Raw genomic sequence first — 72,089 nt, forward strand, 5'->3', positions numbered from 1 at the left:
TTGTATTGTATATTATGTAATCTTGAGATACCATAGACACGTATACAATGTTTCGACCTATCATGTCGACACATCTATATATATTTCGGAACAACCATAGACATTCTATATGTGAATGTTGGAGTTAGCTATACAGGGTTGAGGTTGATTTCAAAATATATATAGTTTGAGTTGTGATCAATACTGAGATACGTATACACTGGGTCGTTGATTGATTCAAGATAATATTTATCGATTTATTTCTGTACATCTAACTATGGACAACTAGTTGTAGGTTACTAACGATGACAGCTGACTTAATAAACTTAAAACATCAAAATATATTAAAAGTGTTGTAAATATATTTTGAACATACTTTGATATATATGTATATATTGTTATAGGTTCGTGAATCAACCAGTGGCCAAGTCTTACTTCCCGACGAAGTAAAAATCTGTGAAAGTGAGTTATAGTCCCACTTTTAAAATCTAATATTTTTGAGATGAGAATACATGCAGGTTTTATAAATGATTTACAAAATAGACACAAGTACGTGAAACTACATTCTATGGTTGAATTATTGAAATCGAATATGCCCCTTTTTATTAAGTCTGGTAATCTAAGAATTAGGGAACAGACACCCTAATTGACGCGAATCCTAAAGATAGATCTATTGGTCCTAACAAACCCCATCCAAAGTACCGGATGCTTTAGTACTTCGAAATTTATATCATATCCGAAGGGTGTCCTGGAATGATGGGGATATTCTTATATATGCATCTTGTTAATGTCGGTTACCAGGTGTTCACCATATGAATGATTTTTATCTCTATGTATGGGATGTGTATTGAAATATGAAATCTTGTGGTCTATTATTATGATTTGATATATATAGGTTAAACCTATAACTCACCAACATTTTTGTTGACGTTTTAAGCATGTTTATTCTCAGGTGATTATTAAGAGCTTCCGCTGTCGCATACTTAAATAAGGACGAGATTTGGAGTCCATGCTTGTATGATATTGTGTAAAAACTGCATTCAAGAAACTTATTTTGTTGTAACATATTTGTATTGTAAACCATTATGTAATGGTCGTGTGTAAACAGGATATTTTAGATTATCATTATTTGATAATCTACGTAAAGCTTTTTAAACCTTTATTGATGAAATAAAGGTTATGGTTTGTTTTAAAAATGAATGCAGTCTTTGAAAAACGTCTCATATAGAGGTCAAAACCTCGCAACGAAATCAATTAATATGGAACGTTTTTAATCAATAAGAACGGGACATTTCATATAGGATACATGTTTTGATTATTTGCGGGTCATAAATTGGGATTGTTTGAGTTTTGGTTCGTGCATTTCTTTGTTGCAGCAAAACAGGGCCTGGATACGGATCTGGACGCCGTCCAGATTCTTGGACGCCGTCCAGCCCTTCAGACTTGAACGCCATCCAGCATTTTGGACGCCGTCCAGGACTTCAATACTGGATGCCGTCCAGCCATTTTGGACGCCGTCCAGATGAACTATCAGGGGCTGTCCAAAATTGTCATTTTTCGCTTAATTCTAAGTATGCTACGCACCCCCGATCAACATGAAACTTGGACAACATGCTCATATATGATTTCTAAGCTTAGGAAAATAGTCCGGGACCCGACCCGACCCCGTTGACTTTGACCAAGTTTGACTTTTATTCAAACTTAACAAAACACTTATGCAAACGTTCTAACATGCGTTCATACTTGATTCTTGCATGAAACTTGACAACGTAATTCACTTGCTATACTATTCGAGTCGTAACGAGCCATAGGACTAATTGAACACATTTCACCCGACCTTGTGTCGTAACCGGTTAATTGATACAACTTACTTGTTTAGGTCAAGGCTAAGCAACTTTCATGCACACGTTTACTTTGTGAAGTACTTTTATACTCATGCACTCGAGGTGAGATCATAGTCCCACCTTTTCAACAACTTTTTATGCTTTTAAATTGTGGGCTGAGAAACATATACTTTGTTACATTTTGTACTACTTACTTTTATACTTTGAAAACAAGTACGATGAAACAAACATTCCACAGCGAGTTAGAACAAAAATCCTCAATTCGATTATCATTAGTTACACTTGCAGGGTGTAAGCGAGAACTTATATTGTGTGGCCATACGGGTTTGACAAACCCTCATTACGGACGGTTCGCTACCGTCTACGGATGAAATATATTTTCGAGAAACAGTGTATGTTCTAACACTATTGTGATAGGGTTCTATGGAAGGAAACGTTAAGTCATGATAATTGGGTGCTCGCGAACCAACTTTTGGAATGCAACTTTTGGATGATCAATTTTATGGAAATACTAAATCTTGTGGTTCAAAATATAACTTTTATTAATACACCTATGATTTCACCAACGTTTTTCGTTGACAGTTTTCTATATGTTTCTCAGGTTCATACTTGGCTATTTGATACATGCTTTCACGTACTTTCATACTTGCTTGGGGTCGAGCATACATACATACACTCTGATTTCTTGCTTGGAGTCAAGCATACATACATACTTACGCTATTTATAGCAACTGTGATTTTCAGTTAATTATGTCGCAAGTTATTTCATTTATACATTAGTATTTTTGTAAATCTTAAACTTGTTGTCGATCTTTTTGGTAAACTGAACTTTACAAGTCTTGTACTTTTCAAATGAATGCGACGTAATTTTGGTCAAACGAGTCTCATATAGGGACTACGACCACGTAACGGGACCTAAGTTAGCGGCGCCGTCAATGACGATTTTGTCGGGTCGCTACAGATGGTATCAGAGCGTTGGTTGTGATGACCCGGAAATTTCCGATCAAATTTAAACTTTAATCTTTATATATATCCGACACGATAAGCAAAATCTGTAATGTTGAGTCTCGAAAGTTTTGAAACTATATTTCTGTAATCAAATATCCTTTAACCATGCCTAACGATTCACGAACAATTATGTGTAAATAAATATATATACATATACATGTGTGATTATTAAATGGAGATATATTAATAAAACATTGAACGGATTAGTTAATATGAATATAAGCTATGAGATCTATTTTATGAACTTGGAAATGTTATCAAGGTATTGAATAAATAATACTTTACATGAACGTATTTGTTTGATGTAAGTTTATCAACGAGATTAAAAGATAATATCAAATGATTGAATTATCAGATACATTGAATTATGATTTCGAGTCTCTGTTATGAGGTCCACTTTGAATTAGAAAACTCTTACTTTTAACGGTATTCGGAATAAATGGTAAAGTGATTTACAAGTAAGAACAAAGTATCACTTATTGGGAGTTAGACAAAAGTTAGTGGAGAATTGAATTTCATAATACTCGATTTATCATATAGAAAGAATAATTGGGATAAGATTCGTTGACTAGATAAACCCATTTGATATGTTATATTAAGATATATTATTTAGAAAGTTAAGAAAATTAAACTAAACATTTACGCATAAAAGAATGAAAACAAATTAAGTTTTAAAGCATAAACGTTATAGGATTTTTGATAATGTAAATGATCTTAAAATATATAATTAGTTTTGAAAGGATAACTAGTATGTTATAAGATAAATATTTCAAAAATGTGTATAAGATTATAAAATTTTAATTTAAACTAGTCATAAAACGTTTTGATTTTAAACTAATATTAATAAATAGGCTTTGATAATTAACAAGTTTATGAATTATAAAAGGAAATGATCAAAACACTCAAAAGATTAAGTTACACTTTGAGTGAGTTAGTTTTTAATTAATTTAAGTCTAGTTATTAATAAAGGTACATGTCACAAAACGTTTAGTTTAAAATAAAATATTTTGACGAACAACGAGACTTTGATTTATGGAAGTAAATGACCACAACACTCAATTTTATAAGTTATATTTTTATAAAGGTAATTTATTGATGAGTAAGTCTAATTTTTGTAAAAGGTACACGTCGCGTAACGTAAAAGGCTAGTTTTCTAAATGTACGAAAGTGCGCCCGAAAAACCGAAAGTGGTACATGAGTCGTGAGACCACGACCGTGTCATTTATGTAAAAATTATATTTTTACCATGAGCGTAAATATAATATAATATTTAATTAATTCTAAAGATTAAATATATTATATATTAATTAATATATATTAAATTACATATCATATGTCTTAAACGAGTGATATGTAGTAGGTGAAATGAAGTGTCGGTAGTCCTTAATGGATATGTGCTGTAAAGATCGCATAGTGAAAAGTTGGTGACTACATGCTATAAAAACTGAACACATCTCACTCTGGTTCATTTGCATCTTCTTTCTATTACCGAGTATTATGTATATTAATTAAATTATTATTATTATTATTATTATTATTATTATTATTATTATTATTATTATTGTTATTATTATTATTATTAGTAGTAAATATACACATACATAAAATATTACGACGAGGTCATGAGCGGGTCATTTCAAGACAAGTTTTATGAGTAGGATAGGGCTAGGGAAATTATGAGTTATGGCTATGGAGGAGATGGGTATGGTTCATGGGTATGCTAGTGAGGTCAAATTTAGTGTTTGTCATCTCCGTTGCGTCTACGTACCTTTCATGCAATATTGAACCTCAATATTGATACGTCAGTACTCATAATTTAATTTTTACATACTAATAGTGTATCCCTGACTAGTGCTCGAGAATATAGGATTGTGCATGCTTGTATATTTGTTATTGCCCTTAGATAAGTTATGTTGAATCTTAAAGGTTGTTATACTAGGGATGAAATAAGGTATAAAATATGCATGTCTTTGGAAAGCTAGCGAAAAATTAAGAACTTTTCATTTAGATATCAAATGGATTCGATGAACGGTTAGAAAGTTATGAAATAAACGAATTGTATAATTAATTTCGTAATTAAAATTGCTGATGATAATTAGTGAACTAATTTTCTGGGTAATAAAAAGTGGTTATTTGGATTCTACTCGTCGAGTAGATGAATTTTCATGTAAAGCACGTCTCGTTTCGTTGAACGGTTGTCAAGTTATGGATAAAAGAAGTTTTGTAAATTTTGATGAAACGTCGATACGGAAACTGAAATTCTCGCCGATCTGCGTTGTTTTAGATTAAAACAAAAATACCACTGAATTCTTTGTTGTAAGATCTAACAAACGACTCTGGCCGTTTGTCAATTCGAGTCTCGACGATTTTTCTAAAAATCGTTAAAGTTGACTGTTTGGTCACATTTGAAAATTCTAAAAAGAGTTGAAACTTTTTATTAAAAATATCAGTTTTGTATCAGTTGTCATGGTCGGCCTGATGTGTGTTTACTTTTGCCAAAAATCATGTTATATCTTTGTGGTAACGAGAATTTGAAGGATTTGACCGTTTGTCAATCCGAGTTTCGAGGAATTTTCTAAAAATCTCCAAAGTAGGCTACTCGGTCACTTTTGTAAATTTATTAAAGCTGAAAAATTAACTTTGAAACGCCGAAACCGCGTTGGCAACTACGAGTTGTCTAGGTTTAGTTTACTTCTGTAAAATTTATGCTTAATCCTTTTTGGTAATGTGTAACTTTTATCTTTGGCCGTTTATCAATCGGAGTTCCGATAATTTTTCTAAAAATCGCTGAAGTGGCCGTTTAGTCATGTTTGACCGAAAAATCTTTTTTTGTATAAGTTATTGTGTTTTTGCATGCGACCTCGTTTTTACTTTAACCTTTGACTTTTGACCTTGAACTTTGACTTTTCCGTTAACTTTTCAGTTAATATTTTTGTGTTGACTTTCTCTAAAAACTAAAATACTATTTTATGATTATGAAACCATTTGTGATACGTTATTTCACACGTCACCTTTTACTAAAATTTTAACTAAACATGAGTAATATAACATGTTACTATACTGTTGAGTCAGACTCGAGCATTAGGATTGTGGTACACTATGACTTAACCTAATTTGTTAGACAAATATTGATCAACATAAATATATATATAATTAATATAGGTTCGTGAATCCGAGGCCAACCCTACACATATTCAATGATGATATATGTATTTTTACTACAAAATACAGTATGGTGAGTTTCATTTGCCTTTTTACCCTTTATATTTTTGGGCTGAGAATACATGCGCAACTTTTATAACTGTTTTACGAAATTGACACAAGTACGTGAAACTACATTCTATGGTTGGATTATCGAAGTCGAATATGCCCCTTTTTATTAAGTCTGGTAATCTAAGAATTAGGGAACAGACACCCTAATTGACGCGAATCCTAAAGATAGATCTATCGGGCCCAACAAGCCCCATCCAAAGTACCGGATGTTTTAGTACTTCGAAATTTATATCATGTTCGAAGGAGGATCCCGGAATGATGGGGATATTCTTATATATGCATATTGTTAATGTCGGTTACCAGGTGTTCAATCCATATGAATGATATTTTTGTCTCTATGCATGGGACGTATGTTTATGAGAAATGGAAATCTGAAATCTTGTGGTCTATTAAAATGATGGAAACGATTGTTTAAGTTAAACTAATGAACTCACCAACCTTTTGGTTGACACTTTAAAGCATGTTTATTCTCAGGTACGAAAGAAATCTTCCGCTGTGTATTTGCTCATTTTATAGATATTACTTGGAGTCATTCATGGCATATTTCAAAAGACGTTGCATTCGAGTCGTCGAGTTCATCAAGATTATTATCAAGTCAATTATAGTTGGATATATTATGAAATGGTATGCATGCCTGTCAACTTTCGATGTAATGAAAGTTTGTCTTTTCAAAAAACGAATGCAATGTTTGTAAAATGTATCATATAGAGGTCAAGTACCTCGCGATGTAATCAACTGTTGTGAATCGTTTATAATCGATATGGACTTCGTCCGGATGGATTAGGACGGGTCTTCACAGTTGGTATCAGAGCGGTGGTCTTAGCGAACCAGGTCTTGCATTAGTGAGTCTAACTGATAGTCGTTAGAATGCATTAATGAGTCTGGACTTCGACCGTGTTTGCATGTCAAAAGTTTTGCTTATCATTTAGTATCGAAAAATTATTTGCTTATCATCCTTAAAGTCTAAGACACGTCTTACTGCCTTTATTGCATAGACAGTGTATAGTTAAATTCATATCTTAGCGTATCTGTTATTGTTACCTTTGCCTGACAGCTTCCGTAGATTCCTCCGTAGCTTATGGGATTTTAGTATTATATATGCATATGTAAATTATGTATTGCAGGGTACTAATCTACATCCTATAATCTATTTCTTATCGAAAATCCTTCATCTGATCGTACGAGATGAATCCCTCAACCAGTTCGAGTCCATCAGATTTCGATAGCTATTTCGATAGTTATTCCGACAGCTATTTCGATATGGATTTCCACTCGAGCTCCGAAAGCAGAGTAATCAGAATGAATCGATCAATTAGCCATCATCTATTCTGAATGAATTGGAGATGAGTTCGTAGTCGACTTAATCAATGGAAACGCGAAGAAGGCGATCATTTCCACTAACCAAATTCACCTCTTGACAATGAACCTAAAACGTTTACCGGAGAACCTGTTCGAGACACCATTTTCTCTCTCATTTCCAAAGTATCTCATCACGATCATATACTATCTCAGATTTTAAACCTCATTCATCCGCTCGTCCGAACCGACAATCATCCCGGTGTAATAGAAGAAGTTAACGAACTTCGCGCATAAGTTGTAGTCTTGGAAAATATGGTGCAAAATGTACCAGCTTCATCCAAATCACCAGCACCAACAGTACCACCAACAACCCAAATTTCAATATCACATGCCTCAACATCTCAATCTATACCTCGAGTATAATCATCATTCTACATGACATTCTACATCAGTTATCTTCGTTCGACATGGTGATTATGTAATCTCTAATGTTTTAGAGATTATTTATTCTAGTTCCAACTGAAAACTAAATGAGTTTAATATCATGTTAACTCATTAAATTCATGATTACATTTGAAGAAAATATATATGTATATATGTTTTCATAAAGATTGTAATTAAAAATTCTTTTGTACAAACTGTTAATAATAAAAATATTTTAACGGGTAGGTAATACCCGAGGAATATTTAAATTTCACATTAATAAGTTACACTGTATATTCTTCGAATCTGATTCAACAGTTATTCACTATCCTATTTACAACCACCGGGATACTTATCCATTCACCAAAGAATAACTATTTTCATTCAAATTCAATTTCATATTTGAATTTTGACCTATCAGAATCCAACAAGTGGCATAATGAAGAAATAATGGACACAATAAAAATTGATTAGAAACAGACTAATTAACAATATTAAATTTTATTAAGAAACCACGCTAACAAAATCCTAGCTAACTGTTCCTAGCTAACTGTTAATTCCGTATTACATTTTATTTATCACAATTTATTTATCGCAATTTATATTCTCGCAATTTTATTTAAGGTCATTTAATTTCTGTTATTTACTTTACGCACTTTATTTATCGTCATTTAATTTCTGTTATTTATTTTACGCACTTTAAATATCGGGACACGTATACAAGGTTTTGACATATCATATCGACACATCTATATATATTATTTGGAATCACCATAGACACTCTATATGCAGTAATGATCGAGTTCTCTATATACAGGGTTGAGGTTGATTCTATAATAATATATATACTTTGAGTTGTGATCGAGTCTGAGACATGTACACGGGTCACGATACGTATTAATTAATTCAAATATTACATATTAAACTATATATGAATGATTGCACTGTCAACTGTGGACTATCGACTATGGACTAATAACATTGGACAATTAAAATGAATTAAAATATTGAATATAACATATGAAACTAAACAATTCTTCAAGTTTGCCACTTGATTTCGTCTTAAACCTCATTTGTATCTTCACGATTACATTCTGCGTTCAAACCTTTCATGATTCTTGAAAACACCTCAATCGATAGGATGAATCAACCGCACTTCACCTACGGAAGGAAAGATTTATGCATATAGTTATGCACCTGAGAAACTCTCGGCAATTGAGTAAAAGTTCAACACGTAGCCGCGTCAGATCTTTGGCATTTATTAACAAAAACAACTTTGCGATCCCTTTTCAAAATTAGCCAATTTTGTCACAGCTCCAACAAGTCAACTTCGACTTTTCGTACGAAACAACCTTATTATAACGTTTATATATACGCGTACTCTTTTATTGTTACCAGGTAACCTTTCATATTCCATCATATTACCATCAGCGTTTAATCATCTAAAAACACAATTCTCCTGAAACCACCTCGGATTAATAACCGATGATTCAGATATCATAGCATTAAATGCAGAGGAAACAGAAAAATGGTAGATGGTCTAAACGGACAAAAGTTTGATGATAAAGAAAGGAGTGTTAGGAACGCTCGATAGAAAATTGGGTATTGAAAAACAGATTGAGTTACCCATGAAGGAGACCAAGGACAAATACAAGGACCAAATCCTATATTCAAAGGATTCAGGTAATTCTGGATCCGTTGAAATCTTTAGAGAATATCTTGCTCCGAAGTCATGTTAAAATCTTGCGGAAAATCTTTCTCCATCAACCGTAGAACTTAGAAATTCCAAAATATCATCATCAATATCTTTGATATTTCTGAGGATATTTTCATAAATATTCTCGTCCGAAATTATATACCTCTTCGTGCTTCCTGTGTATCAATATATTGGAAACATTCAATAGAAAATATAGTACCGAAAAGCAGATTATGCGAAACTATGAAGAAAGCTGTGGATAAATCACAAGGACTGAATCTACCTTCAAAGAATCCAAATGATTCAGTGTCTGCGGAAATAGTTATCAAACACATTACCCCTTAGTTTAAACCTTCACAGACAGATATTCTTCATCATCATCTTACCTTATATATTATAAGGTATCTTCGTATCTTCCATTATACATATTCTCCATATTTCTGGAAATATTATCACAACTATTCTTATATGAGATCATTTATCTCTCCGTAATATCTGCAACATAAAAGAAACTGTGTTAGTTGCTAAATTCTGAAAAATTCAAATATGAATGTTTTTGAAGTAGTGTTGGGAACTAATGCATGGGTTAGTATAATATAATGACACTTGATCAACGTCATTATATTACGGTAATTCATGCTAAGTTTCTAATGGACGTGATGATTCACAGAATATACCGTCATCATGTACCATTTACACGATTCTTACATTCTACTTAATCTCTAAACATATCAAGGAACTATTTCTTGATGATTCGGTCTTTTTCAGGGTATTCTGGTAATTTAACAAAATCAGGATTTACCATTGCCCTTTCTTTCTTAGAACAATTACTATATTCCTTCTGAAATCCATACATACGAATTCCGGACCATTACGAGAGCTATTTAATCGCAAGAAGAAGAAATGAAGGGACAAAGCTCCGAAATAGAAATTCGGGGTATAAACCGCAGCAAATAGAAGAGAGCATTAACTATGGATGACGATGACTATAGAAGACAGAAGCAGGGACATCGAAATATAAGGGAAGGTGTAAAATCTAACAACAACCCGGAAATTACAACCCGTATATATCGATGCATATAACAATGTAAAGACATGGGAGAACTAGAAACACTATAAACCCAAGAGTATAGTAGAAGTAAATAGATTCTTCTGGTGGCAGATTAAAAAGAAGGATGACAGATATGCAAGTTAAGAGGATATCAAGGATCAGGATGGGATGAAGCATATTAACGAATACTTTAAAGTAGGAATTGAGAAAGAAAGAATAGAAGGTGTGAGTTGTAAGGAAAAGGAGAGGGTGGATTTATAGGAAAATTTTCGACAGAGCAATCGAAGCAGATTATCGCGTTTAATCAGAGAAGATCTGAATCTCCTTAATTACCGAAGAATCAAATCTTAATATGAAGATTTCTTCTAAATTCCTTAGATTTCGGAAATCAATCTTGACTACGCCACCTGTTAGGTCAAACCTGCATTTATTCATTTTCACTCTTAGGTGATAGCTTCATTCATGCTCTTCACAAAAACAAATCGTTTTATCTATATCACTCAATTATGATAAAACTCTATTATCGATTCATATTCGTCATGAAAACATTTTATTAGTTAGCCATGACGACCTCGATCAAATTTCGGGACGAAATTTCTTTTAACGGGTAGGTAATGTGATGACCCGGAAATTTCCGATCAAATTTAAACTTTAATCTTTATATATATCCGACACGATAAGCAAAATCTGTAATGTTGAGTCTCGAAAGTTTTGAAACTATATTTCTGTAATCAAATATCCTTTAACCATGCCTAACGATTCACGAACAATTATGTGTAAATAAATATATATACATATACATGTGTGATTATTAAATGGAGATATATTAATAAAACATTGAACGGATTAGTTATATGAATATAAGCTATGAGATCTATTTTATGAACTTGGAAATGTTATCAAGGTATTGAATAAATAATACTTTACATGAACGTATTTGTTTGATGTAAGTTTATCAACGAGATTAAAAGATAATATCAAATGATTGAATTATCAGATACATTGAATTATGATTTCGAGTCTCTGTTATGAGGTCCACTTTGAATTAGAAAACTCTTACTTTTAACGGTATTCGGAATAAATGGTAAAGTGATTTACAAGTAAGAACAAAGTATCACTTATTGGGAGTTAGACAAAAGTTAGTGGAGAATTGAATTTCATAATACTCGATTTATCATATAGAAAGAATAATTGGGATAAGATTCGTTGACTAGATAAACCCATTTGATATGTTATATTAAGATATATTATTTAGAAAGTTAAGAAAATTAAACTAAACATTTACGCATAAAAGAATGAAAACAAATTAAGTTTTAAAGCATAAACGTTATAGGATTTTTGATAATGTAAATGATCTTAAAATATATAATTAGTTTTGAAAGGATAACTAGTATGTTATAAGATAAATATTTCAAAAATGTGTATAAGATTATAAAATTTTAATTTAAACTAGTCATAAAACGTTTTGATTTTAAACTAATATTAATAAATAGGCTTTGATAATTAACAAGTTTATGAATTATAAAAGGAAATGATCAAAACACTCAAAAGATTAAGTTACACTTTGAGTGAGTTAGTTTTTAATTAATTTAAGTCTAGTTATTAATAAAGGTACATGTCACAAAACGTTTAGTTTAAAATAAAATATTTTGACGAACAACGAGACTTTGATTTATGGAAGTAAATGACCACAACACTCAATTTTATAAGTTATATTTTTATAAAGGTAATTTATTGATGAGTAAGTCTAATTTTTGTAAAAGGTACACGTCGCGTAACGTAAAAGGCTAGTTTTCTAAATGTACGAAAGTGCGCCCGAAAAACCGAAAGTGGTACATGAGTCGTGAGACCACGACCGTGTCATTTTTGTAAAAATTATATTTTTACCATGAGCGTAAATATAATATAATATTTAATTAATTCTAAAGATTAAATATATTATATATTAATTAATATATATTAAATTACATATCATATGTCTTAAACGAGTGATATGTAGTAGGTGAAATGAAGTGTCGGTAGTCCTTAATGGATATGTGCTGTAAAGATCGCATAGTGAAAAGTTGGTGACTACATGCTATAAAAACTGAACACATCTCACTCTGGTTCATTTTCATCTTCTTTCTATTACCGAGTATTATGTATATTAATTAAATTATTATTATTATTATTATTATTATTATTATTATTATTATTATTATTATTATTATTATTATTATTGTTATTTATTAAAGCTCGAGGAATTTTCTAAAAATCTCCAAAGTAGGCTACTCGGTCACTTTTGTAAATTTATTAAAGCTGAAAAATTAACTTTGAAACGCCGAAACCGCGTTGGCAACTACGAGTTGTCTAGGTTTAGTTTACTTCTGTAAAATTTATGCTTAATCCTTTTTGGTAATGTGTAACTTTTATCTTTGGCCGTTTATCAATCGGAGTTCCGATAATTTTTCTAAAAATCGCTGAAGTGGCCGTTTAGTCATGTTTGACCGAAAAATCTTTTTTTGTATAAGTTATTGTGTTTTTGCATGCGACCTCGTTTTTACTTTAACCTTTGACTTTTGACCTTGAACTTTGACTTTTCCGTTAACTTTTCAGTTAATATTTTTGTGTTGACTTTCTCTAAAAACTAAAATACTATTTTATGATTATGAAACCATTTGTGATACGTTGTTTCACACGTCACCTTTTACTAAAATTTTAACTAAACATGAGTAATATAACATGTTACTATACTGTTGAGTCAGACTCGAGCATTAGGATTGTGGTACACTATGACTTAACCTAATTTGTTAGACAAATATTGATCAACATAAATATATATATAATTAATATAGGTTCGTGAATCCGAGGCCAACCCTACACATATTCAATGATGATATATGTATTTTTACTACAAAATACAGTATGGTGAGTTTCATTTGCCTTTTTACCCTTTATATTTTTGGGCTGAGAATACATGCGCAACTTTTATAACTGTTTTACGAAATTGACACAAGTACGTGAAACTACATTCTATGGTTGGATTATCGAAGTCGAATATGCCCCTTTTTATTAAGTCTGGTAATCTAAGAATTAGGGAACAGACACCCTAATTGACGCGAATCCTAAAGATAGATCTATAGGGCCCAACAAGCCCCATCCAAAGTACCGGATGTTTTAGTACTTCGAAATTTATATCATGTCCGAAGGAGGATCCCGGAATGATGGGGATATTCTTATATATGCATATTGTTAATGTCGGTTACCAGGTGTTCAATCCATATGAATGATATTTTTGTCTCTATGCATGGGACGTATGTTTATGAGAAATGGAAATCTGAAATCTTGTGGTCTATTAAAATGATGGAAACGATTGTTTAAGTTAAACTAATGAACTCACCAACCTTTTGGTTGACACTTTAAAGCATGTTTATTCTCAGGTACGAAAGAAATCTTCCGCTGTGTATTTGCTCATTTTATAGACATTACTTGGAGTCATTCATGGCATATTTCAAAAGACGTTGCATTCGAGTCGTCGAGTTCATCAAGATTATTATCAAGTCAATTATAGTTGGATATATTATGAAATGGTATGCATGCCTGTCAACTTTCAATGTAATGAAAGTTTGTCTTTTCAAAAACGAATGCAATGTTTGTAAAATGTATCATATAGAGGTCAAGTACCTCGCGATGTAATCAACTGTTGTGAATCGTTTATAATCGATATGGACTTCGTCCGGATGGATTAGGATGGGTCTTCACATTGGTTGTAGGGAACTAGGATATGTATTAGTGTGTCTGACAGAGTCGTTAGGACGCATTAGTGAATCTAGACTACAACCGGATTGTTAGCCATTGCATTCTGACATACATTTGCTATAGATAGCACTTACTTGACTACTTGTGCATTATACTTAAATCATTCTTAGGCAAACTTCTTAATGATACCAAACTTTCATCATACGAATCGGTATTCTGCCACTTTCTGGTAAACCACGTTAATTTCAAGATTCATACACGAAAGGATGACAACGACTTCATTAGTCACACTTGTTCGGGAACTCTGTCTCCCAGATTGTTATTCGCCACCGTCTCAACTTACTATCGGTGCCACACCAGTGTTCTTCACTATCTACCACTTCTTGTTACTACCATCACTACTCTAGGTGAGTATCGTCGTCACTACTTATCACTACGGTTGAGTACTACTCGTTATCATAATTCGTTACTCTTTTCGTGCCTAAGGACATTATTGTTTGACTTGAACCGCATTGACGTGAACAATCATTTATACACTTCCCTCGGGAAACGCTCCTTCCGAGTTGCACTAATTCTTTCGATTCAATACGAGTCACGATAGAGACATCGTTACACTTTGTTCATTTTAAAACTTTATGATTATACGAACTTGAATCTATGGAGTGATGTGGGAATGGATGTATGAGTTAGCGTAATATAACGACACTCGATCAACGTGGTTATATTACGGTAAGTCATACCAAAGTTCTAATGACACGTGATGGTGGTTGGACTCGATCAACCTAATCACCACCATGTGCCATGTACATGACTTCATCTTTCTTGATTGGATATCCGAAAACTCCGAGAATACTGATAACAACCATACCCGGGACACATCTTCGATTATTGTCGAACCATAGTTATGCTTCCGAATGAACGGCAAATTCTTCAACATCAGACGTATGTTATACGTGTATACTATCTCGTTTTCGCATAGTTTTATCAACGAACTACAAACTGTTTGGTATGCTCACATCGAGGCGGAAATTTCTCTCGCATTACACTCGTACTTCCGTTTAAGGAAATCATTATTCTAAACTCTCAATGGAGAGAGAGACTCTTCACGTTATACTAGTATTCACCACGAGGGTGAATAGTCCTAACAAACATTTTCGAAAACCGATAAATCTTCCGCGGCGCGAAATTCTTGAGAAACAAAAACTTGTTCTAACTAAAGTTTTCAAGTCCTAACAAACTTATTCAAATTTATCTTAAGGAAATGTACCTCGTTTCGGATCGAGATCCTTGTTTCACTTCTAGATTTAGTAGTGCCTTACAAAAGTCTCGGGACCACGTTTAGACATGAGTACCGCGTATCATCCACAAACCGACGAACAAAGCACATGTACAATTCAACCTTGAAAACTGTAATACGAATTTGCGTTATCAACTTCAAATTCACTTGAGAAAAGTATTTGCCTTTAGCCGAATTCTAGTACTACAATAATTTTCATTCGAGTATTAACGCCACAACTTTCGAGAACTCGTATAGCCACAATTGTCATTTTCTAAATTGTCGAACCGAAGTAGTTGACATGCAAACCACCGGACCCGGACTCATTCATGAGATAACCGTTATGATCGTTCAAATCCAAGAAAGGCTCAAGGCGGACCGTAGTCGCCAAAAGAGCTATGCCGATGTTAGACGTGGACCTCTCGAATTCCAAGTGGGTAACCGCGTAACGTTAAAAGTCGCACCTTAGGAAGGTGCAATCCGTTTCGGGAAACGTAGGAAGCTAAATCCGCGATACACAAAACCTTTTAAAATCCTGGGGCGTTTCGGACTCGTTACTAGCCGTTTAGATTTTTCAACTCATTCGAGTCTCCGTACATCCCACATTCTACGTATCAAACTTAAAGACGTGCCTTGCGAAACCAGGACTTGTTACCCTCTTCGACGAACCTACTATCGATGACAAACTTTCCTTCCTAGGAGAACCTGTTGAAATTTTGAATCATGAAACCAAACTCTGAAACAACGTAAAACCCCGACTGTCAAAGTTCGTTGAAATGCCCGATGAAGTACTTTCACTTATCCGTAGAATGGGCAACGCACGATCTCGATGAAGGAACAACGACTACTACTTTCAACTAAATTTCGGGACGAAATTTCTTTTAAGGTGTAGGTAATGTAACATCCCGCATTTTTCCGTTAAATTATTTTAACGACCGTCTTTTTTTTTTGATAATATCTTCCGTTATCTAAATTCGTAGTTTCCGTTGACTAACGTTCATAATATTTCCGTTACTTAATTATAACATCACTCGTTTACTCGAGCGTTTTCAAAATATTCGTTCGGTAAAATCCCGCACCCGCTTCTAAACTCGAGGGACTAAAATTGACACGGGGCAAACTAGTTGACTAGGTCAACTAGTCCACCCCAATCACCACCATTCAATCATCTCCATCTCTCTCTCTTTCTCTCTAGCAAGAACACACACACATTTACCCAATTCAATCATTCATCATCTAAATTCGATCTAGGAGGCCAACATCAAAACAAATTACGTATTTGGAATCCTCTCTTCATCCTCTACAATTTGATACCAACTTCATCTCGTTTGGGTAACATTTCTAAAACTCTAGATTTCTCTAAATTCGTGTTTTTGATTTGAAATGGTGTTAGTTAGTGTCTATGGCTCGTGTCTACCATGAATATATGATTTACTTGCTCGATTTGTTGTTTTGAGTAACTAGTATGAACAATTGAAATGGGTGTGCTTAATCTTTGATTTTGGATGAGTTAATGTTGTTAAATTGTTAAAGTTCATGTTTTAATTGTGTTACTAGTATCACTAGCTTCAATTTGGTGTGTAGGTTGATTTTGAAAAACATCACTAACATGATTATTGATTTTGTGATTCTTGGCTAGGGTTTGATAGCTCTTAAAATGGACTTGTGATGATTTGAATACTATGAAACATTGTTAGTAAGTGTTTAGTTGTATTGTATGTTTCGTTACCTTCAAAACGGCATATCATATGTATAAATTGCATTCCCGAATCATGAAATGCATTTTGCGAACTTGAGACTTTGATTATGAACATTTAACGATCTCTTGACGAGGTTTTTGTTGTTGTAAATGATAAACTCGATTGATGATATGTGGTTAGTTGTATCCTTTGTCAAAATACCTTCCCAATGATATTGGATACATGTTTTGATTATTTGCGGGTCATAAATTGGGATTGTTTGAGTTTTGGTTCGTGCATTTCTTTGTTGCAGCAAAACAGGGCCTGGATACAGATCTGGACGCCGTCCAGATTCTTGGACGCCGTCCAGCCCTTCAGACTTGGACGTCGTCCAGCATTTTGGACGCCGTCCAGGCCTTCAATACTGGACGCCGTCCAGCCATTTTGGACGTCGTCCAGATGAACTATCAGGGGCTGTCCAAAATTGTCGTTTTTCGCTTAATTCTAAGTATGCTACGCACCCCCGATCAACATGAAACTTGGACAACATGCTCATATATGATTTCTAAGCTTAGGAAAATAGTCCGGGACCCGACCCGACCCCGTTGACTTTTTCGTTGACTTTGACCAAGTTTGACTTTTATTCAAACTTAACAAAACACTTATGCAAACGTTCTAACATGCGTTCATACTTGATTCTTGCATGAAACTTGACAACGTGATTCACTTGCTATACTATTCGAGTCGTAACGAGCCATAGGACTAATTGAACACATTTCACCCGACCTTGTGTCGTAACCGGTTAATTGATACAATTTACTTGTTTAGGTCAAGGATAAGCAACTTTCATGCACACGTTTACTTTGTGAAGTACTTTTATACTCGTGCACTCGAGGTGAGATCATAGTCCCACCTTTTCAACAACTTTTTATGCTTTTAAATTGTGGGCTGAGAAACATATACTTTGTTACATTTTGTACTACTTACTTTTATACTTTGAACACAAGTACGATGAAACAAACATTCCACAGCGAGTTAGAACAAAAATCCTCAATTGTGTGGCCATACGGGTTTGACAAACCCTCATTACGGACGGTTCGCTACCGTCTACGGCTGAAATATATTTTCGAGAAACAGTGTATGTTCTAACACTATTGTGATGGGGTTCTATGGAAGGAAACGTTAAGTCTTGATAATTGGGTGCTCGCGAACCAACTTTTGGAATGCAACTTTTGGATGATCAATTTTATGGAAATACTAAATCTTGTGGTTCAAAATATAACTTTTATTAATACATCTATGATTTCACCAACGTTTTTCGTTGACAGTTTTCTATATGTTTCTCAGGTTCATACTTGGCTATTTGATACATGCTTCCGCGTACTTTCATACTTGCTTGGGGTCGAGCATACATACATACACTCTGATTTCTTGCTTGGAGTCAAGCATACATACATACTTACGCTATTTATAGCAACTGTGATTTTCAGTTAATTATGTCGCAAGTTATTTCATTTATACATTACTATTTTTGTAAATCTTAAACTTGTTGTCGATCTTTTTGGTAAACTGAACTTTACAAGTCTTGTACTTTTCAAATGAATGCGACGTAATTTTGGTCAAACGAGTCTCATATAGGGACTACGACCACGTAACGGGACCTAAGTTAGCGGCGCCGTCAATGACGATTTTGTAGGGTCGCTACAATAACGCTACACGAGGCAGGCATCGTATTATTAATATTAATATTAATATTAATACTTTATATACTAAATGTGGTGGAGATGTGTGTCGTTTCAGTTATATCGGATTGTCGTTTTGAGCTTGCGTTCACATTACAAACAGTCCCTCAACTTCGGCTATATTTACACAACGGCCCCTCAAGTTTACACTTTTTCAGGGGTTAAAAGTATAAATATATAATTTTATTAAAATAAAAGAAGTTAATTCCACCCGAATTTATAACGGGCCCTATCTACTTTCTCGGTGCGAGTTAAATTTTTTCGAGACCACCGTTCAACTCGGAAAAATCTTACGAACCCAACGGGACTAATTATATGCGAAACGGACAATTTTTAAAAAAACGCTAAACACCAACAACCCGTATCTTCCCGCTTGCCACGAGTTAAATTTTTTCGACGGCAGCATCAAACTCGAAATAATTTTATGAACAAAACGAAACTAACCACGTTCGAAACGGACACTTTTTAAAAACGCTAAACACAAGACAGTCCGTATCTTTCTGTTCGCCGCGAGTTAAATTTTTCCGACAGCACCGTTACACTCGAAAAAATTTATTGAACAAAACAAAACTAACTACTTTCGAAACGGATACTTTTTGAAAAACGCTTAATACAACGACATCTAAAACGGCGCTTAACACATGGGTCAGTTCTAAAATATTTATTTACAGTTTTCTTATATTTTTGGGCAGAATGCACGTGTACTCTGTCCGCTGCCCGCTGTCAGTAATAACACCACATAGGGCATACTACCAGTACTACCATAGTACAATTCCTACTTTAAAAGATATCAACTTTCACTTTTTACCCCAAAACTTTTACGGCCGACTCATTTGACACTCCGACTATTAAGTATGTAATCTAGAAAATTTGATCTTGTTTGTTAAAAATGGGTCATTTTTGCATGATAATTAATGTAAACAAGATCGTTAATACGTAGTTAATTAACATATTCTTGATCAACGGATCATTCATCCATTTATACATCAACTTCCCGTACTGGCATTTTACATTTCATGTGATATTAGCCACGTCTAAAAGACATTCAAAAATAAGTAAGAACAATGTTACAATTTTATTTTCTGCAAAAAGGATGCTGATGAACTACCATGCTAAAAAAGGAATTAAAATGGCTATATGTCATAAATGCAATAACATAATGTTGCATATTCCATATGTTTATTATTCGTCATACTCTCAAAAATATACCAATGTTTATGAATCAAGTACATAAAACATATACAGACAACATATCTACATCTAGGGCCGTCCGGTGAATTTTATGAACATTGTTAAATATATACTTCGAGAATAATAAAATAATAAGTAATACTCCGTACCACACAAGTTAAGAGATGAATTAATGAATGTTAACGTTGAAATTGAGACGGAAACAAGTCGAGAATGTGTCAGCTACTTTAGAATTTAAGTATTTAGTTTTTATTTACTGTATAAACCTTGATATATAAATGGTTAAAACATATTATATTGTTAGGCTATATTTTTTGATCTTTTTATATATTAATCCTTGTGCACGTGCACATTTTACACGCTTCAATATTTGACCATACATTTTTTTACTTAATTTTCCAACATACTTCGATCTAAAAATATTGACAAATTTTGAACTTCAAAATTTTCATTAGACCACTTGTATCAGTGTTAGGAAACGCCACAAAGTTGGGAGTTTACAAAAAGAAACGCATGAGTTTATCCGTATTGGGGCGTTTCTTTGAGGTGTCGGTTGCAAACCAACACCAAAAGAAACGCACGTTTCTTGTTTTTTTATTATTTTAAAAATATTATTTTTATTCCCTTTTGATACTTAACCCAATTATATTTTAACACATCATCACAATACTCCTAACCAACACCAAAAACCAACACCACCACTACTCCACCAAAAAAGAAACATGTCATAAATCATAATCACCGAAAAAATGCAAAATGCAAGAAACACGAGTAAGAAACGCCACTCACCACTACGAGTGATCTTATACACACTTGTTCTAATCCATGTACGTTGATATTTATTATCCTGTTTATAAATGACAATCAAGGGCATAGGTTTATGAGGGAATGGAGGGTTTCTCGCCCTCACAAAATTTAGGAAGTAATGTAATTCGTAGCCTTTAAGCTACATATGTTTGGACTTTGAAAATTAATTAAATTGAAATCCGTAAAAAAATTTATAGTCGAAATGTTGAAGTCTATCGCAGAATATACATCATCAATAATTTACTAGCAGCATATCTTGGGCTGCCAGAGGAAATGGTCACAGACATTTATTGAGTTATCCGTTTACACTGCGTACATCTGAGTAAAAATACTTCTCTCTTTTCTAAGTAACCCGAAAAAATTAACTTTATTTCATTATCAGTTTACATTCTACCCTTAGATAATTTTCGTCCTCCCAAAACACCTGTTCAAACTCCGCCAATAACGTAAATTATCACCAATTTAGTGAATATACACCAGATCTATCTAGCAGTGATGGATCTGGACTATTTACGATATATGGATGTCAAAAAGTATTATATTTTCATGAAGTTATTGTGGCAATACTACAATAAAATAATGTTGAGGGTAACAACTGAAATTTTGTTAAACATTATAAAACCACATCACGGAAAGATTTCAGTTACTTATGGGGTTATTTATGCAGTGCTCTCTCTGTAACACTCGCCGATCCTCCTTTTGTCATCACACATTGCCAACCGTCAATAATTAATAATTATGATCTAACGATTAATAATGCCGCAACCTCAAACTCGTACTAGAACTCGCTGTTTCACCGCCTGTCACCGTCACTCTAGTGAACCTGTAACCGGATTTTGCCCATTATGTTTACGTGACCGGCTCGCCGGTCTTGACTCGTCTGCTTCCGGTTCAGTTGTGAAAACAGTTGTGTGTAGTCGTCGAACTAGAGATCATGGTGTTTCTCCGGCGCGGGAGCTCCGGCGAAGTAAATCTGTTGCTGCTGATAAATGTAAGGTGGTTGATATCGATGTTATAGATCAGCGAAGGAAATCGTGTGATGTTAGGGGCCGTAGTAGTTTATCGGATTTGTTTGTTGTTGAATCGATGAAATTAGGGTTTCAGGATATTGACGAAGATGAGGAAGTTAGGGTTTTGGATGTAGGTGGTGATGAAATTAGGGCTTCCGATGAATGTGATGATGAAATTAGGGCTTCGGACGAAGGCGAAAGGAGACCGATGATAGAAATTATCGAAACGGAAATTGAATTACGTAAAAAAAGAAAGAATTTTTGGGAAGCAGCTTCTATTTTTAGTCAGAAATTAAGAAAATGGAGAGAAAAGCAGAAAGAAAAGAAGAAATGTAGGTCAAAATTAGGTCCTTTAGGGCAGTTTAGGGATAGTCAATGTCAATCTGAGGTGGCAGATTATGGATTAGGTAGAAGATCATGTGTTACAGAACCTCGGTTTTCAATTGATGCTAATCGATTATCGGTTGATGATCCTAGGTTTTCGATTGATGAGCATCGAGCTTCGTGCGATGGATATATGATCGCAAGAACGATTCCAAGGCATACACCGATGCTATCGATTGTTGATAGCACGATTTTAGCTCCAGTCAATAGGGGGATGAATTCGTTAAGTGACGATGGTGTTAGTTCGATGAAATGTTCGAGTACAAAAATGGATGGATTAGGTGGTGGTGAGCAGGGGAAATCGGGTTCAAATGCTAGAGTTTCGCCTACAAATGATTCTATATTTCAAGGAACAAAGTTAGTTATTACTGAAAAGGAATTGAAAGATTGGAATTTAAATTCCGTTAAGAATGAAGACATTGAGAGTAACTCGAATGGAGCGATTTTGAGTAATAAAACGAGTGCGACGAAATTATCCAACGGGCATAAAATGGCGATTTCGAGTAGGTTGAGAAGGGTTTGTAATTTATGGGGTGATAAGCACAAACTTGACGCTACGAAGAATGTAGAAAGTATCCCGGAAAATGGATTTGATAAAGAGAATTCAAGGTCAAAACTTGTTCGAAACGCGAGTGTTGTGAATTCTAGAAACCGAAGTGATCAAAGTTGTAGAGATTTGGAGTTGGATCGGAACAGGAGCACACGGTATTCGACCAGTGATATCGAGAGCGGTTTGTTGAGGTTGCATTTGACACCATTTAGGAACACTAGGGGTAAATTTGGTAAAAACAGGGGTCCATTTATGGTCAGCAATGGCTTCCAACTGAACTAAAAAGTTTAGGTAGTTCTGTAACTGTCCTAAAAGTAGAATAAATGTGTAACATCATATTGTTTGTGTTCTTGTATTGTGGCACAAAAATTATAGCATAATGTGTACTTGTACTGTGCTTGGTATTCTCTTTTAGTCATGGGAATAAAATAGAGTTTTAAGTTTTTATGTTCTCATATCGTTTTTAATAGTACTTGCCTGTATATGAAACATACCTAGATGTGAGCATATGAACTTTAGGCTACTTGCAAATGCAAGTTTTTTATGTTGATATTGTTGTTCAAATTTATTGGTTCTTGATATTGCTCTAATTATACACGTTTTATCTCGCAATATCTCCCTTTCATTCGGTTTTGAGGATCATTGGGCCCGAAGGTTGTTCATTTGCACTAAAGTGTCGGTTTAAGGCTTAAAGCTCAAATTGGTGTAAAATTGACCAAAACCTAGCCTACTTAGTGAACCAAAGTGCAGGGCATGATCCAAAGTGGAAATGGATTGCAAAATGGGCAATCCCAAGTGAAAAATGATGATTTTGGAAGTGCAGTCATGTGGTGCGGCGCACCAAACTCCAAAAGCGGCGCACCTTAACACTAAAAAGTCAAAATTCAAATTCAGAACTTGAAGATCAGAAGTGCAGTTATAAGGTGCGGCGCACCTGCCTTATGGCGCGGTGCACCTGAGTTCCACGCTATAAGGTGCGGCGCACCTCGCTATTTTTAGGCAGAATTTTTGAGAAGTATTAAAGGAAAGAGGATAGGGTTTTCATGAGAGAGCTGCAGTTTTTAGCACGATTTTTCATTCCAAAACCCTAATTTCATCATCAAGAAGGAGATTAAGGCTAATTTGGAAGATCAAGCAAAAGCTCAAGCAATCTTATCATTAAATCTATCTAGTTCTGTCATTTGGGTTGTAATCTCCACATTTCTTTCCCTAGTTTTGAATTAAATACTTGTAATAACTTAATATGATGTTTACTTGTATTTCAATGCTTATGATTAGTGTAATCTTAGCCTTGCTTGGCTAAATTGATTGTGTTTGCTTATCTATGAATCTCTAATGCAAGGATTTGCCCTAAATTAATTGGATGAAGTTGTTTGAATGAAATACATGAGCAAGTGTTATTGTGTTAGCTATAGATCCATTGCTATACATTTGTTTTAGGCTTTTTTTTATTACATAGATTATGTAGCTCTCTTAGTGATTTGAGAAGTGAATCAATTTATGCTTCAACACTCATAGTGATCTAGACAACTAGATTAAGGACTTTAAGTGATTGTGTTCTTGATTTAAGTTGGTTTTCAATTGGCCTTTAGTCAACATAGTGGTGTTCGATTATCTTAAGTGATTTTGATAGTTGAAGGGTTCTAAGTGATTTCAACCCAAGCATAATCTCAATAACCAATCATGCTTAACTTGATCTTAGAATGCAATGCTTATGTAAGTTTGCAAAGTGTAATTTGATTAAGGTTTGATAGTAATGCTAAACATTTAATAGTTCAACAACTAATGAGATAGCAATTTGGGTAAAATAGGGCAATCCAAGCATAGAAAGGATTAGGTAAGTGAACACTACTTAGTTAATTGATTTAGTTCTTAATATTTAGTTACTTGCCACTTGTAACTAGTCTTAATTGTTAAGTCTAAGTTTGTTTACTTGCGCACGTCTTAGTTGTTAATTAAAATCAATCAAAACCCCCAATCAAACAAACCCTGGGACAATTAATAATTTCAATTATTCGACTTACACCGCTCTCTTGAACGAACTTCAAAACGAATACTTATATAAAAAGTGCTATAATAACCGGGTTTTAAGTGCTCCTTAGTTGTGTGTGCTTATTTGTAGTGTTCGAATCTTGTATAAATTTGAGGGTAATTGATGTATTGTTCCACACGCATCACACTTTCTTAGCGCCGCTGCCGGGAAGCGGTTAGCTAGTTGAATATTTGGTTTAAGCTTTTAATTGTTCGATCTTTTTGTAAGGATTTATCCTTGCAAAAGTTACTTTTCTTGTTTTATATATTATTTGTGTTTGGAAAACCACTTGTGTTTGTGTTGTGATTGAAGGATAGGTACTTTGGTGTATGAAAAGGAGATCCCGAAAGGATCAAGAGTTTACACATCCATTCTCCGATTCGAAAAAACACGTGCACGGGGTTTACAAGCGTAGGAAAGAGAGGGTATTAAGGAAATTTTTTATGGTTTTGCCATTTTGTTTAGAAGAGATGAATCCTAACGGTCAACCAATTCACAATGATGAGGGTAATCCAATTGGTTATGGTCCACCGGTTAATCAAGAGCAACAAAATGATCCAAACAACACACCGATGTGGAACACTAGATTGGCGGCACCTACGGTGGTACCTCCGGCTATTACAAAACCACCAATTGGAGCCGATAATTGGAAGGTTGAGGGAAACTTCTTCACAATGATCAAAGATATGTTCTTCCATGGGTTAATAGAAGAAAATCCTTTCGAGCACATTCAACACTTTAACGATATCTGTGATATCTACAAAACCAAAGATGTTACCGATGATGCTTTTAAGTTAAGGGCATTCCCCTTTACACTTCAAGGAGATGCGAAAGCTTGGCTAAGGAATTTACCACCCGATTCTATTAGGACTTTTCAAGATTTAACCGACGCGTTTATCAATCACTTCTTTTCACCATCAAAGGTGGAACAACTTAGAATGAAAATTAATGGATTCACCCAACGGGGTGATGAGTCTTTGTATGATGCGTGGGTTGAAGGTTCTTCGTATGCCCAAGAGACATATTAAATTAATGTGGCCAATGTGTTATGATCCAAGTCGGGTCATACCCAATAACAAGCTTACCGACACCTTATTCGTATTTGATCTTAGCGACTGGATCGTTGATTAAATACGCGACACTTGGATTTTAAGAAAATTGGTTTTCTAAAATCATATTACTTGATGTGTATATAAATTATGGAATAATTTATATAATTAAAACTTAATTATTAATAATGTTATATTACATTTTATAAAAAATGGGTTTTATATAAAATGTACATGGAAGTTTATAAAAGGGTTTTATAAAAACTAATTCTTTTATAAATCATTTCATTTATAAAACTAATTATGGAAGTGGCATTGGAGTCTTAACAAGCATGCACTTGACTAGCATTTTGTGTGGTCACTTCCATAGATTCCATGTGCATATGTACCAAGACCTCTTGGAGACACAAACACATGAAAACACATCAAAAATCTGCACAAAACACTCTCAAAAACCCTGCTGAATTCGTGGCCTTTTGGGAGGAAGAAAGGGTTCTTCATTTGGTTTTTGCAAGCTCTATTCAAGTGTAATTAAATCCTAACCAAAGGCTAGGTGTTGGTGCAAAAGCTTGGGGTATTTCTCCTTGAGGTTTCATCATTTTGAAGCTCCATTCTTCACCATCATCATCATCATCTTTTGCATCAACCCTCAACTAGCTTGAGGAGGTATGAACTCTAAACCCACTCTTAGTTTGTAAGTATGTTTCTCAACTTGATCCTATTTGGGATTTAACTTTAAATGGTTAAAGATTTACAAGTCTAAAATTGGTAATTAACATGCTTCCGCTTTCTTAATTCTTAAAATGGTTTAAGTATATTATAAACTTGTTAAATCCCAACAATGGTATCTAGAGCCGAAGTTGTTGAAATATGCTTCGAGATGGTTATTAAACCCACTATAATTTTGCATTCTATGAACATGCATGAAGTAGAATGTAAAATTTTCGGTTTTGGGTGGTTTGTCATTTTGGCCAAAATCACTTGTGATTCTGCATTCTGTACTACCAATCACTTGTGATTCTGTGTTGCCGATCACTTGTGATTCTGTACTACCAATCACTTGTGATTCTGTGTTGCCGATCACTTGTGATTCTGTACTACCAATCACTTGTGATTCTGTGTTGCCGATCACTTGTGATTCTGTATTGCCAATCACTTGTGATTCTGTGTTGCAGATCACTTGTGATTCTGTGTTTCCAATCACTTGTGATTCTGTATTGCCTATCTCTTATGTTGATGATGTTCACAATCTAAGTCTTGACCTTGTGTTTGGTTGCATGCATGGTTGATTGATATTTATTCAATTGGTTTGTAATAATATTTATTCATTTGGCATGTAATAATTCATTTGGTTATGTAATTTATTTTATATTTGGTATGTAAAATAGATTAGGTTGTAATTTCATTTTTTAGACAAAATGTATTAGGATATATTTTGTAAAATGATGAAGAATGATGAAGACTTGAAGAACACATGAAGAAGCATTTAGATGCAAGGTTAAGTGGGAGATTTGAAATCTCCTACTTTGTGTAATTACCCCTTACCCGGTGGCATTTTGTTTTCGGCTAAACAAAATGCTTACCAAAAGGCTTGATTGTGAACATGTTGTTTTGTATGCTTGGTTGTTTTGTATGATTATGTGGATTGTATGTTTGTATGCTACAAGTTAATCACACAAGTCGACAACTAGAAAATGGCAATTTAATTGGTTAAATTATAACATTATTAACGACATGCAAAACGTCAATTTAAATGGTTAAATTAAAAATGGCTAAAAGGACATTAATAATTGGTTATTAAGAACATGATAAGGATCATATATATATAAAATGGTTTATATCAAGTAATTGGCTAAAATTACAAGACTTGAAAATGGATTTCAAATGAACCATACACTAAATGCATGTTGGTGTATGGCATAAATGTTTTCTTAAACTAGAATTAACGAAAACTTAAAATCCCTTAATCGACAAGGTAAACAAGTTTAACGCCATCCTTTTGTGGGACACTTAAACATAGTAGGGAACTCATAAATGGGATAAAGGTCACCTAACCGTTATGAGCTAACTAATATGGTTAAGGTAAAATTCGCATGCTTGTGGGATAAAGGTCACCTAACCACTTGTATGTTAATTTTACATGTTTACACAATTAGGACGACTTGATTTGGGAATCATGAACTTAGGGTCACCGAAGCATGAGGAACAAATAGGCGTTGATGGGATAAATATGACATGCAAAAGGATTGCATGATCCCATAATTTAGAAGTTGCAAAAGGATTGCAATTGTCATATAATGACTACCTAGCTAAATCAAATGACGGGATAAAGGTCACCTAACCGAAATTTGGTTTACCGTTGGATTCTAAAATTTAATATATATATCAATTGGATTTAAAGGGTATTGATTGTTAAATTTAAAATCGATACTTAAATGAACTTTGTTAAATTTTGTAGATGGCCGCCAATAACAACAACATGCAAAACGCACCTATTAACTTGAACAACCTATCATTAAGGTCTCTCCTCGAGAAAGACAAACTCAACCATACGAACTTTATGGATTGGTTCCGCAATCTTAGGATTGTACTCAAACTTGAGGATAAGGCGTATGTGTTGGAAGACCCCATTCCCGATCAACCCGACGAGGATGATACGGAAGGCATGGCTTATTGGGATAAGTATTGCGCCGATTCGGTGCAAGTTGCTTGCCTAATGCTTGGGACTATGATACCCAAACTCCAAAAGGATTTCGAGCATCACACTGCATACGACATGATCACGCAATTGAAGGAGATGTTCCTTCAACAAGCTCGTGTCGAGCGCTTTGAAACGGTCCGAGCGCTTCATGCATGTCGTATGGACGACTCCCAATCCGTTTCATCTTATGTCCTTAAGATGAAAAGCCTCATTGATCGCGCAAACCGTCTTAATCTAAACATATCTAATGAGCTTGCCACGGATCTTATCCTAAACTCCTTGTCAAAGAGGTTTGACCAATTTGTAATTAATTACAATATGAATGGGATGGATAAGACCATTGGCGAACTTCATGGCATGCTTAGAACGGCGGAAACTAGCATGGGTAAGAGGGCTTTACCCGTGCTAATAGTCAATGATGGTGGGTCCAAAGGTAATATCACCTCTAAGCCAAAGGCGGCTAAGAGGAAAGGACCCGCCCATCAAGGCAAGGGAAAGGGGAGGATGGTTACCCCAACCAAAAACAAGAACAAGAAGCAAAAGGTTGCCGGACAAGCAAACCCCAAGAAAGACCCGTGCTTCGGTTGCGGTGAAATGGGTCACTGGAAACGAAACTGCCCGGTCTACCTTAATGAGTTGAAGGAAAAGAGGGATGCGGGGCAAACCTCAGGTAATATATATATGGTATATATAGAGCTTAGTATTACTTCTTCTAATACATGGGTATTAGACACTGGATGTGGAACTCACATTTGCAATTCTTTGCAGGGGTTCAAAAGAAGTAGCAAGCAAGCGGGAACATCAAGTCTCTTTATGGGTAATGGAGCCAAAGTGCAAGTGAAGGCTCAAGGAGACTTTGTATTAAAGCTTCCAAGTGGTTTGGAACTTATTTTGAACAATATTTTGTATGCACCGGATTTATTTCGAAACATTATTTCAGTTTCCCATTTAAAACAATGTGGTTTTTATCTTAATTTTGTTAATGATGATATCCACATTTATTTAGATAATGTATTCTATTTTAAGGCTTCGCCTTCAAATGGAATTTATGAATTGGTTCATGATGACACATCATCTAGTAGCTCAATATACCATACTAGCACCAAGAAACTCAAAAGGGATTTGAGTGATTCCTACTTATGGCATTGTCGCCTTGGTCACATAAACAAGAACCGAATGCATACACTTCAAAAGAATGGACTTTTGAAATCAAATGAACTAGACTCATTTGATGTATGTGAGTCCTGTTTACAAGGCAAAATGACTAAATCACCTTTCAAAGGGACCTATGAAAGGGCTAAGGACTTATTGGAATTAATACATTCGGATGTATGTGGACCCTTTAAGCCCATAACTAGGAATGGTGAAAGATACTTCGTTACTTTCATTGATGACTTCAGCCGTTTCGGATATGTCTACTTGTTAAAACATAAGGACGAAACTTTTGAAGCATTCAAAGAGTATCAAAATGAAGTACAAAATCAACTCAATAAGACAATCAAGGTACTTCGTACCGATAGAGGAGGTGAATACCTAAGCGATGCTTTCCAAGATCATCTTAGAAGTTGTGGGATTATCTCACAACTCACTCCTCCTGGAACACCCCAACTGAATGGAGTTTCTGAAAGGAGGAACCGAACCCTAATGGATATGGTTCGATCTATGATGGCTAGAAGCTCATTACCTCTATCATTTTGGGGTTATTGTCTATGCTCCGCGGCTCGTATTTTAAATATGGCCCCAACCAAGAAAGTGGAACGAACACCTCATGAGATGTGGTTTGGAAAACCTCCATCTCTATCATACTTAAAGGTATGGGGATGTGAAGCTTACCCTAAGCGTTATGTCCCTAATAAGTTGAATGCTCGATCCACGAAGTGTATCTTCATAGGAAATCCCAAGGATGATATGGGATATTATTTCTATGATCCATCCGAGCAGAATGTATTTGTTGCTCGGAAGGCGGAATTCCTTGAAACTAAGTTCCTAATGGAAGGAAATAGTGAAAGGAAGATAGATCTTGAGGAGGTTCAAGATCAAGTAGATGATACACAATTGGTTGACACTAGCACTCAACATGAAAATGTTGAGAGTGATCAAATGGATGATCAAAATACACAAGACGTTCGCAGATCTGGTAGGATTAGTAATCCTCCTGAGAGATATGGGTTTCTCATGGATGGTTGCTATATGGTTGATTTGGATGAACCAATAAACTACCAAGATGCTTTATCAAGGATTGATAAAGATAAATGGCAGGAAGCCATGAACGCTGAGATGCAATCCATGTATGACAACCAAGTTTGGGAACTTGTTACACAACCTGCTGGCTCAAGGCTAGTTGATTGTAAATGGCTTTTCAAAATGAAAACCGACATACATGGAAACTTGGATACATATAAAGCTAGACTTGTAGCAAAAGGTTTCACTCAAACTCAAGGGGTTGACTATGATGAAACCTTTTCGCCTGTGGCAATGCTAAAGTCTATTAGGATATTACTTGCCATTGCTGCTCATTATGATTATGAAATATGGCAAATGGATGTCAAGACCGCTTTCCTAAATGGATATCTTGTGGAAGATGTCTATATGGTTCAGCCTGAAGGTTTTGTTGATCCGAAATATCCTAAAAAGGTATGCAAGTTAAAGAAGTCAATCTACGGATTGAAACAAGCATCTAGAATGTGGAATCATCGTTTTAATGAGGAAGCCGTGAAATTTGGCTTCATTAAAAATGGTGATGAAGCTTGTGTATATAAGAAAGCTAGTGGGAGCACTATCATGTTCCTTGTACTATATGTGGATGATATATTGTTATTTGGAAATGATATTCCGGCAATGCAAAGAGTTAAAACTTGGCTAAGTAAATGCTTCTCCATTAAGGATCTTGGAGAAGCACAATACGTTTTGGGGATTGGGATCTACAGGGATAGATCCAAGAAACTGATAGGTTTGAATCAAAGTGCATACATTAAAAAGATCTTGAAAAGGTTCAAGATGGAGAACTCTAAGAAAGGTTTGGTACCTATTCAAAGAGGAACACTCCTTAGTTCATCTCAGTGCCCCACCATGAAAGATGAACAAGAGAGAATGAAGAAAGTCCCATATGCGTCCGCCATTGGGTCAATCATGTATGCAATGATATGTACTAGACCGGATGTGTCATGCGCTCTTAGCCTGACAAGCAGATACCAGAATAACCCAGGAAACAGTCATTGGATTGCTGTTAAAAGTATATTGAAATACCTTAGGAGGACTAAGGATATGTTTCTAATATATGGGTCTGGTGAGGAGGAACTCGCTGTAAAAGGTTACGTGGACGCGAGTTTCCAAACTGATCGAGATGATTCTCGATCACAATCTGGTTATGTCTTCACGTTAAATGGAGGTGCAGTCTCTTGGAAGAGTTCAAAACAGGATGTTGTTGCTTTATCCACTACAGAGTCGGAGTACATCTCCGCATCATTGGCAGCTCAGGAAGCTGCATGGATGAAGAAATTCATCGATGACTTAGGAGTAGTCCCTTCCATTCAGGACCCTCTTGAGATCTTTTGTGACAACGAGGGTGCGATTGCTCAAATCAAGGAACCTCGTGCTCACCAAAAGACCCGTCACATTGAGCGGAGATTCAACTACATAAGGGATGAAGTTGAAAAGGGAAAGATATGTATTCGTAAAGTTCACACAGATCTTAATATAGCGGATCCTCTCACGAAGCTCTTACATGGAGCAAAACATACTGGACATGTTTGTGCATTAGGGCTTCGATATTCTAGTGATTGGTCATGATCTGTTTAAGTATTGTAACGGAACGAAATTGTTCAAACTCATTAATATAATTATGGTATTAATTTATTTTGAGTCATGTTCCTATTTTGCATATTTTATCCATGAATAAGTAATTATTCTAAAATTCCGTAGTCGATCACATTCGTGGGAACAAATGTGAGGTTTAGACTATTATGAACTTGGATTGGTATACATTCACGGGATGAATGTGGGGCAAGGTTGCAACCAAGGTTCATAGATATTTGTGGGACACAAATATTGGAAGACCCGCTCTCAAGACTTACTAAATAGAGCCTTTGTGGTTGATCACTTGTAATCTTGAGTAAAGGCGAATATCATTGTATCCTCTGACCTGAGATACATATTGGGTTCGGATATTTACCAAGTATTGTGCCTTGATTCTTTCCTTCGCTATTCTGAAATATGGTAGCTCACAAGGAAGAGCTCAGGTATAATGCAAGGTACATATTTAGGACGTATGTAGTCAAGATGGAATTTGTCCCTCTTATTCGTTGAGAGCCAGATGTCTAAGGCCTGATAAAGTTAAATCTAAAAGAGAGTGATCACTCTGTATCTCTTGGATTTAACATGACATCTAGGACGAAAGGAAATAATGAAAGATTCACCTATTCATATTCGAGGTGGGAACTCGAAAGGGATGATGTTATTGAATGGCACAAAGTCATAGCATATTGGGGTGATGGACGGTCGTTAGGTGGTATCCATCACTTGCATTAATTTCTTATGTTTCTCGTGCAAGTGGGAGATTGAAGGTTCTTCGTATGCCCAAGAGACATATTAAATTAATGTGGCCAATGTGTTATGATCCAAGTCGGGTCATACCCAATAACAAGCTTACCGACACCTTATTCGTATTTGATCTTAGCGACTGGATCGTTGATTAAATACGCGACACTTGGATTTTAAGAAAATTGGTTTTCTAAAATCATATTACTTGATGTGTATATAAATTATGGAATAATTTATATAATTAAAACTTAATTATTAATAATGTTATATTACATTTTATAAAAAATGGGTTTTATATAAAATGTACATGGAAGTTTATAAAAGGGTTTTATAAAAACTAATTCTTTTATAAATCATTTCATTTATAAAACTAATTATGGAAGTGGCATTGGAGTCTTATCAAGCATGCACTTGACTAGCATTTTGTGTGGTCACTTCCATAGATTCCATGAGCATATGTACCAAAACCTCTTGGAGACACAAACACATGAAAACACATCAAAAATCTGCACAAAACACTCTCAAAACCCTGCTGAATTCGTGGCCTTTTGGGAGGACGAAAGGGTTCTTCATTTGGTTTTTGCAAGCTCTATTCAAGTGTAATTAAATCCTAACCAAAGGCTAGGTGTTGGTGCAAAAGCTTGGGGTATTTCTCCTTGAGGTTTCATCATTTTGAAGCTCCATTCTTCACCATCATCATCATCATCTTTTGCATCAACCCTCAACTAGCTTGAGGAGGTATGAACTCTAAACCCACTCTTAGTTTGTAAGTATGTTTCACAACTTGATCCTATTTGGGATTTAACTTTAAATGGTTAAAGATTTACAAGTCTAAAATCGGTAATTAACATGCTTCCGCTTTCTTAATTCTTAAAATGGTTGAAGTATATTATAAACTTGTTAAATCCCAACATGGGTAAGTTTCAAGAATATGCTAAGAGCTTGCCTACCACACGGTTTGACTAAGAAGGAGTATATCAACACGTTCTACCGGGGTACTAATGCTTTGACTAGACAATATCTTGATTCCTCGTCGGGTGGAGTGTTTATGTATAAATCACCAAATGCGGCCGAAGTTTTGTTAGAAGACATCTCAGTTAATACATACGAATGGGCACCTTCACCTCGAGATTTGACAAGGAAAAGTGTAGCACAAGTAGAGAGTGATAATGGGCAAGTCACACTTGCAAGCTTGAACAATCAATTTCAAATGTATGGGAAAGAGTTGAAAAAGCTACAACAATCGATAGTCGCTATGCAAGTAGGTTGTCAACGATGCGAGGGCCCGCATCTCACGAAGAATTGTCCCCAAATTAATCAATGCAATCATATTGATTTAGATGACATTCCCATGAATTCGGATGCTCATGTCAACTACGTGAGTAATCAAAACTATCAACTAGGTGGAACATCAAACCAAGGCTACTACAATCCTAATCAAAAGCAAGTCTCATTCAACAATCAAACCAATACACCACCCGGATTTACAAACCAAAACCAAAACCAAAACCAAAACCAAAATCGAAACCAAAGTTACAACAACATCTATAACCAAAACCCAAACCACAACTTTCAATACCAAAACCAACAACCTTACAACAATCTACCTTATAACAACCAATCCAATCCAAATTATCAAAACAACCAAGATTATAGTCAACCACAAAATAACCAAGGTTACAATCAACTACCTCCACAAAACAGTCAACAATCCCAACCTTCGAAGAGCCTAGAGGAAATCATGAAAAATTATATCAAGAAGGTGGAAACAACCGAAGCATTCTTATTAAAGGAGAATAGGTTCTTGAAGCAACGATTAAAGCACCAACAAGCATCATTTCAAAACCTAGAAAGTACCGTTGGAAGACTTTCAAACCAAGTTGCCGAAAGACCTCACGACACCTTACCTTCAAACAGACAAGTTAACCCGAGCAACAATTACAACAATACTCGACAACACAACCAAAATCAACAAAACAACAACACAAGAGTGATTCCTATCGAAAGCACCAACCAAAACCCTAACCACCCAAACCGAAATGAAAATGTCAATGCCATAACCACTCGAAGCGGTCTAACCACTCAAGGAATTGAAGATCCCCATCCACATCCCTTTATCATCCATGAACCACTACCAAGTTTTATTGAAGAGGAAACCGAGGTTGGTGAGGAGAAGGGTAAAGAAAAGGTGAACTCAACCGAGGGTACGGGTAATGATGAAACGGGTAAGAAAAAGGGTAATGTGCCTTTGAAGGCTACACGACCGGTGCCATATCCGAAAGCTTTAAAGAAGGACAAGTTGGCGGCTCAATACAAAAAGTTTCAAGATATGATGAAAAACATATCGATTAACTTGCCAATCATAGATGTTCATAAAGGAATGCCAAACTATGGCCGGTTCATCAAGGAGCTAATATCTCAAAGGGGTAAATATCATGATGAAACATCTTTCTTTATTGAAGAAGAGTGCAATAAGATTCTTGAATCAAGGCTAAGGATTCCTAAAAAGTTAGGAGATCCGGGAAAATTTGTTTTCCCTTGTAAGTTCGGTGAATCGGAAGTATTCAATGCACTAGCCGATTTGGGTGCAAGCATTAACCTAATGCCCCATTTACTTTACGAGAGACTTGGACTTGGACCTCTTAATCTGACCCGAATTAGGATAAGATTGGCCAACCATTCATTTGACACCGCTATTGGCATCGCCGAGGACATCTTGTTAGCATTGACACCTTGGTGTTCCCTGTAGTGACCCGAACTTTTCCATGTTTATATATATATTAAATGAAATTGTTATTTACATGATTAAGTGTTTCCAACATATTAAGCAATCAAACTTGTTAAGACTTGATTAATTGAAATAGGTTTCATATAGACAATTGACCACCCAAGTTGACCGGTGATTCACGAACGTTAAAACTTGTAAAAACTATATGATGACATATATATGGTTATATATATAGTTAACATGATATTATGATAAGTAAAAATATCATTAAGTATATTAATAATGAACTACATATGTAAAAACAAGACTACTAACTTAATGATTTTGAAACGAGACATATATGTAACAATTATCGTTGTAACGACATTTAATGTATATATATCATATTAAGAGATATTCGTACATCATAATATCATGATAATATAATAATTTAAAATCTCATTTGATATTATAAACATTGGGTTAAAAACATTTAACATGATCATTAACCTAAAGGTTTCAAAACAACACTTACATGTAACGACTAACGATGACTTAACGACTCAGTTAAAATGTATATACATGTAGTGTTTTAATATGTATTCATACACTTTTGAAAGACTTCAAGACACTTATCAAAATACTTCTACTTAACAAAATTGCTTACAATTACATCCTCGTTCAGTTTCATCAACAATTCTACTAGTATGCACCCGTATTCGTACTCGTACAATACACAGCTTTTAGATGTATGTACTATTGGTATATACACTCCAATGATCAGCTCTTAGTAGCCCATGTGAGTCACCTAACACATGTGGGAACCATCATTTGGCAACTAGCATGAAATATCTCATAAAATTACAAAAATATGAGTAATCATTCATGACTTATTTACATGAAAACAAAATTACATATCCTTTATATCTAATCCATACACCAACGACCAAAAACAAATACAAACACTTTCATTCTTCAATTTTCTTAATCTAATTGATCTCTCTCAAGTTCTATCTTCAAGTTCTAAGTGTTCTTCATAAATTCTACAAGTTCTAGTTTCATAAAATCAAGAATACTTCCAAGTTTGCTAGCTTACTTCCAATCTTGTAGAGTGATCATCCAACCTCAAGAAATCTTTCTTATTTACAGTAAGATATCTTTCTAATACAAGGTAATACTCATATTCAAACTTTGATTCAATTTCTATAACTATAACAATCTTATTTCGAGTGAAAATCTTACTTGAACTGTTTTCGTGTCATGATTCTGCTTCAAGAACTTTCAAGCCATCCAAGGATCCTTTGAAGCTAGATCCATTTTTCTCATTTTCAGTAGATTTATCCAGAAAACTTGAGGTAGTAATGATGTTCATAACATCATTCGATTCATACATATAAAGCTATCTTATTCGAAGGTTTAAACTTGTAATCACTAGAACATAGTTTAGTTAATTCTAAACTTGTTCGCAAACAAAAGTTAATCCTTCTAACTTGACTTTTAAAATAAACTAAACACATGTTCTATATCTATATGATATGCTAACTTAATGATTTAAAACCTGGAAACACGAAAAACACCGTAAAACCGGATATACGCCGTCGTAGTAACACCGCGGGCTGTTTTGGGTTAGTTAATTAAAAACTATGATAAACTTTGATTTAAAAGTTGTTCTTATGGGAAAATGATTTTTCTTATGAACATGAAACTATATCCAAAAATCATGGTTAAACTCAAAGTGGAAGTATGTTTTCTAAAATGGTCATCTAGACGTCGTTCTTTCGATTGAAATGACTACCTTTACAAAAATGACTTGTAACTTATATTTCTAACTATAAACCTATACTTTTTATGTTTATATTCATAAAATAGAGTTCAATATGAAACCATAGCAATTTGATTCACTCAAAACGGATTTAAAATGAAGAAGTTATGGGTAAAACAAGATTGGATAATTTTTCTTGTTGTAGCAACGTGAAAATTGGTAACAAATCTATATTAATCATATCCTAGCTAACTTATATTGTATTATACATGTATTCTAATATATTATGTAATCTTGGGATACCATAGACACGTATGCAAATGTTTTGACATATCATATCGACCCATGTGTGTATATTATTTGGAACAACCATAGGCACTCTATATGCAGTAATGTGGGAGTTAGCTATACAGGGTTGAGGTTGATTCCAAAAATATATATACTTTGAGTTGTGATCTAGCCTGAGACGTGTATACACTGGGTCGTGGATTGATTCAAGATAATATATATCAATTTTTTTCTGTACATCTAACGTTGGATAACTAGTTGTAGGTTACTAACGAGGACATCTGACTTAATAAACTTAAAACATCAAAATGTATTAAAAGTATTGTAAATATATTTTGAATATACTTTGATATATATGTACATATTTGTTATAGGTTCGTGAATCGACCAGTGGCCAAGTCTTACTTCCCGACGAAGTAAAAATCTGTGAAAGTGAGTTATAGTCCCACTTTTAAAATCTAATATTTTTGGGATGAGAATACATGCAGGTTTTATAAATGATTTACAAAATAGACACAAGTACGTGAAACTACATTCTATGGTTGAATTATCGAAATCGAATATACCCCTTTTTATTAAGTCTGGTAATCTAAGAATTAGGGAACAGACACCCTAATTGACGTGAATCCTAAAGATAGATCTATTGGGCCTAACAAACCCCATCCAAAGTACCGGATACTTTAGTACTTCGAAATTTATATCATATTCGAAGGGTGTCCCGGAATGATGGGGATATTCTTATATTATGCATCTTGTTAATGTCGGTTACCAGGTGTTCACCATATGAATGATTTTTATCTCTATGTATGGGATGTATATTGAAATATGAAATCTTGTGGTCTATTGTTACGATTTGATATATATAGGTTAAACCTATAACTCACCAACATTTTTGTTGACGTTTAAAGCATGTTTATTCTCAGGTGAATATTAAGAGCTTCCGCTGTTGCATACTAAAATAAGGACAAGATTTGGAGTCCATGTTTGTATGATATTATGTAAAAACTGCATTCAAGAAACATATGTCGATGTAATATATTTCTATTGTAAACCATTATGTAATGGTCGTGTGTAAACAGTATATTTTAGATTATCATTATTTGATAATCTACGTAATGCTTTTGAAACCTTTATTGATAAAATAAAGGTTATGGTTGTTTTAAAAATGAATGCAGTCTTTGAAAAACTTCTCATATAGAGGTCAAAACCTCGCAACGAAATCAATTAATATGGAACGCTTATAATCAATATGAACGGGACATTTCAGTTGGTATCCGAGCGTTGGTCTTAGAGAATACCAGAATTTTGCATTAGTGTGTCTTATCGAGTTTCTTAGGATGCATTAGTGAGTCTGGACTTCGACCGTGTTTACTTGAAAAATGATTGCTTAACAAATTTTGTTGGAAACTATATATTTTTAACATGTGAATATTATGTGATATATTAATCTCTTAACGCGTTTGATATTATGTGATAGATGTCTACCTCTAGAACAAGTCCCATTGACTCACCTAATAATAATGAAGAGTCAAATGTAAATTGGAATGATTCGTGGACTGATTCACAAGTTCCCGAAGAGGAACCGGAAGAAGAGTCGGAACCGGAAGAAGAATTGGAACCGGAAGAAGAATCGGAACTGGAAGAAGAATCGGAACCAGTGGGGAAAATAATAAAATGGTTAAGTAGAATTAAATCCTCAACCAACCGACAAAGTTAATTATGGTCAATGGTGTTTCCGCCAAGGAAGCAAAGTATTGGGAGGATTACCAATTCTCCGATGAATCGGATCCCGACAAGGATTCCGATGATGTTATAGAAATTACCCCAACACAATTTAATAAGCCAAAAGAGAACAATAAGGGAAAGGGCATAAAAATAGAGAAATTTGATTCCAAACCCGATGAACTTTATATGTATCGTCAACACCCGTATTTCTTAAGTTGTGACAATAACCCGGGAACCTCTAAACTACCAGGTTTTTCTAAACCAATGTGGAAAATGACGGCTCGTATTAGGGGAACATCATATATCCCTAGAAACTTGGCAAAACGAACCAAAACCGAAGAAGAAGAAACGAGCGAGTCGGAATAAGATAGTTGTATTCGTGTGGTGTAATATATGTAACATAGTGTGCTTATGCTTTATGATATATGTAAAAATTGCTTGTATTAATAAGTATTTTTTTTATGAATCTAACTCTTGTCTATTTTACAGTATAAAAACACAAAATGGATAGACAACCCAATATTTTAAGAGACCTACCCGGAGACACGATTGATGAAATCTTGTCTAGAGTCGGTCAGAATTCCTCGGCATAACTATTTATGGCGAGATCAGTTTGTAAGACATTCGAAGAACATTCCAAGAATGCCTTGATTTATAAAAGGCTTTCGTTCGAAATATGGGGGATATCACATTGGGAAATCCATAAGTTACGATGTGTTTACTTTGACGCATATATTGCGGGGAACCCAAATACTATTTTACGCAACGGGTTAATAAATTATTTTGACTCAATATATCCGAATATAGGACTTCGTGATTTAGAAAAAGCGGCTAACATGCAACATAAAGAAGAATGTTATGCTTACGGGTTAGTAATGTTCGCTTCTCACCAAAGTGAGAACAAGAACATCGGGCTACAACTATTAAACAAAACATTCCCACAAGTGACGGAGTCGGTAATTGGGGTAAGAAATGAGGTTTTTAGGTTATTGCGAGACTGTTGGTCATTACGTAACCTTCATCATTTTGACGACGTTACAACACATTGTCTTACTATCGGTCACAACGGTTATGTTCCACCAAACCAAGGATGGGAAGTGGTATTAGTAAAACCAGAATGCATGACTTGTTTTTGGACGTATGAATTACGTGTCTTTATTGCCTTTGCTGAACGCCTTATTTATTAACTAGAATTATCTTCGCAACTACTTTGTATCAAAGTTTTATGTGCTATATTTTATGCTATATGTAAAAAAAAAAAGCGGTATTGTAAGTTTGCAAGTTATTGTATAAAGGTTTGAATAATTTTTTTTTTGTGATTAGTTTTTCATATAGAATTGTAGTAGTTGAAATGGTATGTTAGCTACTAAGTATGAACTTAACGGGTAGGTACTACCCGAATTAAAGAGTATAAAACGCTAATATGGAGAAAGCTTTTATAAATAAGTTCATATTATGCTACGAAATACTATTGACTACTCTTGATATTCTATATGATTAACTCGTTTCATTTGACTATTTGGAAGGAAATGGCACCGACTACTCGACACACCTTGAATATGAGCGAAGAGGAATTTCGTGCCTTTCTTGCTGATCAAGCATATTTCCGCCTAGGATAGAAACACGCTTGAGTGCAATAGAGGAGAGTTTTATTAGTTCAGCGGTGTTAACCTCCGGTCCGGTTACCGTGATAACCCTAGCCGAGATGATGATCTCGGGAGGGTGGCTAAGGGCTGACCGCCGGCCGATGGACGGCGCTCCGATTGGCGGCGAAGGGAAAAACCCTACCAAGGGTGGTAGGTAAAAACCCTAGTGAGAATGTGTCCCCATTGGGTACCCTAATTGCTTAGACTACCCCTCTATTTATAAGAGGGAATTAGGGTTTAGGAGGAAGACTTGACCGCGGCCCATGGACCAAGCTCAATTACTAGGCCCGATGGGCTCCGCACATCATCAAGTCCCCCAAGTTCGGTGTGACATATTAATGTCATATCGAAGTTATAAATGTGCCACCGCAAATAACTCATCGCATAACCCGCACCGTCTATAAAGTCCAATGCATAACGAATCCACATAGTAAAGTGATGACGCGATGTAATAATTCCGCATGCCATGCAGTCATGAGGTGAGCGAGAATCCGTAGGGTGGAACCCTGCACAGTACGGCCCACACATCATAATTATGTGCGACACAGCCCCGTGCATTGTAATCATGCGTGATACGACCAAATGTGACGCATGCATGTTACCCACAACCACTCGCGATGCATCCTTGCGCTTAACGCAATGCAGCGATGTGAGCATGCTAACTTCCACTACCATCCGCAATGCACAAAGCAGCGATGTAGCAAAAACAAAACTGAAGGGATACTGATAGTATGCCATCACTCCCCCCAGTTCGGTATGAAATGTGAAAACACGTCATGGCGAACTATAAATAAGACCACGTCAAAATGACATCCTGAAACAACTAGCTGATCGGAACTTGTAGTTGTATACAAGGCATCTCAGACTCGCGGAGTCCGATCTCAGAGTCATATTGAGGCATCCCTACCACATTTGTGAGGGGTACCAAGTAACCATGCGCTTACGCAGTGTAATCATGGACATTTATGCATTTGATTGTAATTGCCTATCATCGCGAATTAAGACAATTCACACAATGTGCGCATAAGTTAACCAAAACTTATGCAAAATTTCAGGTGCTGCGTAAAATAAACCAATATTTTAACTAGAAGCCCGTGTGCGAGTCCGCACGAAAAAATTTTATACTCATAAGTTACAGCATCATTTGCTCTGTCACGTACTAGGGGTGCACTTAGTTGTGTGGTAAGACAATGCTAACTAAAAACAAACCAATGTTTTTATACTTAAGAGTTTCCCCAAGTAAACCAATACTTAGGATAATTTAATATGCACAAGCAAACCAATGCTCGTATTTTAAGTCGACTTGGCAGCCTTCTAGTCTGCGTGGCGCTTGGCTAGGGGAAACCCAATTCCCTTCACCTGCCGTTATATTCTAGCCCTGTAACCAAACAGGCTTCTGCCGCGCGGGGGCTAGAGGACACCCCTTAAGTAGGCAGGAACCGCACAATAAACTATTGATAAAATATGTGCGAGAGATTTATTGGCATTTGAAAGTTATTATATTCGCGACGCGTTTAATCTTGCCATGAACAATAGAATTTTGAGGACAGGATTTCACTCTTCGGTTCGTAAACCGTAGACAATCCTAGCGGGATTGCGAGTAATGTGGGGTTTAAGGATCTTAGAATTTAACTCTCCGGTCCGGCTACCGTGAATAACCCAGATCAATATGATGATATCGATGGGGTGGTTAAATGTTAAGTCCACCATCGATAACGTTCGTTGATCGATGGCCCCTGTGAAGGTTGTAGGTTACCGTCTGAGAGACTAACCTGTTAACCTTAACCACGAATGAATGAATGATGACGATGGTTTCCGTAACTCGACTATCGATTCGATAGAGTATAATCTACGTGACATTGCGTCCTCCGTCGAATGATTGTAATCATGTGACGAACCGGGAAAACCCATATAGTTAATCATACGGTTAAAACCCGAAAACCAATCATGAAGATGATTGTAGGCAAGGAAGTAGGCGAGAAGCCATGCGAAGAAGAGGTGTATCATGCATAAGCTAATAATGTGGGTGATCAAGTCCAACTAGCTATATACTACGTCTCTTTACCGTCGTCGCATGCCAAATGTGGTGAGGCCATGGGTTTATGTGGAGCCACCATGGTCTTAAGTAATGTGCGCAATGCACAAATGAAGTGCCGCCATAGGCTTACACAGAGCCAACATGGCGAAAAGCAAAGTGTGCAACACATATGCAACGTGTTGCGTGTTGTACGTCGCATGAAAATCCTGCGGCCATGGGCTTACGCGGAGCTCCTATGGCGCAATGCAAAATGCATAAAAGTGTTTTCGGATTTGGGTCATCGCAAAAGGAAGCAAATCATCCCTATCAGTTAAAGCCATATATCCTGGTAGCCCCCATTTCAATACTACTAAGTATTTAGTGGTGTTGAAATCCAACACTAAGTTGACACCACCTTTAAGGGTGATACATAAACACGCATGGAAAATTGTGCAGATTGAATTCCAACAAGAAAGAAACGTGCACGACATCGCATATAGAACTTTGTTCAAATGAGCACACTAAAAGGTAGCTGAAAAGCACTGTGCAAAAGACTGCACATATCACTGCACAAATAATCGTTCAAAGAACCGTGCAAGTTGGGAAACATGTAAACCGCAGCCATGGGCTTATGCGGAGCTGCCATGGTGCAATGTGCAAGAAGTATGGACATAACTGCAGCAATGGGCTTACGTAGAACTGCCATGGCGCAACACAAAGTGCGCAACACATATGCATTGTGTTGCACACCGCACATAAATTGTAGCCATGGGCTTACGCAAAGCCGCCATGGAATTAGACAAAGTGCGCGCAACACATAGGCGATATGTTGCTCATCGCACGTAAAATGCAGCCATGGGCTTACGCAGAGCCGCCATGGACTTAGGCACAGTACGCGAAGTACGAATAAACTGAAATGCACAAATGAGTCGCGAGAAGTGGGGATGGTACTAGGGATTAACGCCCATAATGGCGTCCGAAGCGTAAAGGAACTACAGAAAGATATCGTGTATTGCTGAAGTGCGCTACAGAATATTTTACATCACATATCTATGCCTTCACCGTAATGAAGTGCGTCAGCTTTTCTGAAAAACTAGTATACAGTCAATGACGACACCACGGAGCATGAACCGGGAGCGACCCGGGGCTGTCCAGAGGCATAATGACGCTCCTCCCAAAAGGGAGATATTCCGAGAACGCATATTGTGCAAACGGGCCCACCAAATATAGGTTATATGGCTACACATGAAACTTGAACACGTCTTTCCAATTGATAACGTAGTACCATGCTAGCTCCCATTTCAATACTACAAAAGTATTTTGTGGTGTTGAAATCCAACATTAAGTTGACACCACCTTTAGGAGCGATAAACGTGTAATCGAAAAGGAATCCGAATGCCATGATTTATCATTGTAAGGTAAAGGAAATGCACAAACGATCGGCAAAAAACCGTGCAAAGCACACAAACTGCAGCCATGGCATTACGCAGAGCAGCCATGGTGCTAAGGAAAAGTGCGCGCAACACATGCGAAGTGTTGCGAACCGCACAAAAAATCTTGCAACCATGGCCTTACGCGGAGCCGCCATGGTGCAAAGGAAAAGTGCGCGCAACACATGCGAAGTGTTGCGAACCGCACAAAAATATTGCAACCATGGCCTTACGCGGAGCCGCCATGGTGCAAAGGAAAAGTGCGCGCAACACATGTGAAGTGTTGTGAACCGCACAAAAAATCTTGCAACCATGGCCTTACGCGGAGCCGCCATGGTGCAAAGGAAAAGTGCGCGCAACACATGCGAAGTGTTGCGAACCGCACAAAAAATCTTGCAACCATGGCCTTACGCGGAGCCGCCATGGTGCAAAGGAAAAGTGCGCGCAACACATGCGAAGTGTTGCGAACCGCACAAAAATATTGCAACCATGGCCTTACGCGGAGCCGCCATGGTGCAAAGGAAAAGTGCGCGCAATACATGCGAAGTGTTGCGAACCGCACAAAAAAAAATCTTGCAACCATGGCCTTACGCGGAGCCACCATGGTGCAAAGGAAAAGTGCGCGCAACACATGCGAAGTGTTGCGAACCGCACAAAAAATCTTGCAACCATGGCCTTACGCGGAGCCGCCATGGTGCAAAGGAAAAGTGCGCGCAACACATGCGAAGTGTTGCGAACCGCACAAAAATATTGCAACCATGGCCTTACGCGGAGCCACCATGGTGCAAAGGAAAAGTGCGCGCAACACATGCGAAGTGTTGCGAACCGCACAAAAATATTGCAAACATGGCCTTACGCGGAGCCGCCATGGTGTAAAGGAAAAGTGCGCGCAACACATGCGAAGTGTTGCGAACCGCACAAAAAATCTTGCAACCATGGCCTTACGCGGAGCCGCCATGGTGCAAAGGAAAAGTGCGCGCAACACATGCGAAGTGTTGCGAACCGCACAAAAAATCTTGCAACCATGGCCTTACGCGGAGCCGCCATGGTGCAAAGGAAAAGTGCGCGCAACACATGCGAAGTGTTGCGAACCGCACAAAAATATTGCAACCACGGCCTTACGCGGAGCCGCCATGGTGCAAAGGAAAAGTGCGTGCAACACATGCGAAGTGTTGCGAACCGCACAAAAAAAATCTTGCAACCATGGCCTTACGCAGAGCCGCCATGGTGCAAAGGAAAAGTGCGCGCAACACATTCGAATGTTGTGAACCGCACAAAAAATCTTGCAACCATGGCCTTACGCGGAGCCGCCAAGGTGCAAAGGAAAAGTGCGCGCAACACATGCGAAGTGTTGCGAACCGCACAAAAAATCTTGCAACCATGGCCTTACACGGAGACGCCATGGTGCAAAGGAAAAGTGCGCGCAACACATGCGAAGTGTTGCGAACCGCATAAAAAATCTTGCAACCATGGCCTTACGCGGAGCCGCCATGGTGCAAAGGAAAAGCGTGCGCAACACATGTAAAGTGTTGCTCAACGAACATGTCAAATAAGATTAAAAACCAATCGTAGTTGATGCGAGCAGCTGAGAAGATATACGTAAACAAGATATCACTGTATCTATGTGTATATAAGGAAACTGGTTGACTATTGATTGAGTTTAAACTAATATGCAAGTTTATACACTTTCCAATTCCAATATTAATCAAAACCTTAAACCAATCAAAGTGCTCAACCTATAAACTTAACGATATCCGCATTTATTGAAACGATTGATTAAAAAATTAATTTATATGATATAATGAAACCATTATCAATTTTCCAGATCAGAGACAATATATGGCCATGAATATTATTATAATAACCATGAATGTTGTAATACCCTTAAATGTTTATGTAATTGAAACCGGACAATTCGTTATTATAATAATAACCACCAATCATCACAAATATTTTCTCACACTGTTTCCATTTAGCAAGACATACGATTATAATATTCGTTCATATGATTATAATACTGAGTGATGGTATACTCAGTATTCTATCTATCAATAGCACACGAAATCGCAACGATAAATGTTTTACGGATAATAAAATAAAAGAGAAACTTACAACCGTTCAGTTCGAGAAAAGGAAAATGCAAGATATGTTTATCTCTCAATGAAAGCACCACTTGATCAAGCATATTTCCGCCTAGGATAGAAACACGCTTGAGTGCAATAGAGGAGAGTTTTATTAGTTCAGCGGCGTTAACCTCCGGTCCGGTTACCGTGATAACCCTAGCCGAGATGATGATCTCGGGAGGGTGGCTAAGGGCTGACCGCCGGCCGATGGACGGCGCTCCGATTGGCGGCGAAGGGAAAAACCCTACCAAGGGTGGTAGGTAAAAACCCTAGTGAGAATGTGTCCCCATTGGGTACCCTAATTGCTTAGACTACCCCTCTATTTATAAGAGGGAATTAGGGTTTAGGAGGAAGACTTGACCGCGGCCCATGGACCAAGCCCAATTACTCGGCCCGATGGGCTCCGTGTCATACCCCGTCCAAAATCTTCCGAACGAATACAGTAACACATGGTACCATCGCGGTGAACTGACGTCTAAATGCCATGAACGACTCCATGTAATATGAGCAAATGCACAGCGGAAGATTTCTTTCATACCTGAGAATATACATGCTTTAAAGTGTCAACCAAAAGGTTGGTGAGTTCATAAGTTTATTGTAAACAGTAAAAATTCATCATTTTGATAGACCACAATATTTAAATCCTGCATGGTACAAATGGGCCCGAATCCTATACCCACCTGTAATGTACATGCGATATCTTTTAAATACAGTACACCTTTCTCGTGTACGCAACCGTTTTTGTCATAAATCTTAGTAACCGTACACATATCTTGTGCACAAAATTAACATACACATAACCTGTGCATAAAAATCATTCTCTCGATACATAACATTCACATCAACTGGTGGAAATTATCATGTCCACATAATTCAATGGTGGCAATTATCCTGTCCACATAATTCAATGGTGGCAATTATCCTGTCCACATAATTCAATGGTGGCAATTATCATGTCCACATAATTCAATAATAATCCGCAGAACTTCTGTCTGCATAATAGTTCATTCGAGGAATGTTTTGCTTGTGTCTATCTCGTCAAACATTTATAAAAGCATTGCATGTATTCACAGTTCAAAATATATTTCAAAAGCATTTAATAAAGTAGTTATAAAAAACAGCGCATGTATTCTCACTCCCAAAAATATAAAGAGTAAAAGGGAATAAAATGAACTCACGCATATAAATATTATAAAACAGTTAATAAAGCATTTGCACGTATTCTCAGCCCAAAAATGTAATGAGTAAAAAGGGGCAAATGAAACTCACCTACTGTATTTTGTAGTAAAAATACATATGACGACAATGAACAAAAGTAGGGTTGGCCTCAGATTCACGAACCTATATTAATTATATGTATTAAAACATATACTCGTAATCAAACAATTTCATAGATTACAACTTTATATATTATATATTAAATTTGTATATATTTATACATTTGAAAATGATCTTTATTTATATAGTTATATAGGTATGTATATATATATATATATATATATATATATATATATATATATATATATATATATATATATATATATATATATATATATATAAATATATATTTAAAATACCTAATTGGTTATTTATAAATATTCATAAAAAATTTGTTAGTATGATTAATACATACTTATATGTAGTGTTACTTATAAGAATAGTTTTATACATAATATTTATTTTGTAATATAGTATTAATAATAGTAATAGAAATTGTATTTGTTTATAATGATAATATTAATAATAACAATACACAATGATAATACTAATAATGATAGTAATACTAATATTTATGAAAATAATAATAATAATGATCATAATTATAATGATAATAATAATAATAATAATAATAATAATAATAATAATAATAATAATAATTCCAATAATGATACTTATATTGATGATAATAATAATTCTTACTAATAATAATAATAATAATAATGATAATAATAATAATTTAATAATGAAACTACCTCAAAAAGAAAGGCTTTTAACAAAAATAATGCCCCAGCTCTGGATCGAACTCAAGACCTCTCGCTTAACGAATGCCTTGCTAAACCATGGAGCTGCTTACTCGATTCCATTTCAATTCACGAGTTAAATTCATATAACCCGTATCTTCGCTAACTTGGCCCAACAGTGTACGGCCCAACTTTTAAATATAAGGAAGCCCAACAGTAACTAGTTGAGTCTGTTTAGTAAAAAAAAAATGCAGCCGCCCAGGATTGAACACAGGACCTTTAGTTTACTCCCAACATCCTCCACCATCTGGTCTACCTCGCTTTTCTGAACAATTTACACAGTCATATTATTTATCCCACAACTATCTGTTTCCCTTAACATTTATCATCATAATTACTAATCGTCCAACAACGGTTCTTATTGTAATTCCATTTAAAAACCTGACTGGCCCAGTAGTAGCTCGACCCATCATATAATTTTGCAAGTGGTTTGTCTTGATTGAATGGCTGTCGGTCAAAAGGAAGAAAAAAAAAGACACCTTTACCTCTTAACTAATCATTATTATCACTATCTCCTTTTTATGTGTCATTATACAGAAAAGATTATGATAAAATGCTAATCGTGACCCAACATTGTCGGCCTTTTTAGCTGTAAACTGATCCATGAATTATTGATAATATGCTTATAAATGGTTACGGAGTATTATGTAACCAAATTGCAGCAATACCCAACAACAAAGCTTTCGATCTGTGAAGTTGCGAGTGTGAAACAGAAAAAAAATAGGGTGGTTTTGGATGATGGGTTACAAGTTGGGTGTGGTTCGTAACAGTAAATGAAACATGAAGCTAGTGTGATTTTTCGTTGAGCTTGTTCGAAACAGGAAGGAGAAGAACGCAAGAAGAAGAAAAACATTCACGTTGTTTTATCACAACATCACAATCACCTTCTTTATCTAACACTTCGTAAAAAAAAATAGTAACAACAGTGGGTTTGCGGTGGTGTTGTGTAGGTGGTGTTTGGTTATAGGTGGTTCACGAGCCAGTTTAGAAGAGAGAGAGGAATGAGAGTGGGGTGATGGTTGTAGTGACACAATGGTTCAGGAGGTTTTTGAGCTCACCGGTTATGACCGGGTCATGGCTTATAAGATTCACGATGATGGTTTACAAGGTGGTAGTGGTTGTTTAAAGGCGATCAAAGTGGTGGTTTATTATAGGAGATGCTGCAAATGGTGATTAAATGGAGGATGATAGTGTCGAGTGTTAATGGGATTCATGAAGATTTTTGTGCTGTGTTACTTCGGTCTGAATAGAATTCATGAACAGAAATAATTAGTATCAAATAGGAGTGAAAACATGGAGGAAGAAATAGAATAAAGAATCAAGAAGTGATGGTGTTCAATTGTGGTTTTATGTGGGTTTGATTTGCTAACGATGAGAAGTAACGATAAGTTGATGGTTAATAAGAGTGATGGTGAAGGTTATGGGTTCTCGAGGGTGTATGATAGAGCTTTGAATATTTGAGTTCAAGAACAAAGGTATACTCAGTTTTCTTTTTATCTACCCTCCTTTTATTCTAGAATTGCTGTAGTAATCTTATATAGTGTGATTGTGTAGCAGTTATATTTGATACGCATTGTTTTGTTTTGCCAATTAAGTTGACAAGAATATCAATAAAGAATAGAAGAAAAATATAAACGATGGTGATGGGCAACTGATTTTGTTTCTGCTCTGAAAATGGAATCAATCTGTATCAAGAGAAGACAGAAGTAAAAGAAAAGGAGATTGAAAAATAGATGGCGATTGGAAACTGAATTTGTTTTGTTATGTATCGATTCTTGTCATGTAATCCAGTTTAAAGATAGGAATAAATAATTTAATCATGATATATAACAACTCGTACGATTCTTCTATTTGATTTTCTTTTCTACTTTGCTATATGAATTATATAGAGTGTAAGTGTTATAAAAATATAATTCAATTAACATTTTGTTTTGTAGTTTGATTGAGTTGTCAGAATATATTCGATCAGAAGAAGAAACAAAATAGAAATTTAAAAGCAGATTGAGACTTGTAACAAAATCAGATAGGAACAAATCAGATACAGTTTTTGATTGTTACATGCAACTAATTCTGATTCCATATTCATATATTTGATTACTATTAATATTTAATAATTATAATTATAATTATAATTATATTAATAATAATATAAATACAAATAATAATAATAATAATAATAATAGTATTTATAATAATAATAATAATAGTAATAATAATATGATGATATCAATAATAACAATACTAATGATCTTAATAAGTTTAATAATAATTAATAATGATAATAATAATATTATTAATAATATTAGTTATAATATTATCAATATTTATAAATGATAATAATAATATTAGCAATAATAATAATATAACAACTTCTATTTATATTTATATGTATACACATTTATTTAAAATTAATGGTTCGTGAATCGTCGGAAATAGTCGAAGGTCCAATGAATGTATAGAAACAGTTCAAACATTTTGAGACTCATGATAACAGACTTAGCTTATCGTGTCAAAATATATTAAATCGTATCGAGAGTTCGGTTTAAAATTAGTCAAAAATTTCCGGGTCACTACAGTACCTACCCGTTAAATAAATTTCGTCCCGAAATTTGAGTGGTGACAGTTGGAATTAAAATCGAGAATGTTTTAGTACCCGATTTGAACTCAGAATCTTAATAGAAAGATTTTAATCGTCTAAGAATGTTTCATCGAAGAAAATGATATGATTAAAGATTTCTTTGAGATAGATACGCAGATAGTTTTATGAATGCCCCTCCCAGGTTGAGTTCGGGTTCATAATGAATTCGAATCAAGTAACATGGTTTAGGATGAATACAAGTTGAGTAACACGGTTCGTGGTGAATATAAGTCAAGTAACACAGTTCGTGGTGAATATAAGTCAAGTAACACGGTTCGTGGTGAATATAAGTCAAGTAACACGGTTCGTGATGAATATAAGTCAAGTAATACGGTTCGTGGTGAATATAAGTCAAGTAACACGGTTCGTGGTGATGGTAAGGTCGATCAAGCATTACCATCATCACGTTCCATTAGAACTTCTACATGACTTACTATAATATAATAACGTTGATCAAGTGTCATTATATTACATTAATTCATGCTTTCATTCCAATATTACTCAAGAATATCCAAGGATTTAAAACTTCTATGGTTTCACTAGAATTTAGAAGTCAAAGCAATTTTTTTGATACGATGTACTAAGGATAGAATGACGGCGAATATAATTACCAATGAGAACGATATACTTTCAAAAATGTCGAGGATATTTTTGACTAAGGAAGATATAACGATATCATAGAAATATCGAAGATATTATAATGTAGAAAGTAGATTTCGATGTTTTTCCGAGCTTTTTCCACGTATCATTCCTTTATTATCCAGCTTTTGACTGTTACAGTCATCAATAGTTTTTTTGATGCTTTGTCAGTTCTTTTAATACTCCGAGAATTGATTTCGTAAATTGGGGTACTTATTCAGAAGTTCAGAATGGAAGATCATAATTCTAAAAGATACATACATGTTATATGTATACATATAACTGTTGATGTTGAAACGCTGCGAGATTTAAAATAATGATTGGAACTTTTTGGTATGACAACTATCGTCACAAGATGCAGATTGACACAGAATGGGGTTTCGACAAATATAATGATTTTTTTTCGAAAAGTCAAAGATCAATGAATTTGCCGGTAAGTTTACTGCTAATGTGATGAGATATAAAGGGTTCTTCGGTAACAATGATGAAAGGCAAACTTATATCAAAGTTATAATAAGGCTAATTCGAATGAAAGTCGAAGTTGATTTGCTGGAGCTGTGACAAAATTGGCTAATTTTGGAAAGGTATTGTAGGGTTATTTTCGATAATAACATGCCAATGGATCTAGCACAGTTTTGAATTCAAAGTATGGCTTCGAAAGATGTAAGAATCTAAAAGTGATGTCTTTTGTTAAATCTTGACTTGGATTTTGATAGGTCAAAATCCGAATATGAAATTAGATTTGAATGAAAATAGTTGTTCTTCGGTGAACAGATACGTATATGTGTGGATTTGAGCAATATTGTTAATGACTGTTGAATCTGAATTGAAGAATGTACAGTGTGACTTATTAATGTGAAATCTTAAGTATTCCTCGGGTATTACCTACCCGTTAAAATATTTTCATCATTAACATTTTGTACGAAAGAATTATTAATCACAATCTTTATGAAAATATATATACATATATATTTTTTTCAGATGTAATCATGGATTTAATGAGTTAATATGATATTAAACTCATATGATTTTCGATTTGAGCTAGAATAAGTAATCTCTAAAACTATTAGGAATCACATATTCTTCGCAGAATATTAATGAAGTTATGGATCAATACTTCATCATTAATTATTAGGATCCACATATTCTTCACAGAATATTAATGAAGTTATGGTTCAATACTTCATCGTTAATTATTAGGATCCACATATTCTTCGCAGAATATTAATGAAGTTATGGTTCAATACTTCATTGTTAATTGCTATTGGTACTCCTTGGTATCTATGGTGCGTATGATGTTGATGTTCGTGGAACAGGTTGTGATGTTGAGGCTTGGGATGCGGATGTTGTTGTTGGTGGTATTGTTGATGCCGGTAATGTTGCTGAAGCTGGTATGTTTTGCACCCTATTTTTCAAGGCTACAACTCGGGTGCGAAGCTCGTTGACTTATTACTCCGGGATGATTGTCGTTAAGAACGAGCGAGTGAATAAGGTTTTGAATTTGAGATAGTATATAATCATAGCGAGATATTCGGAAAATGACGGTGAAAATGGTGTTTCTAATAGGTTCACCAATAAGTGCTTCAGGTTCTTAACCAAGAGAGCAATTTGGTTGATGGAAGGGATCGTATTCTTCTCGTTTCCATTGGTTAGTCGACTATGAAATCATCAGATGAATTGAGGATGGCTGATTGATTGATTCATTTTGGTGATGCTGCTTTCGGAGCTGGAGTGGGAATCCATATCGGAATCCGAGGAACTTGAACTGGTTGCAGAATTCATCTTGCATGGTTAGATAAAGGATTTTTGATGTGAAATGATTTTCGGATATCGGATGATATTCTAATTACATAGAATACCTTATACTTATATATAGTACAGAAGATTCCGTAGATTAAGGAGGAAACTAAGGAGATGTCTCAGACAAGGTTTAATGTGATGGGATATGAATTTATCTGTACACCATCTATGCAATAATTGCAATAAGACGTGTCGAGACTGAAAATGATAGGTAGATATTTTTCTACATGGAATGATATGCAAAACTTTTGGCATGCAGACCAGGTTCAAGTCCAGACTCATTAATATAACCTAACAACTACTAGGTCTAAGTCCAGACTTCACTAATGCATCCTAACAACTGCCTGTTAAACACACTAATGCAGACCTGGTTCGCTAAGACCACCGCTCTGATACCACATGTCATACCCCGTCCAAAATCTTCCGAACAAATACAGTAACACATGGTACCATCGCGGTGAACTGACGTCTAAATGCCATGAACGACTCCATGTAATATGAGAAAATGCACAGCGGAAGATTTCTTTCATACCTGAGAATATACATGCTTTAAAGTGTCAACCAAAAGGTTGGTGAGTTCATAAGTTTATTGTAAACAGTAAAAATTCATCATTTCGATAGACCACAATATTTAAATCCTGCATGGTACAAATGGGCCTGAATCCTATACCCACCTGTAATGTACATGCGATATCTTTTAAATACATTACACCTTTCTCGTGTACGCAACCGTTTTTTTCATAAATCTTAGTAACCGTACACATATCTTGTGCACAAAATTAACATACACATAACCTGTGCATAAAAATCATTCTCTCGATACATAACATTCACATCAACTGGTGGAAATTATCATGTCCACATAATTCAATGGTGGCAACTATCCTGTCCACATAATTCAATGGTGGCAATTATCCTGTCCACATAATTCAATGGTGGCAATTATCATGTCCACATAATTCAATAATAATCCGCAGAACTTCTGTCTGCATAATAATTCATTCGAGGAATGTTTTGCTTGTGTCTATCTCGTCAAACATTTATAAAAGCATTGCATGTATTCACAGTTCAAAATATATTTCAAAAGCATTTAATAAAGTAGTTATAAAAAACAGCGCATGTATTCTCACTCCCAAAAATATAAAGAGTAAAAGGGAAAAAAATGAACTCACGCATATAAATATTATAAAACAGTTAATAAAGCATTTGCATGTATTCTCAGCCCAAAAATGTAATGAGTAAAAAGGGGCAAATGAAACTCACCTACTTTATTTTGTAGTAAAAATACATATGACGACAATGAACAAAAGTAGGGTTGGCCTCAGATTCACGAACCTATATTAATTATATGTATTAAAACATATACTCGTAATCAAACAATTTCATAGATTACAACTTTATATATTATATATTAAATTTGTATATATTTATACATTTGAAAATGATCTTTATTTATATAGTTATATATAGGTATATATATATATATATATATATATATATATATATATATATATATATATATATATATATATATATATATATATATATATATATATATATATATATATATATATATATATATATATATTTTTTTTTAAAATACCTAATTGGTTATTTATGAATATTCATAAAAAATTTGTTAGTATGATTAATACATACTTATATGTAGTGTTACTTATAAGAATAGTTTTATACATAATATTTATTTTGTAATATAATATTAATAATTGTAATAGAAATTGTATTTGTTTATAATGATAATATTAATAATAACAATACACAATGATAATACTAATAATGATAGTAATACTAATATTTATGAAAATAATAATAATAATGATCATAATTATAATGATAATAATAATAATAATAATAATAATAATAATAATAATAATAATAATAATAATAATAATAATAATAATAATAATAATAATTCCAATAATGATACTTATATTGATGATAATAATAATTCTTACTAATAATAATAATAATAATAATAATGATAATAATAATAATAATAATAATAATAATAATAATAATAATTTAATAATGAAACTACCTCAAAAAGAAAGGCTTTTAACAAAAATAATGCCCCAGCTCGGGATCAAACTCAAGACCTCTCGCTTAACGAATGCCTTGCTAAACCATGGAGCTGCTTACTCGATTCCATTTCAATTCACGAGTTAAATTCATATAACCCGTATCTTCGCTAACTTGGCCCAACAGTGTACGGCCCAACTTTTAAATATAAGGAAGCCCAACAGTAACTAGTTGAGTCTGTTTAGTAAAAAAAAAAAATGCAGCCGCCCAGGATTGAACACAGGACCTTTAGTTTACGCCCAACATCCTCCACCATCTGGTCTACCTCGCTTTTCTGAACAATTTACACAGTCATATTATTTATCCCACAACTATCTGTTTCCCTTAACATTTATCATCATAATTACTAATCGTCCAACAACGGTTCTTATTGTAATTCCATTTAAAAACCTGACTGGCCCAGTAGTAGCTCGACCCATCATATAATTTTGCAAGTGGTTTGTCTTGATTGAATGGCTGTCGGTCAAAAGGAAGAAAAAAAAAGACACCTTTACCTCTTAACTAATCATTGTTATCACTATCTCCTTTTTATGTGTCATTATACAGAAAAGATTATGATAAAATGCTAATCGTGACCCAACATTGTCGGCCTTTTTAGCTGTAAACTGATCCATGAATTATTGATAATATGCTTATAAATGGTTACGGAGTATTATGTAACCAAATTGCAGCAATACCCAACAACAAAGCTTTCGATCTGTGAAGTTGCGAGTGGGAAACAGAAAAAAAATAGGGTGGTTTTGGATGATGGGTTACAAGTTGGGTGTGGTTCGTAACAGTAAATGAAACATGAAGCTAGTGTGATTTTTCGTTGAGCTTGTTCGAAACAGGAAGGAGAAGAACGCAAGAAGAAGAAAAACATTCACGTTGTTTTATCACAACATCACAATCACCTTCTTTATCTAACACTTCGTAAAAAAAAATAGTAACAACAGTGGGTTTGCGGTGGTGTTGTGTAGGTGGTGTTTGGTTATAGGTGGTTCACGAGCCAGTTTAGAAGAGAGAGAGGAATGAGAGTGGGGTGATGGTTGTAGTGACACAATGGTTCAGGAGGTTTTTGAGCTCACCGGTTATGACCGGGTCATGGCTTATAAGATTCACGATGATGGTTTACAAGGTGGTAGTGGTTGTTTAAAGGCGATCAAAGTGGTGGTTTATTATAGGAGATGCTGCAAATGGTGATTAAATGGAGGATGATAGTGTCGAGTGTTAATGGGATTCATGAGGATTTATAAGGTAGCAGTTTGTGCTGTGTTACTTCGGTCTGAATAGAATTCATGAACAGAAATAATTAGTATCAAATAGGAGTGAAAACATGGAGGAAGAAATAGAATAAAGAATCAAGAAGTGATGGCGTTCAATTGTGATTTTATGTGGGTTTGATTTGCTAACGATGAGAAGTAACGATAAGTTGATGGTTAATAAGAGTGATGGTGAAGGTTATGGGTTCTCGAGGGTGTATGATAGAGCTTTGAATATTTGAGTTCGAGAACAAAGGTATACTCAGTTTTCTTTTTATCTACCCTCCTTTTATTCTAGAATTGCTGTAGTAATCTTATATAGTGTGATTGTGTAGCAGTTATATTTGATACGCATTGTTTTGTTGTGCCAATTAAGTTGACAAGAATATCAATAAAGAATAGAAGAAAAATATAAACGATGGTGATGGGCAACTGATTTTGTTTCTGCTCTGAAAATGGAATCAATCTGTATCAAGAGAAGACAGAAGTAAAAGAAAAGGAGATTGAAAAATAGATGGCGATTGGAAACTGAATTTGTTTTGTTATGTATCGATTCTTGTCATGTAATCCAGTTTAAAGATAGGAATAAAGAATTTAATCATGATATATAACAACTCGTACGATTCTTCTATTTGATTTTCTTTTCTACTTTGCTATATGAATTATATAGAGTGTAAGTGTTATAAAAATATAATTCAATTAACATTTTGTTTTGTAGTTTGATTGAGTTGTCAGAAAATATTCGATCAGAAGAAGAAACAAAATAGAAATTTAAAAGAAGATTGAGACTTGTAACAAAATCAGATAGGAACAAATCAGATACAGCTTTTGATTGTTACATGCAACTAATTCTGATTCCATATTCATATATTTGATTACTATTAATATTTAATAATTATAATTATAATTATAATTATATTAATAATAATATAAATACAAATAATAATAATAATAATAATAATAATAATAATAATAGTATTTATAATAATAATAATAATAATAGTAATAATAATATGATGATATCAATAATAACAATACTAATGATCTTAATAAGTTTAATAATAATTAATAATGATAATAATAATATTATTAATAATATTAGTTATAATATTATCAATATTTATAAATGATAATAATAATATTAGCAATAATAATAATATAACAACTTCTATTTATATTTATATGTATACACATTTATTTAAAATTAATGGTTCATGAATCGTCGGAAATAGTCGAAGGTCCAATGAATGTATAGAAACAGTTCAAACATTTTGAGACTCATGATAACAGACTTAGCTTATCGTGTCAAAATATATTAAATCGTATCGAGAGTTCGGTTTAAAATTAGTCGAAAATTTCCGGGTCACTACACTCCGCACATCATCACTTGCTTCAAACATAGCCGCAGTACAGGCTGCGCTACATACCAACAATAACCTTAGATCTAGCAGTACAGGAAATCGTGTAGGATGCACCTACAAAGAATTCACTGCCTGCAAACCTTTGGAATTTGATGGAACCAAAGGACCGACCGGATTGAAACGGTGAACCAAGAAGGTCGAATCGGTGTTTGCCATAAGTAAGTGTAATAAAGAGGACAAAGTGAAGTACGCTACGCATACCTTCACAGGTTCTGCGTTAACATGGTGGAATACCTATCTAGAGCAAGTGGGACAAGATGATGCTTACGCACTACCGTGGTCAGCATTCAAGCACTTGATGAACGAGAAGTACCGTCCCAGAACCGAGGTCAATAAGCTCAAGACAGAACTTAGAGGGTTACGAACCCAAGAATTTGATATTACCACGTACGAAAGAAGATTCACAGAATTATGCCTATTGTGTCCGGGAGCGTTCGAAGATGAGGAAGAGAAGATCGACGCGTTTGTGAAAGGATTACCGGAAAGAATCCAAGAAGATATAAGTTCACACGAGCCCGCCTCCATACAACAGGCATGTAGAATGGCTCACAAACTAGTGAACCAGATTGAAGAAAGAATTAAAGAACAGACTGCTGAAGAGGCCAATGTGAAGCAAGTCAAAAGAAAGTGGGAGGAAAACGGTGATAAGAATCACCAATACAACAACAACATCAATTACAACAATAATCGCAATAACTATCCCAATAATCGTAACATCAATCGCAACTACAACAAACGGCCCAACAACAACAACAACAACAACAACAACAACAACAACAACAACAGCAACTACAACAATCATCCCAACAACAATAATAACCGCAACAACAACAACAATCAGAAGCAGCTATGCCAAAGGTGTGAAAAGTATCACTCGGGGTTCTGCACCAAATTTTGCAACAAGTGTAAAAGAAATGGTCATAGCGCGGCGAAGTGTGAGGTCTACGGACCAGGGGTTAATAGAACAAAAGGAACAAATGGTGTCGGAACGAGTAATGGCGGAGCAAGTTGTGTCGGAGCAAGTTATGCCAATGTAGTTTGTTATAAATGTGGAAAACCGGGCCACATTATTAGAAATTGCCCGAACCAGGAGAACACGAATGGACAAGGCCGCGGAAGAGTTTTCAATATTAATGCGGCAGAGGCACAGGAAGACCCGGAGCTTGTTGCGGGTACGTTTCTTATTGATAATAAATCTGCTTACGTTTTATTTGATTCGCGTGCGGATAGAAGCTATATGAGTAGAGATTTTTGTGCTAAATTAAGTTATCCATTGACGCCTTTGGATAGTAAATTTTTACTCAAATTAGCAAATGGTAAATTAATTTCACCAGATAATATATGTCGGAATCGAGAAATTAAACTGGTTAGCGAAACATTTAAGATTGACTTGATACCAGTAGAGTTACGGAGTTTTGATGTGATAATCGGTATGGACTGGTTGAAAGAAGTGAAAGCAGAGATCGTTTGTTACAAAAATGCAATTCGCATTATACGAGAAAAAAGAAAACCCTTAATGGTGTACGGAGAAAAGGGCAACACGAAGCTACATCTTATTAGTAATTTGAAGGCACAAAAACTAATAAGAAAAGGTTGCTATGCTGTTCTAGCACACGCCGAGAAAGTACAAACTGAATAAAAGAGCATCAATGATGTTCCCGTCGCAAAAGAATTTTCCGATGTATTTCCGAAAGAATTACCGGGATTACCCCCACATCGATTTGTTAAATTTCAAATAGATCTTGTACCAGGAGCTGCACCAATAGCTCGTGCTCCTTACAGACTCGCACCCAGCGAGATGGAAGAACTGCAAAGCCAATTACAAGAACTTTTAGAGCGTGGTTTCATTCGACCAAGCACATCACCGTGGGGAGCTCCTGTTTTGTTTGTCAAGAAGAAAGATGGTACATTCAGGTTGTGTATCGACTACCGAGAGTTAAACAAACTTACCATCAAGAACCGCTACCCACTACCGAGAATCGACGACTTATTTGATCAACTACAAGGCTCGTCTGTTTATTCAAAGATTGACTTACGTTCCGGGTATCATCAAATACGGGTGAAAGAAGATGATATTCCAAAGACTGCTTTCAAAACACGTTACGGTCATTACGAGTTTATGGTCATGCCGTTTGGTGTAACTAATGCACCAGCTGTGTTCATGGACCTTATGAACCAAGTGTGTGGACCATACCTTGACAAGTTTGTCATTGTTTTCATTGATAACATACTTATTTACTCAAAGAATGACCAAGAACACGGTGAACATTTGAGAAAGGTGTTAGAAGTATTGAGGAAGGAAGAATTGTACGCTAAGTTTTCAAAGTGTGCATTTTGGTTGGAAGAAGTTCAATTCCTCGGTCACATAGTGAACAAAGAAGGTATTAAGGTGGATCCGGCAAAGATAGAAACTGTTGAAAAGTGGGAAATCCCGAAAACTCCGAAACACATACGCCAGTTTTTAGGACTAGCTGGTTACTACAAAAGGTTCATCCAAGACTTTTCCAGAATAGCAAAACCCTTGACTGCATTAACGCATAAAGGGAAGAAATTTGAATGGAATGATGAACAAGAGAAAGCATTTCAGTTATTGAAGAAAAATCTAACTACGGCACCTATATTGTCATTGCCTGAAGGGAATGATGATCTTGTGATTTATTGTGACGCATGAAAGCAAGGTCTCGGTTGTATATTAATGCAACGAACGAAGGTGATTGCTTATGCGTCTAGACAATTGAAGATTTACGAACAAAATTATACGACGCATGATTTGGAATTAGGCGCGGTTGTTTTTGCATTAAAGACTTGGAGGCACTACTTATATGGGGTCAAAAGTATTATATATACCGACCACAAAAGTCTTCAACACATATTTAATCAGAAACAATTGAATATGAGGCAGCGTAGGTGGATTGAATTATTGAATGATTGCGACTTTGAGATTCGTTACCACCCGGGGAAGGCAAATATGGTAGCCGACACCTTGAGCAGGAAGGACAGAGAACCCATTCGAGTAAAATCTATGAATATAATGATTCATAATAACCTTAATACTCAAATAAAGGAGGCGCAACAAGGAGTTTTAAAAGAGGGAAATTTAAAGGATGAAATACCCAAAGAATCGGAGAAGCATCTTAATATTCGGGAAGACGGAACCCGGTATAGGGCTGAAAGGATTTGGGTATCAAAATTTGGAGATATGAGAGAAATGGTACTTAGAGAAGCTCATAAAACCAGATACTCAATACATCCTGAAACGGGGAAGATGTACAAGGATCTCAAGAAACATTTTTGGTGACCGGGTATGAAAGCCGATGTTGCTAAATACGTAGGAGAATGTTTGACGTGTTCTAAGGTCAAATCTGAGCATCAAAAACCATCAGGTCTACTTCAACAAACCGAAATCCCGGAATGGAAATGGGAAAATATTACCATGGATTTCATCACTAAATTGCCAAGGACTGCAAGTGGTTTTGATACTATTTGGGTAATAGTTGATCATCTCACCAAATCAGCACACTTTCTGCCAATAAGAGAAGATGATAAGATGGAGAAGTTAGCACGACTGTATTTGAAGGAAGTCATCTCCAAACATGGAATACCAATATCTATTATCTTCGATAGGGATGGCAGATTTATTTCAAGATTCTGGCAGACATTACAGCAAGCATTAGGAACTCGTCTAGACATGAGTACTGCCTATCATCCACAAACTGATGGGCAGAGCGAAAGGACGATACAAACGCTTGAAGACATGCTACGAGCATGTGTTATTGATTTCGGAAACAGTTGGGATTGACATCTACCGTTAGCAGAATTTTCCTACAACAACATCTACCATTCAAGCATTGAGATGGCGCCGGTTGAAGCAATTTATGGTAGAAAGTGCAGGTCTCCGATTTGTTGGAGTGAAGTGGGGGATAGACAGATTACGGGTCCGGAGATAATACAAGAAACTACCGAGAAGATCATCCAAATTCAACAACGATTGAAAACCGCCCAAAGTCAACAAAAGAGCTACGCTGACATTAAAAGAAAAGATATAGAATTTGAAATTGGAGAGATGGTCATGCTTAAAGTTGCACCTTGGAAAGGTGTTGTTCAATTTGGTAAACGAGGGAAATTAAATCCAAGGTATATCGAACCATTCAATATTATTGATCGTGTCGGACCAGTAGCTTACCGACTTGAGTTACCTCAACAACTCGCGGGTGTACATAACACTTTTCACGTCTCGAATTTGAAGATATGTTTTGCTAAAGAAGATCTCACTATTTCGTTGGATGAAATCCAAATCAATGAAAAACTTCAATTCATCGAAGAACCCGTCGAAATAATGGATCGTGAGGTTAAAAGACTTAAGCAAAACAAGATACCAATTGTTAAGGTTCGATGGAATGCTCGTAGAGGACCCGAGTTCACCTAGGAACGAGAAAATCAGATGAAGAATAAATACCCGCATTTATTTCCAGAAGATACGTCAACACCTCCAACTGCTTAAAATTTCGGGACGAAATTTATTTAACTGGTAGGTACTGTAGTGACCCGAACTTTTCCATGTTTATATATATATTAAATGAAATTTTTATTTACATGATTAAGTGTTTTCAACATATTAAGCAATCAAACTTGTTAAGACTTGATTAATTGAAATAGGTTTCATATAGACAATTGACCACCCAAGTTGACCGGTGATTCACGAACGTTAAAACTTGTAAAAACTATATGATGACATATATATGGTTATATATATAGTTAACATGATATTATTATAAGTAAAAATATCATTAAGTATATTAATAATGAACTACATATGTAAAAACAAGACTACTAACTTAATGATTTTGAAACGAGACATATATGTAACGATTATCGTTGTAACGACATTTAATGTACATATATCATATTATGAGATATTCGTACATCATAATATCATGATAATATAATAATTTAAAATCTCATTTGATATTATAAACATTGGGTTAACAACATTTAACATGATCGTTAACCTAAAGGTTTCAAAACAACACTTACATGTAACGACTAACGATGACTTAACGACTCAGTTAAAATGTATATACATGTAGTGTTTTAATATGTATTCATACACTTTTGAAAGACTTCAATACACTTATCAAAATACTTCTACTTAACAATAATTCTTACAATTACATCCTCGTTCAGTTTCATCAACAATTCTACTCGTATGCACCCGTATTCGTACTCGTACAATACACAGCTTTTAGATGTATGTACTATTGGTATATACACTCCAATGATCAGCTCTTAGCAGCCCATGTGAGTCACCTAACACATGTGGAAACCATAATTTGGCAACTAGCATGAAATATCTCATAAAATTACAAAAATATGAGTAATCATTCATGACTTATTTACATGAAAACAAAATTACATATCCTTTATATCTAATCCATACACCAATGACCAAAAACACCTACAAACACTTTCATTCTTCAATTTTCTTCATCTAATTGATCTCTCTCAAGTTCTATCTTCAAGTTCTAAGTGTTCTTCATAAATTCTACAAGTTCTAGTTTCATAAAATCAAGAATACTTCCAAGTTTGCTAGCTTACTTCCAATCTTGTAGAGTGATCATCCAACCTCAAGAAATCTTTCTTATTTAAAGTAAGATATCTTTCTAATACAAGTTAATACTCATATTCAAACTTTGATTCAATTTCTATAACTATAGCAATCTTATTTCGAGTGAAAATCTTACTTGAACTGTTTTCGTGTCATGATTCTGCTTCATGAACTTTCAAGCCATCCAAGGATCCTTTGAAGCTAGATCCATTTTTCTCATTTCCAGTAGCTTTATCCAGAAAACTTGAGGTAGTAATAATGTTCATAACATCATTCGATTCATACATATAAAGCTATCTTATTCGAAGGTTTAAACTTGTAATCACTAGAACATAGTTTAGTTAATTTTAAACTTGTTCGCAAACAAAAGTTAATCCTTCTAAATTGACTTTTAAAATCAACTAAACACATGTTCTATATCTATATGATATGCTAACTTAATGATTTAAAACCTGGAAACACGAAAAACACCGTAAAACCGGATTTACGCCGTAACACCGCGGGCTGTTTTGGATTAGTTAATTAAAAACTATGATAAACTTTGATTTAAAAGTTTTTCTTCTGGGAAAATGATTTTTCTTATGAACATGAAACTATATCCAAAAATCATGGTTAAACTCAAAGTGGAAGTATGTTTTCTAAAATGGTCATCTAGACGTCGTTCTTTCGACTGAAATGACTACCTTTACAAAAATGACTTGTAATTTATATTTCCCACTATAAACCTATACTTTTTCTGTTTAGATTCATAAAATAGAGTTAAATATGAAACCATAGCAATTTGATTCACTCAAAACGGATTTAAAATGAAGAAGTTATGGGTAAAACAAGATTGGATAATTTTTCTTGTTGTAGCAACGTGAAAATTGGTAACAAATCTATATTAATTATATCCTAGCTAACTTATATTGTATTATACATGTATTCTAATATATTATGTAATCTAGGGATACCATAGACACGTATTCAAATGTTTTGACATATCATATCGACCCATGTGTATATATTATTTGGAACAACCATAGACACTCTATATGCAGTAATGTGGGGGTTAGCTATACAGGGTTGAGGTTGATTCCAAAAATATATATACTTTGAGTTGTGATCTAGCCTGAGACGTGTATACACTGGGTCGTGGATTGATTCAAGATAATATATATTAATTTTTTTTCTGTACATCTAACGTTGGACAACTAGTTGTAGGTTACTAACAAGGACAGCTGACTTAATAAACTTAAAACATCAAAATGTATTAAAAGTATTGTAAATATATTTTGAATATATTTTGATATATATGTACATATTTGTTATAGGTTCGTGAATCGACCAGTGGCCAAGTCTTACTTCCCGACGAAGTAAAAATCTGTGAAAGTGAGTTATAGTCCCACTTTTAAAATCTAATATTTTTGGGATGAGAATAAATGCAGGTTTTATAAATGATTTACAAAATAGACACAAGTACATGAAACTACATTCTATGGTTGAATTATCGAAATCGAATATACCCCTTTTTATTAAGTCTGGTAATCTAAGAATTAGGGAACAGACACCCTAATTGACGCGAATCCTAAAGATAAATCTATTGGGCCTAACAAACCCCATCCAAAGTACCGGATGCTTTAGTACTTCGAAATTTATATCATATCCGAACGGTGTCCCGGAATGATGGGGATATTCTTATATTATGCATCTTGTTAATGTCGGTTACCAGGTGTTCACCATATGAATAATTTTTATCTCTATGTATGGGATGTATATTGAAATATGAAATCTTGTGGTCTATTGTTACGATTTGATATATATAGGTTAAACCTATAACTCACTAACATTTTTGTTGACGTTTAAAGCATGTTTATTCTCAGGTGAATATTAAGAGCTTCCGCTGTTGCATACTAAAATAAGGACAAGATTTGGAGTCCATGTTTGTATGATATTATGTAAAAACTGCATTCAAGAAACATATGTCGATGTAATATATTTCTATTGTAAACCATTATGTAATGGTCGTGTGTAAACAGTATATTTTAGATTATCATTATTTGATAATCTACGTAATACTTTTGAAACCTTTATTGATAAAATAAAGGTTATGGTTGTTTTAAAAATGAATGCAGTCTTTGAAAAACGTCTCATATAGAGGTCAAAACCTCGCAACGAAATCAATTAATATGGAACGTTTATAATCAATATTAACGGGACATTTCATTCCCGGTTGATTTTGTTATCGTGGAGATGAACGAGGACCTTCAAGTCCACTCATCTTTGGAAGACCATTTTTAGCGACCGCCGACACCATCATTTTGGTACAACGCAACCAGCTCAACATTGGAGTTGGTGAAGAGCATGTGACTATCAATATACAGGAAGCTATGAAGCAACCGAGTAAAACTGATGATGACGAGTGCTATGATTTTGACCATATTGACCTTTATGTGTATGACGAGCTTAAAAAGCTTTTAAAGGTTGATACCACGGGGTTCAACCAACTTTGTGATAATGAAATTGTGGATTTAGAGGCCGATTTTAGAGAATTGATGAATGTTAATGTTGATGAATTTGAAAGTGAAAATGAGACCACTCGGGAAGGGTCATTTGAATCTATCCCTCATGAAGATAGATTTTGAATCAAGTCTTCATGGGAAAAGCCTTCACTCTTGAGCTTAAAGAGCTCCCCGAGCATCTTGAGTATGCTTATCTTAAGGAAGCAAACCAACTTTCGGTGATTATCTCTTCGAGACTCACCCAAGACCAAAAGACACGACTTATTTCACTACTTAAGTCCCATCACACGGACATAGCATGGAAGACCACGGACATCCCGGGGATCAATCCATCGTATTGCACACATAAAATTCTAATGGAAGAGAATTTTAAACCGGTTATCCAAAGACAACGAAGACTTAACCCAAACATGAAGGAGGTTGTCAAAAAGGAAGTGATTAAATTGTTGGATGTGGGCCTTATCTACCCAATATCTGACTCGCCATGGGTGAGTCCCGTTCAAGTGGTGTCCAAAAAGGGTGGGACCACGGTGATCTTAAATGACCAAAATGAACTTGTACCAACCCGAACCATTACGGGATGACGGGTATGCATTGACTATAGGCGTCTAAACGATGCAACAAGAAAATACCATTTCCCACTCCCATACATCGATCAAATGATCGAACGTCTAGCCGGGAGAGAATTTTATTGTTTTCTTGATGGGTTTTCGAGATACTTCCAAATTCCGATAGACCCGAGGATCAAGAAAAGATGACCTTTACATGCCCTATGGTACGTTTGCTTATCGGAGAATGCCCTTCGGGTTGTGTAATGCCCCAGGGACATTCCAAAGATGCATGCTTGCTATCTTCATCGATATGGTTGAGGACACTATGGAGGTGTTCATGGATGATTTTTCTGTGTTCGGGGACTCGTTTGACCATTATCTTAAAAATCTTGATAAAATGTTAACTCGTTGTTAAAATGCAAATTTGGTTCTTAATTGGGAGAAATGTTACTTCATGGTCAACGAGGGGGTAGTTTTGGGACACAAAATTTCTAGGGCGGGAATCGAGGTAGACAAAACCAAAATAGCGTGATAAAAGACTTACCTAGACCATCGGATGTGAAAGCAATCCGACGTTTTCTTGGGCACGCGGGATTTTATCGTTGGTTCATAAAAGATTTTTCAAAAATCGCTCGCCCAATGACCAAATTGTTAGAAAAGGACCAACCTTTCTTATTTAATGATGAATGCATCGAGGCATTCAACTTGTTGAAAGAAAAGTTCATTAACCCACCAATTCTTATCTCTCCGGATTGAGACAAAGACTTTGAATTAATGTGCGATGCGAGCGATTATGCACTTGGTGCGGTTCTTGGTCAAAGAGTTGATCAACACTTTAGGCCTATTTACTATGCAGCAAAACTCTAAATGGGGCCCAATTAAATTACACCACTACCGAGAAGGAGCTTCTCGCTGTAGTATTTGCTTTTGATAAGTTTCGGTCTTATCTTGTACTTTCAAAGACAATCGTCTACACAGATCACTCTGCGTTAAAGTACCCTTTTCAAAAGCAAGACGCGAAACATCGTTTGATTCATTGGGTGCTATTTTGCAAGAGTTACATATATAAATAAAGGATAAAAAGGGAGCCGAGGATGTGGCCACCAACCACTTGTCAAGGCTAGACAATCCCGGGCTTCAACCTTTAGACGAGTCTAAAATTCGGGACACCTTCCCGGATGAACATTTAATGAGAGTTGACCTAGTCGATGAAGTCCCATGGTTTGCCGATTTTGCAATCTACTTGGCCTCAAATGTTTTACAAAAAGGATTTTCGTACCAACAAAAGAAAAAGTTTTTCAATGACCTAAGGTATTACTTTTGGGAAGAACCGGACTTGTTCCGCATAGGGGCAGATCAAGTAATTCGAAGATGTGCTTATGGGCAAGAAGCCCGAGAGATTTTGAGGAGTTGTCATAGTGGACCTACGGGAGGGCATTTTGGTCTGAATCACACAACGAAAAAGGTGTTCGATTCCGGTTTCTATTGGCCCACTATATTCAAAGACGCCCACGAATTGGTAAAAAGATGCGATTCTTGCCAAAGGTCCGGATCCATTTCAAAGAGGGATGAGATGCCTCAAACCGGCATTCAAATATGTGAGATATTTGATGTATGGGGCCTAGACTTTATGGGTCCATTTCCGAATTTGAACAAGTGTCTCTATATTTTGGTGGCGGTAGATTATGTTTCGAAATGGGCCGAGGCTAAAGCCTTGCCAACCAATGACGCTAGAGTAGTTGTTAAGTTTTTGAAAAGTTTGTTTGCTAGGTTTGGAGTACCAAAAGCGTTGATCTTGGATCGAGGAACACACTTTTCTAATAGCCTTATGGAGAAAGTAATGGAAAAATATGGTGTTACACATCGTTTCTCCACCCCTTACCACCTTCAAAAATAATGGCCAAGTGGAGAACACGAATCGTGCTTTGAAAAGGATTTTGGAAAAGACGGTTAGTAATAACCCTAAGGTTTGGTCAACCAAACTTGATGACGCCTTATGGGCATTTAGAACCGCTTATAAGACACTAATAGGAACCACACCATTTCGTCTAGTGTATGGGAAAGCATGCCACCTCCCGGTAGAGGTTAAGCATAGAGAATTTTGGGCGATTAAGGAAGTAAACCTAGACCTAAAACGAGCTAAGGAAAAACAGGTAATGCAAATGCACGAATTAGATGAGCTTAGGTTGGAGGCGTACGATAACTCTTTGGCATACAAAGAGAAAACTAAGCGATGGCATAATGCCCGACTTAAAGGTCCTAAGGAATTTCACCCAAACAACAAGGTTTTTGTGCTCAATTCCCGCTTTAAGTTCTCACCCGGTAAGCTAAAGTCTAGATGGACGGGTCCATACATTGTCAAGAGGGCTTATCCTACGGGTTATGTGGAGTTGTATGGGAATGGTAATACTTTCAAAGTAAACGGTCATAGGTTGAAGGTTGATAAGGATGACATCAATGCTATTGAGCTTGATGACATCAAGCTTTATCCAAGTAACACCCTTGTGCTAAAACGGGTCAAGTGATAGACCCTAGACTAAAACAATCACAATTGTGTTATATTTTTTCATTTTAGATTGCATTTCATTTAGACTTGTATGATTTTGTTTTTGCTAGTTTGCATTTGCATCTAGTTGCATTTCATGCATATATGATAGTGAAAACACAAAAAATAGTTGTTTAGTTGAAGTTTGAGCTGAAAATGGCTAAGTGTTTGGGTGAATGTTGAGAAAATCAAAGGAAAAAGCTCACCAGTGTTAAGGTGCGACGCACCTTACCCAAGGTGCGGCGCACCATTTGCCTAATTTTTGAAAAATCAAAGTTAGTCACCAAACAACACTTCACCAGTGTTAAGGAGCGGCGCACCTAGGGGTCCTGTGTTATGGTGCGGCGCACCTCTCCAAGGTGCGGCACACCTACCCGATTAAACATAAAATGCCGAATTTTAAACACCCACTTCATTCATTCTCTTACATAACAACTAAGTCTCATCTAATTCGAACCCTAACACCAAATTAACATCTTTTGTGAAGATTTCTTGCATTCTTATCATCATTTAACATGAATAAAGGTAAGATTCATGCTTCATTAACACTTATCTTTAATTTCTTGCATGATTCTTGTTATGTTCTTGCTTCTACTTGTTTCTAGATTTCTAAGCAATTGATGATGATTATGCTAAATTGGTGATGAACCCTTATTGTTATCATGATTTGCATGCTTGATTTTGAAAATTTACAACTTGAAATTTTAGGGTTCTTCCCAATTTGGAGGTTTTCAAAGATGATGTTTAATTGAGAATGTAATGATACAATTGTTTATTCTATGCTTCTATTGTATACGTAGATAAAAAAGAATCTTACTTTCATGCTTGTATGCGGTTAAATTTAACTTAGGGTTCTTGATTCTTTGACTATTGACTAAGTTTGACCAATTGGAGTATATTTGCAATTGAACCTTACTTGTTAATGATTATACTTGAGATGATATGGCTAATTACTATACTAAAATGCATGCTCCTAGTCTTAAGCTTAACTTGACCTTTGAATTTGACTAGAGTTAACTTTTTGCAATTAAGTCGTATTGTCCATGGTTGCATGTTGTGAAGCTTTTGCTCTGAAATTAAATGTAGGGGGCATGTTGCCCCATCAATGTTTGAATGCGAGATATTTGATTTGTGCTAATATTGCAAAACCATCCTTGCGTTTGTTGTTTTTTGAATCGATTTCAGGGTCACGAAAAAGGGAAGAGACTTGCAAAGTCCACCGATGTTCATGATTGGTTGCAAGTGATTTTTCGTGATGAAACTTTGAGATATAGGATGGTGAATAGGATAAATATGTCGGTGTGCCCGGCCAAGTACATTTATTGGACTCAATTGGAATTAACAGAGTTAGGACATGAGATTCGGGATGCGTTTAAGGTTGAGTACTTCCACAAAGTCATGTACCCTTGGGAGCCATTACTTTACATCCAAGAGGAGGTTTATCCTGTGTTAACCCGTGAATTCCTAACAACTTTGAGGGTTCATTTCAAAGTTCGTTCTCCATGGTTAGATACTTACCTCACATTTAGGTTAGAGGGAGAGGAAATGCGGTTAAACATGAGCCAATTTATGGAGTGTCTAGGTCTATACCATGATTCTTCACCTAATGTTACCTTCATGTACTTGGACAAGTGTGAAACGTTTAATCCAAGTGAGTTTGATCCAAGGAGGGTATGGCACAAATTTAGTAACGTCGAATTTACACCCGCCAATCAAGTTTCTAGTGCACTCGCAACTCCAACACTTAGGTGCATCCAAAGGTTCTTTGCTAAATCGGTTTTCACCGCACGAAAGATGTTGATAAGATAACATTGCTTGATATTTGGTTGGTTCATCGAGTTCACAAGCACAAGCATGTTCACATGCCTAAACTCATCGCAAGTTATATATTTGATGCAAGTGGAGAAAAGTCTACGATTCCAAGTGTTGGTGGTCACTACGTGACAAAAATTGCAAAGTTCTTGAGGGTGAATTTCAATGAGTCTGAGAAACTTCGGATGCCTCATTTTGGTTATGATGACTATCAAGGTGGGAACATCTAGACGGCACATCCGAAAC

At 35.4% G+C, this 72,089-nt stretch overlaps 2 protein-coding genes across 2 annotated transcripts; both read left to right on the forward strand.

Moving 5' to 3' along the window:
• Window positions 1–21,703: 21,703 nt before the first annotated feature.
• On the forward strand, window positions 21,704–23,339 carry LOC139844865 (protein OCTOPUS-like). Its single transcript, XM_071835088.1, has one exon. It carries the CDS (start codon window positions 21,763–21,765, stop codon window positions 23,230–23,232), a length of 1,470 nt encoding a protein of 489 aa, XP_071691189.1. The 5' UTR covers window positions 21,704–21,762; the 3' UTR covers window positions 23,233–23,339.
• Window positions 23,340–25,311: 1,972 nt separating this feature from the next.
• LOC139841243 (uncharacterized) lies at window positions 25,312–36,020 on the forward strand. Its single transcript, XM_071831470.1, has 2 exons — window positions 25,312–25,961; window positions 34,976–36,020. Exons 1-2 carry the CDS (start codon window positions 25,312–25,314, stop codon window positions 36,018–36,020), a joined length of 1,695 nt encoding a protein of 564 aa, XP_071687571.1.
• The last annotated feature ends 36,069 nt before the right edge of the window (window positions 36,021–72,089 follow it).

Source organism: Rutidosis leptorrhynchoides, chromosome 4 (genome assembly GCF_046630445.1).
Source record: "Rutidosis leptorrhynchoides isolate AG116_Rl617_1_P2 chromosome 4, CSIRO_AGI_Rlap_v1, whole genome shotgun sequence".
NCBI classification, from domain to species: Eukaryota; Viridiplantae; Streptophyta; class Magnoliopsida; order Asterales; family Asteraceae; genus Rutidosis; species Rutidosis leptorrhynchoides.

What these genes read in the sequence shown, in the direction of transcription:
- LOC139844865 (XM_071835088.1), top strand. Translation starts at nt 21,763, where the DNA reads ATGCCGCAACCTCAAACTCGTACTAGAACTCGCTGTTTCACCGCCTGT.
- LOC139841243 (XM_071831470.1), top strand. Translation starts at nt 25,312, where the DNA reads ATGAAAAGGAGATCCCGAAAGGATCAAGAGTTTACACATCCATTCTCC. An exon ending in CAACGGGGTGATGAGTCTTT is followed by an intron (nt 25,962 to 34,975) that starts GTATGATGCGTG and finishes TCCACAAAACAG; the next exon opens with TCAACAATCCCAACCTTCGA.